Source organism: Symphalangus syndactylus, chromosome 11, assembly GCF_028878055.3.
Source record: "Symphalangus syndactylus isolate Jambi chromosome 11, NHGRI_mSymSyn1-v2.1_pri, whole genome shotgun sequence".
Taxonomy (NCBI): domain Eukaryota; kingdom Metazoa; phylum Chordata; class Mammalia; order Primates; family Hylobatidae; genus Symphalangus; species Symphalangus syndactylus.
In genome coordinates this window covers 22,463,979-22,536,067 of record NC_072433.2, presented here as the reverse complement: position 1 = coordinate 22,536,067, position 72,089 = coordinate 22,463,979, and the positions used below count along the sequence as shown (strand labels likewise).

Genomic DNA, 72,089 nt, shown 5'->3' with positions numbered 1-72,089 from the left:
GGCTCACACCTGCAATCCCAGCACTATGGGAGGCTGGGGTAGGAGAGTTGCTTGAGGCCAGGAGTTCAAAACCAGCCTGGGCAACACAGCAAGTCCGCATTTCTACAACAAAACAAGTTTTAACTTAGCCAGGCACTCCTGTAGTCCTAGCTACTCTGGATGCTGAGGCAGGAGAATCTCTTGAGTCCAGGAGTTCAAGTCTGCAGCGAACTATGATCACACCACTGCACTCCAGCATGGATGACAGAGTGAGACTTTGTCTCGAAAGAAAGAAAGAAAGAAAACAAAAGAAACTATAATGTTAAAAGGCTGGCATTTATGAGGCAGGTGATAATAGAGAAGTCTTTTGAAACAAAAGTAATGAAAAGAACTATGAATTCAGAAGTAGCTCTACATCTCACTAGTATAAGGAAGAGCATTAGAAAAGGAAGGAAAATAAGCAGATGATTTTATATTCTAAGAGGTTCTTCTAGTCTAAAAGGAGCAGGTCTTACTGTGAACAATTTTGACAAAAGAAAATTTAAACAGAGGTAGGAATTTATTTCAACAAAGATGACAGTGGGAAGCATCGAGTCGTTTCAGGATTGGAAATCTCCATATTTTAAAACCATTCACATTAGACTGGGGATGAATGGGAAAGGGAAGTGTCTGAAAAGGTTCAAGGGGGTAGGAAAAAACCCGAAAGCAAAAATTATTGCCCCTGGTAGGGACCTCTAATATTCAAGAGAATTTTCTGCAGAAAAGGACGTTGGTTTGATGTTGCTGTTCTTCTCTTGAATCTCTGCAGTTCCCTGAGCTGGTGACAAGTTCCATAATTGTTCTAGCTTTATTGTTTTTTTCTCCACAAAGCTATTTGTGAAAGAGCCATAAAATTGTCTTACCCAGTGTTCTCAGTTTCAAGAAATATGATACACAGCAGATCGGAAGAAATTATTATTATTTTTTCTATTTCACAGCATCTTGGCACAAGTTCAGCACTGAAACGGTTAAAATATCAGCACATTTCACTAGTCTTGGGTTACTCATAAACATTCAGCAAAGCAATTTCACTCAATCGCACATATTAACTGCTTAAGTTCTTCTCTCTGAGGATGTGGACTGTTATTTTATGCCAAAAGTCCTGTAATTAAGTTTGACATAAGCGCATGGATTAAATGTGTAGCTGGGAGGGAGGGGGGCTGGTCCAGAATGGAAGAGTTTCTCCCCTTGCCTTCTTGCCATATGGAAACTGTAACCAAATAATGTGCAAAAAATTTTAAGAGAATTTCCAATCCTATTACTCAGTGTTGTTTATCAGGTGAATCTCAAGGCCAATACAGTTACAAAGCCAGTTTTTCTTTTCCCCAATTTTGCAATAAGTACAACAACAAAACATTAACCATCCATCAGCCGAGGAACCTCAGATTATCACCTTTGCAGGGCAGAGAACAGAACAGCTATTAGAAACTCTTCCGATGGGCAAGGGGCTGTGGCTCCAGTTTGAAGCTAATTTATCAAACTGATCTCATTCAGGGAAATCATGAGGAGGATGCTGTGTGTAGTGTTGTGTTGTGTTGTGTTGTGTTGTCAATGACATTAAGGAATGCAACATTCTGATGCACTTTGTTCGGATGGCACTTTTATCTCATCAAGATTTTCCCTGTCTGGAGGGTCCTCAGGTGACTCTGAAAAGGCTCAAATCACTTAAGCAACATAATAACAAATTTACTTTCAATTCCCGGCCATATTCATGAAGGTTTCTTGCGGTTTGAGAGAGGAATACTCTTGTTCCTGCCTTCCTAAAAACAGCTGAAAATAGCTTTTCAAATGTTTGAAGGGGAAAACATCCTCCTTGAGTTTCCCCCAAATCAGAGGCAGCACACAGGAAATTAACCTGACAAGGGTGACCATGCAGCAGGCCCCTCCCTGCCTCTCTCCCAGTGAATGCTGCCCCACGCTCTTGCCCAATCCGGCTCTTCCTCCTCTCTTTCCATTGGTTGAGCTGGGTTGACTGCTCTCTTGGTGGCTTCGTCTAGCCATAACTTCCTTAAAGCATCCAGAAATGTTATCCAAATGCCTGCCAGGTTCAAGTTCTTTATACTTGAGCCATCATTCTAAAAAATCTCATTGCAACTATTCCCAGCTTCCTTCTTGATTTGTCTCTGTTTGTCCAAACCCAACTCGGAATCTTCTTCCTCTTAGAGGGCCGCAGACCAGGCAGTTCATAATTCTGGCCTATGAAGCCCCATAAATCTCCATGTCACACCGATTTCTGGCATGGGTTTCTGACCATTTTCACATATCTATTTGTATCTTATAATAGGTGGCTCAAGCTGAGCCCAGTGTTGAGATAAAGCCTTAAAAATCTGCTAAACAGGAGTGAATAATTTACTTAGGCCCAATGTGACTCTCTATATTCCCCCTAATTTGGGGAGAATATCTGCCACATCTTTTAAAAGCCCATCCCAAGCCCTCCAGGAATATTCTTGTTTCTCAGTTTATCCTCCTGGTTTTATAGTTCATATTTCTGCTCATTAAATTACATAAACCTGTTATTAGGCCCACAGTCTTAATGTATTCCAGGCATTCTGAATTGTCCTGCACTCTTCTATATTATCCCCCCATTTGGTACAAAATATAATTACTACCTTCAACTCTACTATCCATGTCATTGTTGGGAACTGCCTGGTTCACTTACCCAGGGCTTCTTTTTCTTTGATATCCCAGGTAGTTCTTTTTATTCCCCAAACTTATTCTTTAGAGGGGCCAGCTTGTAAGACTAGCCCAAGAGAGGTAATGGAACACATACCTCTACCCCACAGCTGGGCTCCTGCTTTGGTCAGGAGGGGTAGGGAGAAAAGACTCCAGCGGTTTGCCATTTTCTGAGTCTAGTCCACTGACTTGAAGTTAATGGGATTGAATCAGGCCATGCTGAGAACGGTGGGCTCGGTCCACTTTCTAACTGTGTCTGGTTACATTTTCCATAGACTGAGTTTGCCATTTTATTCTGCCAATATCTGATTCCTCCGCAACAACTCCAGAATGAAGCCACAGCAAAGACACATTGCCATAGGCAGGGCCCAGGCAAAGTGTGGATGGGGTTCCCTGCAGCTGATTGAAGTGGGGCAAATTGTGGTATGTTAAGAATCCAGAGGCTTGAGCACAATCGTACAAGACTTGGAGTCCTGTTGAAATATTTTCTGCACTTGAGCCTCTTCCACCTTTGTCCCCAAATATACTAACTTAGTCCAATTTTTCCTCCCAGCTGCCGGGGTGTTTTGCATCCGGGATGGGGTAATTCCAGCTTGGACCTTGCATTCGTCCTGCCCTCCCTGTGTTCCCTCTGAGAAATCTGTAAGACTGAGAACCTGGTAGGATTTTTTGAGGTCCATGTTCACAGCTTTCTAAATCTGACCTCGCCATGTCAAAGAGCGTGGCCGTTTCCTGTGCAGTTTATGCATAGCATCTTTGGGTTCCAAACTTCTCGAGCATGTTTCAAAATTATACATCCTCATGCTTGTCAATGAGTGGCAGTATGGAAGAATGCAGTAAGGATGCAAGCTCTGACCTGGATTCGAATTTTGACTCAGACATTCATTAGCTGTCTAACCTCAAGCGCGTGAACTCCCTGCAACTCATTTGCCTCATGTGTGTAATAGGTACATAATAGTACCTACTTCTTGAAGTCACTGTGAGGATTAAACACATAAAGCGTTAATGAGAATGCTTGGTCCATGGCAAAGCCTTCAGGAAGTGTTGGCAATAGCCAAATAGATGGTGTGGATTCCAAATTGTCTTTTCTTTTCTTTTTTTGAAACAGAGTCTCACTTTGTCATCCAGGCTGGAATGCAGTGGTGCGATCTCAGGTCACTGCAGCCTCTGCCTCCCCGGTTCAAGCCATGCTCCTGCCTCAGCCTCCTGAGTAGCTGAGATTACAGGCATGCGCCACCACGCCTGGCTAGTTTTTGTACTTTTAGTGGAGACAGGATATCCCCATGTTGGTCAGGCTGGTCTTAAACTCCTGGCCTCAAGTGATCCACCCACCTTGGCCTCCCAAAGTGCTGGGATTACAAGTGTGAGCCACCATGCCCGGCCCCACATTTTCTAAGGGCATCAGCCACATTGTTTTTGGGAGATGAGCTGGTCCTTGAAAGATCTGAGATTCTCAAGCTTTCAAGAGGATGAGTGACAAGCACATCCATGTCTTTGGGCTTCTCTTTGCTTTGCAGGATTTAAACATAGCCTTATATCCAGACCCACAGTCAACCCATGCATGACTCAGCTTCTCACAGCCTAGCATTATTGAAGGACAGAGAGATTCAGGAAACGGAAAAATTGGTATAAAAATTAATAAAAGGATTTAGTTTCAAATTTCTTATTGTTTTATCTGCTGCACATAGTCACAAATTGCCAAGTTCTCTTGTGGGCTCCCTATAAAAATCAGAACCTTGCGGCAGTTGCAGGATCGGCTCAGCAGCTCTGCAAGGCTTTCAACCTACAGCAAGGCTTTTAACCAACCTCTCCGATGGTCATCTGTCAAACTGGGGTAATTTACTACCCTGCCTACCTCACAAGACTATGGCAAGCAAGAAAGAGAGTGAAAGTGTTTGGAAATATAACGTTATTACTAAACATACAGCTTCAGTTAAATAATCTACCTTAAAATTAACAATAGTATTTTTATTTATTTATTTATTTATTTATGTAAAATATTGATATGGAAAGTTACCAAGTCCCCTTGGATTTTCCATCTCTCTCATCTCCTTGTCCAAGTTCTACTTTTCTCTCATTCCTCACTTCCTCTAAAAAGCTACCCCCTCACACACACACACAAACGTTGCAGGAAACGTTCACTCTTCTGAACTGTTCGTCCACTTAACTATTGTCCTTTCACTTGCTTTAGTATTTGATCATCCACTTCCAAGAGTCAGCCGACTTTTTCTGTAAAGGTCCAGAGAGCAAATATTTTCGTTTTTGCAGGCCATACTGTCTCTGTTGCAACTACTCTCAACTGTGCTTTTATAGCACAGAAGCATCAGAGAGAATACATCAATGAATGGACATGGCTGAGTTCCAATAAAACTTTATTTACAAAAACAAGTCACGGGCTGGATTTGGCCTGTGAGCCCCAGCTTGCAGCCCCTAATCTGCAGCCTGGTTTTGTTATTAAGTCCCTTTCCTAGTGCCTTTATATTTTGTCTACCTGATTAGACTGTCAGAACCTCGGAGACAGGACTCATTGTTAGGTCTTTAGAATACCCTATCCCCCAGGTCTCTGAATCCCTGCACCTGGCTCAGTACGTGCTTATTGGATTAAGCTGTCTCATGGGACAATTGTATATTTATTGTGAATAGATGGACTTAGGCAATCAAGCCAGGCAGAGTTAAACTAGAAAAAATATACGTGTTGTCCCAACTGAATGAAAGATGGCCATCTATGTGTCAAAGACATCAGTACAGGAAAAATGCTGCCTACCAATCACTATCAAATCCTGAGGGAAAAGCTATGGAAAACACCTGAAGACCACATGTTCCTGGAATCTGAGCTCCGTGCATGAATCATGCCATATAAGACCGGCAACATGGGTAGCCTGACTCTTTTCTGAGGATGTAGTTATAATTCTGAATTCACAGATGACCACCATTTTTTAGAGACAACTCTTTCATCATTATCCTTGAGTTTAGAAGAATTTCCCTTTTGTTTCTCATTTAGATTCACCTGAAAATAAAAATTTTTATTTGTGGAAAATATGACATTCCAGGGTTAAGAGTGGTTAAGCCTGTAATCCCAGCACTTTGGGAGGCTGCGGTGGGCAGATTGCTTGAGCCCAGGAGTTCGAGACCAGCCTGGGCAACGTGGTGAAACCCCGTCTCTACAAAAAAATACAAAAATTAGCTGGGTGTGGTGCATTACATTTACTGTGTGCTTTATTTCTGTAATTATTACATTGGAATATATAATGAAATAATTCTACAACTCACCATCATGTAGAATCATTTTGTGCATTACAAGTGCATTACATTTATTGTGTGCGTTATTTCTATAATTATTACATTGGAATATATAATGAAATAATTCTACAACTCACCATCATGTAGAATCAGTGGGAGCTATGAGCTTGTATTCCTGCAGCCAAACAGTCCCATCTGGCGGTTATGGGAGACAGTGACAGATCATCGGGCATTAGATTCTCATGAAGAGTGAGCAACCTAGATCCCTCATATGTGCAGTTCACAATAGGGTTTGTGCTCCTATAACAATCTAATACCACTGCAGTCTGGCGGGAGGCAGAGCTCAGGCAGTAATGAAAGCATTGGGGAGCAGCTGTAAATACAGATGAACCTTTGCTCACTGACCTGCTGCTCACCTCCTGCTGTGTGGCTTGGTTCCTAACAGGCCATGAACTGATACTGGTCTGTGCCCCAGGGGCTCGGGACCCCTGCTCTATAGTCATTAAGCTAATCATTCAGCATTCTTTATGCATCACACCAACTGAGATTTGGTCATTCTCCACTTGCCTGTAGCTTGTATCATTATAACAATGGGCTGTTCCCAACTATAAATCATATTATTATCTCAAATGATACCTTTCAAACCCTGTTTCTTAGAGGCACACCCCTCTCCTTCTCAGTTGAAAGTCACAATTCTGAGTTCTAGAAGATTCAGTAAGTCTAGGATCCCTAGGTTTTGCATAAAGAAGTAAGGGGTCCACCAGGCCACCTGGATTAAATTTTCCCACTGCAGAAAAGGATTCTCACATTTTTATGAACCTAAAAATGACCTGGGCAGCTTGTTTACCATACAGATTCCTGGGCCTTCCTAGCAGAAAGGCAAACTCAATAGGTCTTAGAAGGGGCGGAGAGGTGGTGAGACAGTGTTTAACAAGCACCTCTCATCATGCTGATGCAGGAATACACAAACCACACTTCGAGAAATGCTGCTAGCAAAGGTTGGACACCAGTGAAGTGCCAAATGTCTACTGAGCACCAACCTTAAACAATGCCCTCTGCTAGGCACTTTGGGGGCACAAAGACATATAATCCCTTCCACAAATAGCACATAATCAAGTCTGAAGACAGTATGATAACTGAGCATGCATGCGGAATGTTATCAATTACCACTGAGCAACTGAGACTCTAAGGCTGTAAGAATTCAGAAGAGCAAAGCAGCTCCATGAGCCGAGGTGGTTGGAGATGACTTTATGAAGGAGAGGGGTCATTTAGGTCTAACCTTAGAAAGTGACTGTGGGCAGGGTGGTGGCTCACACCTGTAATCCTAGCACTTTGGGAGGCTGAGACAGGTGGACTGCTTGAGCCCAGGAGTTCAAGACCAACCTGGGCAATATAGGGAGACCCCATCTCTACAAAAAAATGTTTAAAAGATTAGCCTGTCATGGTGCTGGGAGCCTGTTGTCCCAGCTACTTGGGAGGCTGAGGCAGGAGAACCACTTGAGCCTGGGATGTGGAGATTGCAGTGAGCTGAGATGGTACCACTGCAGTCCAGCCTGGGTGACAGAGTCAGTACCTCTAAAGGCCTTGTGTCACCTTAGCTGTCAACCCATTGGCCAAAGAAAGTTATAGCCAGACCAGAGTGTCTGTGAGAGGGCACCACCCAAGAATGTAGATTAAAAGGGGAGAAAAATGTGTGACCATTTTTACCACCACAGCAGCGTACATCTAATATGTTACGTACCTCCAAAGGAAACGGTAATTGTCTTGTAAATCCTGTCTCAAAAAAAAAAAAAGAAAGAAAGAAAAGAAAAGAATAAGCATGATAAGCATGCTGTGACAGAATTCCTGTTTGCTTAAAAGGGTAAAGCAATCCAAATATCTTTTCTTTCTTGCACTCATGGTAAGAGAGATGCTACCTTGAACCAAGCAATTAAGGAATTTGATTATGATGGCAGTAATGAGGGAAATGCAGATGGAAGGAGGGTTAAACCCTCTATGTGGATGGAGGGAGGCTCAGAGATTAGAAAACGTGACTGTGGGGTAGGAAAAAAGAAGGGGACAGAAAACCACACCTGCTAAGCCCTGTGTGGGTGTGGAGTTCTCATCCTTAGCAATTTGCTCAGGATAGCTAGAATGAGAAACACTGCTTCCTGTGAAAGAGGGCCATCAACATGCTAGAAACAACCTTTGCAAATCACCAGACTCACTACTCAGGAAGACTCATCAGGTCCTTGGCTTTTTTTGGTTGGTGGGCTCTTTATTACTGATTCAGTTTTGGAGCTCATTATCGGTCTTTTCAGGGAATCAATTTCTTCCTGCTTCAGCATCAGAAGGGTACATGTGTCCAGGAATTTATCCACATTTTCTAGGTTTTCTAGTTTGGATAAGGAAAGGGAACAATGCTCTTACCCAGAAAGGGAGCACTGCAGTTACATAACAGCTAATTATCACATATCCAAACAATGCCTTATATTTAAGGAAAGAAGTCCCTAATAATCTAGCTTAGGCTGGGCATGGAGGCTCATGCCTGTAATCCCAGCACTTTAGGAGGCCAAGACAGGCGGACCACTTGAGGTCAAGACCCAACTGGCCAACATGGCAGAACCCCATCTCTACTAAAAATACAAAAATTAGCCAGGCATGGTGGCACACACCTGCAGTCCCAGCTACTCGGGAGGCTGAGGCAGGAGAATCGCTTGAACCTGGGAGGTGGAGGTTGCAGTGAGCCGAGATCATGCCACTGCACTCCAGCCTGAGCGACAGAGCAAGACTCTGTATCAAAAAATAATAATGATAATATAATAATCGAGCTTAAAGGACAAAAATAGCAACTTTGGTTATGGCTTATTATGCAGCTTTTGCCATAATAACAAAGCATTCCAAAACTTAGTAACTTAAAACAATCAATTATTTCTCACAATTCTTGGGGAAGCTGGGCCATTCTCTGAGTCTGAGTTGGCTTGACCAAGATGGATAAACGAGAATGGCCTCCCTTTGGTGGCCTGGAGTAGGCTCCGTGTCAGCTGAAGTAGTTCCTCATCTCTCAACAAGCGACCCCAAGCTTCTTCACATGGTGGCCTCAGGGCTCCAAAGGACAGCAAGATAGCAAGCCCTGGTGCACACATACTTTTCCAGTTTGGGTTTCTGTCACCTTAGCTATCATCCCATTAGCCAAAAAAAGTCATATGGCCAGACCAGAGTCTGTGAGAGGGCACCACCCAAGGACATAGATAAAAAGGGGAGAAAAATGCGTGACCATTTTTACCACAATGGCAATGTACATCTAATGTATCATGTTCTTCTAAAGGAAGTGGTAATTATCTTGTAAATTTGTTTGTTTAAGTTCCTTATAGATGCTGGATATTAGATCTTTGTCAGATGCACAGTTTGCAAACATTTTCTCCCATTCTGTAGGTTGTCTGTGTACTCTGTTGACAGTTTATTTTGCTGTGCAGATGCTCTTTAGTTTAATTAGATCTCATTCGTCAATTTTTGCTTTTGTTGCAATTGCTTTTGGCATCTTCCACATGAAATCTTTGCCTGTTCCTTTGTCCAGAGTGCTACTGCCTAGGTTGTCTTCCAGGGTTTTCATGGTTTTGAGTTTTACATTTAAGTCTTTCATCCATCTTGAGTTGATTTTTGCATATGATGTAAGGAAGGGATCCAGTTTCAATCTTTTGCATATGGCTAGTCAGTTATCCCAGCACTGTTTATTGAATAGGGGGTCCTTTCCTATTTGCTTGTTTTTGTCAGCTTTGCCAAAGATCAGATGGTTGTAGGTGTGCAGCCTTATTTCTGGGCTCTCTATTCTGTTCCATTGGTCTATGCATCTGTTTTTGTACCAGTACCATGCTGTTTTGGCTACTGTAGCCCTGTAGTGTAGTTTGAAGTCAGATAGCGTGATACCTCCAGCTTTGTTCTTTTTGCTTATGAGTGGCAATGATGTACTCAATCCTACCTAAAGAATCTAGAAGACTAAGGGTCAATGTTGGTTTATACTGTACATGTCTAAATGTAAACGTTTGAACTCTTGTAAAAAACATTTACAAGTGTATATAACATAAAAAAAGTTTTTAAAAGAAAGAAGAGAAAAGAGAAGGGAGGGGGAAGGAAGGGAAGAGAAGAAGGAAGGGAGTGAGAAAGAAAAGGAAAGAAAAGAAAAGAAAAGAAAAGAAAAGAAAAGAAAAGAAAAGGACTTTCTTGTCATATTTAGTTTTATTACTTTGTACTGGCAGAATACTACCAGTCTTATAAAGATTTTAAACTATTCAGTTGTCATTACTTGTCTTGAAAAAAAGCTTCCTATCTCCTGAACTCCTGGCTGGGTTAGATTTCAACACTGTAGAGAGGTACTCACGGTATGTGTCCAGGAACCCAGGTTTCTAATCCCCAGAGTGCTAAATGCCGGGGCTGCTGTCCCAGCCTGGGAAAGAACAAAGATGCAGACCTGCAGTGTCCCATTCTTACGACATAATTAATGTGCTGGTAATTTTTTTCATCAACAAAGGATTACCAAAATACCGCATGATTTCCTCCAAAAATGTGACCCTCCCTTTCCTGTCTCATTTTTTTTTTTCCTGGATCCAAACATGGTTTCCATTGGCCTCACAAAAACAGTCATTTCTGTTCATTTTCCTCAACTCATCTCAGTTCCTGCATCCCGAGAAGTCCAGAAATGCTAATGCCAGTTATTAGCAGACTCTTAAGGGGCTACTTCTCTCTCTCAGAGGCTCTTCTCTAAAATGCTTCTTCTCCTTGTGAGGCCAATGGCGTCCACGGCAGCCCACAGCAAACCTCGTGGCGTTATAGAAAGCCAACTAACTAAATAATGCCATAGGAATCTTAATGACTGGGGCCATTTGGCCAACAACATTACACAGTTTTTTCCTCTCAAAATTCAAGCATTCAAAATTACAAATATCCCATCCAATTCAGATTTAATTACCGCTGTTCAAACTTTAAGAACTTTCTCAGTTTCAATGAAGCCAAACTGGAAACAATATAACTGCTAAGGGATACTGACTCGACCCCCTTTTTGAAGGAGGAGCAGAAAAAAAAGGCATAATTGTTATATCTTTCGGATAAAATGTCTATCGTGGACTGGCCATTTTTTTTTTTTTTAACCAAACATTCCTAAATCATCCAAGACAATTTCTCCACATTGATCATAGCCAAGAATGAAGTTAACCTGTGGCAAGCCCTGATGTCTGTTTGGGCCACAGAGACCATTGTTTCCACAACACAAGTCCATGTCTGATAGCCGAGCTGATGCAAGGTTTAAGTACGGCAGAGGGTATTTGAGGGAACAACTGTCATGGAAAACCCAGGACTTAAGAGGCAACATCTACCCAAACATACCTGGAGCTACTCTGTACCGTCTGCTGGATAAGGAAAGGGAACTAAAGGAGACAGCCCTTTGGGGCCTTCAAATGACCACATTCATGACTTGTCCTTCCTCCTGTGGGCAGCTAGACTTCAGAGTCAGGCACATCTGAGTGCACTTTAGAAACGGGGCTTATATCCTGGGTGATATAGTGAGAACTTGTCTCTACAGAAAAATTAAAAAATAAGCCAGGAGGCCAGGCACGGTGTCTCACACCTGCAATCCAAGCACTTTGGGAGGCCGTGGTGGGCAGATCACGAGGTCGGGAGATAGAGACCATCCTGGCCAACATGGTGAAACCCCGTCTCTGCTAAAAATATATAAATTAGCTGGGCGTGGCGGCACGTGCCTGTAATCCCAGCTGCTCAGGAGGCTAAGGCAGGAGAATCACTTGAACCCAGGAGGCGAAGGTTGCAGTGAGCTGAGATCGCACCATTGCGCTCCAGCCTGGTGACAGAGCTAGACTCTTCAAAAAAAAAAAAATTAGCCAGACGTGGTGATGTGTGCCTATAGTCCCAGCTACTTGGGAGACTGAGGTGGGAGGATCACTTGAACCAGGAGGTTGAGGCTGCAGTGAGCCAGGATCACCCCACTGCACTCCAGCTTGTGTGACAGAGTGAGACCTTGTCTAAAAATTAAATTAAATTAAAAGAAACGTGTCTTATAAAAAGGAAGACCAGGAGCGAAGGCTTGGTTTAAGAGAGCCCTACCTATCTGGGAGATGTCTTCTTGAAATAATGACGGATCCATGGTAACAGTTCTCTGAAGATCCACTTCAGTCTGCTTTGCAATCTACCCCATTGTCTGTAATGATCATCTTTTTTAAAAACCACAGTTTTCTTTTAGTACCTCAAATCATCTTTTTAAATGGGAACTACCCACCCACCTATACCCACCTATCAGCTAGTTCTTATAATAAGCCTGACTTTTGTGTTACTGGAAAAGAACACTTTATATATAGTCTTTTTTTTTTTTTTTTTTGAGATGGAGTCTTGCTCTGTCGCCCAGGCTGGAGTGCAGTGGTGCGCTCTGGGCTCACTGCAAGCTCTGCCTCCCAGGTTCACGCCATTCTCCTGCCTCAGCCTCCCGAGTAGCTGGGACTACAGGCGCCCACCACCACACCTGGCTAATTTTTTGTATTTTTAGTAGAAATGGGGTTTCACCATGTTAGCCAGGATGATCTCGATCTCCTGACCTTGTGATCCGCCCATCTCGGCCTCCCAAAGTGCTGGGATTACAGGCATGAGCTACCGCACCCAGCCACTTTATATATATTCTTATATATATAACATATATGTACGTGTGTATGATATGCATATGTACTATATATAATGACATATGTGTCATATATACATATATACGTGTACTTTTTTTTTTTTTTGAGGCAGAGTTTCTCTCTTGTCGCCCAGGCTGGAGTACACTGGCGCGATCTCAGCTCACTGTGACCTCCACCTCCTGGGTTCAAGCGATTCTCCTCCCTCAGCTTCCCGAGTAGCTGGGGTTACAGGCGCATGCCACCATGCCCAGCTAATTTTTAAGTTTTTAGTAGAGATGGTGTTTCACCACATTGGCCAGGCTAGTCTGGAACTCCTGACCTCAGGTGATCCACCCACCACAGCCTCCCAAAGTACTTGGATTATAGGTGTGAGCCACTGTGTCCAGCCTTCATATATATTATTATATCATTGTGTCATTATATCACTAGCACTTGTTTAAAATGTGCTGCATTTTGTCACCATTGGCTATTCTGCTTCCATGGAAAGCTGAGGGATTGGGGCAAGGGCTGAATTTCCACTCTGTTTCCTCCTGGGCAACAAGATCCTTGCTGTCTGGGAGATGCTCCTAGCTTCATGTAGGACCAACATCCTTTATATTGACTACTGAAGCCTAAAGCTCTAAGAATTATTTACCTTTAAGCGTGTGCTGTTTTGGTTTGGTGTATCAAGTGAAACTATTCAGAGTATACATGCCAACTGAAAAAAAAATCTTTTTATTTTTTCCTTTTTTGTGTGTGTTTTTTTGATACAGAGTCTCACTCTGTCGCCCAGGCTGAAGTGCAATGGCGCAATCTTAGCTCACTTGCAACCTCGGCCTCCCACATTCGAGCGATTCTTGTGCCTCAACCTCCGAGTAGCTGGCACTACAAGTGCAGCCATACAGCCACCATGCCTAGCTAATTTTTGTATTTTTAGTAGAGATGGGGTTTCGCCTTGTTGGCCAGGCTGGTCTCGAACTCCTGGGCTCAAGTGATCCTCCCACCTTGGCCTCCCAAAGTGCTAGGATTACAGACGTGAGCCGCCACCTATAATCCCAAAAATATATTTCTTTATCTTTATGCTGGAATATAATTTATGCTTGTTTATTTTCACAATCTTAGCTTTTGATTTTTTTAATGGCCTTCACTACACACATCTCCTTTCTTCACCCATCTTTAGCAGTATGAAGCTCTTGAAGGTTAAGCATTTTGCATCTGATATAATGTCCACTTTTTCCCCAGAATATATTTCTATTTTTCAAAGCCTCAAATTACCATAGTAGCTATCAAGAGTCCCTAAAATGTATGTTGCATTCTCTGGACTTAAACCTGCTGCAGAGTCGCCACAAATGCCCTGGGGATTGTGAAAGAGCTTCATCCTGGGCTGCAAGAAAAGCCGCCCACCCCCAAGTCATTCATTTCTTTCCATTTTAGTGTGTCTTGGGGGAGACTGAGTGACAGACCTGCAAGGATAATGGAATCGTCAGTAGAGGCTCTGGTTATTGCAGACAGGGAGTGACTGTCCAGTGGCCGCCTGTGCCCAGTCACTGGTGCAGGAGAAAGAAGAGGAAGTACAGAAAAACGGAACAGGAAACAGATGGGAGGCATGATCTCTCCAAACTCCAAAACTTCTGAAAAACTTCAGACCAGCCTGGTTGCTTGAAGATTAGGACAACACTGAGATCTGTGCATTGACTGAAGAAAGGCCATCGGAAGCAGGCCTCGGCAGGGAGCCATGTCACGTGGATGCCAAATCCTGGGGGCTGCAGTTCTGCAATACCCAAGGGAAGTGAGAAAGCAAGACAATCACTGAGTCCATCTGGACCGCGATGCCGACCAAAGATTGCACATTTTCGCAATGGTCGCCTTCACTCCAGCGTCACGTTGACAGCCAGAATCTCTGCAGACATGTGATTTGGGGTTAAGAATGCTTGTTTTGAGGCTGGGAGCCGAGGCTCATGCCTGTAATCCCAGCACTTTGGGAGGCGGAGGCGAGCGGATCATGAGGTCAAGAGATGGAGACCATCCTTGTCCTTAATTATTAATAATTAAATTATTAAGGCCTGTCCTTAATAATTTCATCCTGGCCAACATGGTGAAACCCCGACTCTACTAAAAATACAAAAATTAGCTGGGTGTAGTGGTGCACGCCTTTAGTCCCAGTTACGCAGGTGGCTGAGGCAGGAGAACTGCTTGAACCCGGGAGGTGGAGGTTGCAGTGAACCAAGATTACGCCACTGCACTCCAGCCTGGTGACAGGACTAGACCCCATGTCAAAAAATAAAATAAAATAAAAAAAGAGTGCTTGTTTCTTCCCTTAAACTTAAGAGATATTTATTTACTGAAAATTAAAGCCCGAAATGGTGACCAGAGGGAAAGGACCCAGTCTTTCTCACCTGCAGCCTTTAAGGCTCACACAAGGGAAGGAAGGGGACAGAACCTGGAGTTAATGTGTTGAGGCCATTTTCAATGACTCCAGTGCAGAAAAATATCAGGGAATCTAAAGGGCTTCATTAAAATTCACCCCAAGGCTAGGTGTGGCTGTAATCCCAGCACTTTGGGAGACGGAGGCAGGAGGCTTCTTTGAGTCTTTGAGCCGGAGTTTGAGATCAGCTTAAGCAACATAGGGAGACACCTCGTCTCTAAAAACATAAAATAAATTTAAATTACAAAATTCATCCCAAGGTGCAATTATTTATCGAAGATGATTCTTACACCCAAAGTTGAGAGCTCTGGGAGAAACTTTCCAGGTGGGAATGAACATCCAGGCTTCCACGTTCCCTTCCTTCACTGGTTTGGCAAGTGGTTTGGGGTGGTGGGGCTGGAGGGGTGGGAGAGGGTCTCTCCCTAACAACCAGAGAGTTGAACCTGCTTCCTGAGGAGATGCTAAAATCTGACAACCCAGCTGACCTCCTCCTAACAAAGCCTGATAGCAAAACCATCCAAAAATTCCAGACACCCCTCCCCCTTCCCAACAACTGCATTTCACTTGTGACCCTGCTCAGCCTGTGGTCAGGAAAGAGCCTTTGAACACATCTCCAGAGCTGCAGCGATTAGAAGGGCTTTGATTACCCGGCTCAGCTGGGCCTCTCTTCTCGCGATTACTCCCCTCCCTTCCCCCCAGCACCCTTCCCTCCCCTCCTCACCCTGGTAGCCCAGGCCAGGAATTTTTTTTTTTTTTTTAAGCAACCCATTTTTTTTCTCTCTCTCTCTTTTCATTTTCCTATAGCATCCTAAACCTCAAGATGTGGTTAACACTAATCCTGATTTATTTAGGGTTTATCTGCATTATTAATTCCAATCACGTGAGAAAAAAAAAAAAAAGAAAAATGCTACAGGCCCCTAGTTTGTATACAAAGTTTGGGTGTTTGTGAAAAGAGCCAGCAATCCCTAAGAAACATATTTTCTTTAGTTATCATTTAAATCCAAACAACTTTATTTTCTACTCTGAAAATGTTCCTTGAAATGGGCCCTGTCCTTAATAATTTCATTTATTATTATTTCTCCCCCAGTCAATATCCTTTGAAGCTACTTCCTACATTAATCTGGACTTAATATGGATTTAAACATTGACAATGGAAAATAATTTGGGTTAAAAAATAATCTTCCTTGATAAAGCTAGAAAACTCCCCACAACTGTCACCATCTCTGACAGCTGGGAATAGAATGAGATTCTTGAATCTGCATATTGAAAATGAGGAAAAGCAGAACTAACAGGCTGTATATTATATTTTTTATTTGTCAGCTGTTATGACTGACTGGAGTTGAGTGATATCCGGGGTCTTGACTTGTTGTTTGAATGAATTCATCATCGTTCAGGACATATGAGCAGTTATTTGGTGCCTGGGATGTACTAAAAATATCTTGTTGGAGTGAGGGAAGTGTCTCAGGGATGGAGGCTTGCGTGTCTCCTCCACAGAGTGGCTTCTCAGTAACTAATAGGGCCCGGAGGTTCCAAACCCCCTTCCCAGCTCTCTTCTCCACCCCTCTCCTTTTTTGTTTTTTTTCTGGGGGAGGGGGTGGTGTCTTTTTTCTTTCTTTCTCTCTCTCTCTCTCTCTTTTTTTTTTTTTGCCTTCTTCTTTTAACTGGTGTAATGCTGGAAATAGAAAGTTCACTTTTCTTTGGGTAGGCCCCCAGCAAGGCCAGTGTTATCACATGAGTTCTTCCTGAATTCGACTCAAGGAACCCATGGAGATTGGAATATTTTCATGGGCATTTAGAGGAATTCAGATTAGATCTCCAACTCTACTTCGTCAGACCTCAACACGTGGGACAGACCTAAATGTGTTTTTATTTCTTGGGCACTTGCAGAATGAAGGCCCCTGGAGGAGTAGAAAGTGTGTGGCATTGATTCATCACTGCCCATTCCTATGCCTGGGCAGATATCACCAATCAATCATGACATTCTTTCCCACCGAGCAGGAGGCAGCCTCTGTATCCTGATATCAGACCCATATCCTTCTCACAGTTCCTCAAGGCCTTCCTCCAACCTGCCTCTGACTGGTTCCCCCTTTCATTCCTGCTACGGAATGCTGTTCTGTACATGTGACATTCGTGTCCCAACCAGGAAGCCTTCTCCAACCCCCACACACCTTCCTTTCCCCTCTGAGATGCCTGACCTCGGTAACCAAGTCTCCCCTTCCCTCCATGTCCCTCACCACTTTTTGTTTGTGTTGTACGTTTTATTTTAATAACATTTACCTCTTTCCTAAGTAATATAAATTGATTATAAAAATTATATACAATACAGATATGCAAAAAAGTCGGGGGTTTGGTTACCCTTAGCAATCACTAATCTGTTTTCTGTCTCTATGAATTTTTGTGTTGTGGGCATTTGATATAAATAGAATCATTCAATGTATGGTTTTTTGTGACTGGTTTCTTTCATTTAGCATGTTTTCAAGGTTCTTCTACATGGTAGCATTCCTTTATTCCTTTTTATTGCCAAATAATATTCCATCATATTTGCCCATTTTGTGTAAGACTTCCTGTTTTGTTTTTGTTTGAGTGACACTGGTTTCAACACTGTATTCATGTCTCTTATCTGTGCGCACACTTGAGTTGTGCCAGTGATTATTTTTGGTTGAATTCTACTGAATTTACAAAGAAATCATGTTCAACTTTAGTTCAACAGACACAGGTTAAGGGTTAAAATGTACAACGTTCTTTGCTAGAAAGTGCTGGAGATACAAAGATGTATACAGCCTCTGTTATCTGGGAGTTTGCAAATTATTTACACCAAATCATGAGAGCAAATCGTGTCCACCAGTAACTCTGATGCCCCTGGCTTTTAACTAGTCTTTTAGTTTACATTATATAGGTGAAGACGGGTAAATGTTTTTCAAGGTTATTTCATGCTTTTATGTTTGTATCCTGTTATCCTCTAAGCCACTCCAAAACAGAAACTATGGGTTCTATTTCTTTTCTGTTATAATAATATAATTACAACAGCTGCCACTTGCTGTGTATTTATTTTATTTGATATGCAAAACAATGTGTGAGGTAGTTATTGTTACTTTCATTTATTGATGAGGACACACTGTGGCTGACAATGAGAAGTAACTTGACAAAGGTCATCTGCTGGGAAGGGGCAGGAGCAGGAGTTGAACCCAGGGCCATCTTACTTCAAAGAAGCTCACACATTTGACTACTGAGCCACACCAGCCCAAAACTACAGGGAGAACATTCTTAGCAGCCAGTACATGACATTGTCCACCTACCACTCTGGCCAGCCCCTATGCACCTTGGTCTGGATAACCTGAACCAGTCTGTGGTGGGGGAAGAGTGAATCCAAAGGGGCCTGGAGCCTCCATCCAGCAGCATCTGCGGTTGTGTCTGTTCTGCTCTTTTGTTGACAGTGGTGGAAAATGTAACTCCCCCAAAAGCTCCGTCTGCTTGGTACAAGAAATCATTGAATGTCATCTTTGGAAATGACCATTCTGGAATCAAACTGTAGAAAATGCAAACTTAGGGATAACAAATTAGAAACCACTCAACCCAAAATGTGCCCTTTGACAGCGCAGGTGTCAGATAGAAGCATCTGAGAACTTGGGCCTCCAAAGCGGTCCGACTGCTCCCCCAGACACACCTGCCTGCTCTCTGCTGTCATCTTCAAGAGTAAGGCAGGATACATCTGTAAGTCTACATAGCAAAATGAAGACAACAAATATTAAATAATAATTATTGTTTCTTTCACATTCGCTGACAGGATAAAATCCAGGTAAAGTGCCTTTAAGGTCTAATTACTTTGTAAGCGTTGAAACCAAACTGCTAGTTGAAAAATTAATTGTGGAGCAGTCGGAGACGGAGTAGTAGGAAGTTGTTTTGAGCGGTGGTGTCACTCTGAAACGCCGCAGAAGATGTAGAGCAATAAACACCAACGCAAAGTGCCGAAAATGACTGAGCAAGAGAGGACTAGACGTGCAGCTGGTAGCGCGTGGACTTTGGTTCATTTCCTGATTACTTTGGCACACAACAGATGTGTGGAGTGAGTGGCCAACTGAATTAATTAACTAATAAGCAGTAATGTCATTAGGGATATTTGGAACAATATGCAAGTGATCTCTACAGCATGAATGAAGGCCCCACATGTTAATAACAATAATTTATATTAATATAACAAAATATATTAATGACATTAATATTAATAAAGTAGAATATCTGCTGATAATATATAATGTCAATATAAAATAATATAATACAAAATATAGTGACAACAATAGAAATATAATTAATATGATAAAATATCATACTATTATAAAGTAAAATATATTGGCATTTATTAATAAAGTATAATAATATCTGTTGATAATAATCTATAATATTAATGTAATTATATAAAATATCAACAATAATTACTGACATTTACTGAGCGCTTTGAGCCAGGCCCTATTTTAAGTGCTCTATTTATATATATAGCACTTAATATATATATAAAATATATATAATCTCATTTAATTCTTACAACAAATTGTGAAGCAAATACAATTATCTTCTTTTTTTTTTTTTGAGATGGAGTCTTGCTCTGTCACCCAGGCTGGAGTGCAGTGGCACCATCGAGGCTCACTGCAGCCTCCACCTCCCAGGTTCAAATGGTTCTACTGCCTCAGCCTCCTGAGTAGCTGGGACTACAGGCTCATGACACCACACCTGACTAATTTTTGTATTTTTATTAGAAACAGGGTTTCTCCATGTTGGCCACGCTGGTCTCGAACTCCTGACCTCAGGCAATCTGCCTGCCTCAGCCTCCGTAAGTGCTGAGATTATAGACGTGAGCCACCATGCTCAACCCAACTTTCTTTATTTTTAAAATGAGGAAATGGAAGCACAGAGAAGTTAAGTAACCCGTCCAACATCACACAGATAATAGTAAAAAAAAAAAAAAAAAAAAAAAAGCCCAGCATTTGCCAGACGAAGGCACATTTGCTGCCATTTCTAATCTCTGAAGAAATTACTGAGTTTCTAGGACCTTAAAGAAGTATCCAGAGATTACCCCGTTCATAGTTTTCAAACTGCTCCATGGAACCATGGAAGTTGCTGTAGAATTTCTACCAATAATAGATTATTTCTGCCAAACAAAGAAGAGTTCAGCTTCCTAGGGAAATATTTGTTTCTTGAACCTGCTTTGCATATTGAATTTCCACATAAGATTTTACTTTTAAACAAAGGAAAGAGTGTTCCATTGTTGTAGGTCAGGGCTGGCAAACATTTTCTATAAAGGGAAATATGGTAAATATGTTAGGCTTCACAAGCCACGCTGTCTCTGTCATAACAAGTCAACTCTGCTGTCGTGGTGCAAAAAGAATCATAGACAATACATCAATGAATGAGTGTGGCTGTGTTCCAATAAAACTTTATTTACAATAGTCAGCCATGGGCAAAATTTAGCCTGCCAGCCATAGCTTGCTAAGCTCTGGGCTAAGTCAGCTCCCTGTGGTCAAGTAGAGTTTGCCTAAACTTTCTAAATAGATACTAGACTTTCTTGCTTACAAAGAGAAGATATATCATCCAACACCTCATATTTAACAATGACCATCATGGAAAAGCCTGGGCTATGGGTTTTTTTATTTTTATTTTTGGGAGAGGATCTCGCTCTGTCACCGAGGCTGGAGTGCAGTGGAATGATCACGGCTCACTGCAGCCTGGAACTCCTGGGGGCTTAAGTGGTTTGCCCACCTCAGCCTCCTGAATAGCTGGCACTACAGGCACATGCCATCATGCCTGGCTAATTTTTTTATTTTTATTTTTGTTTTTCGGTAGAGGCGCGGTCTGGCTATGTTGCTCAGGCTTCAGGCTATGGTTTAAGGCAAAAGGAACCTGCTGTGTTTTGAAGGTTGAATTTGTCTAACAGTCTAACAGTTCTACATCCAAATTCATCCCCGTTGTACCTGTGTTGGGTGCATGGCATGATCCCCTTTAACAATGAAGAAAACGGGCTTAAAGAGGTAAAAGTAGTACCTCGAGTCATGCCAACATCTCCCCATATGCCATCACACCATATTGGCATGGCCAAAGCAATTTGGCTTATCCTACCATGGAATACAGTGGAAGGTCATTGATGTCACCTTTAACCTGTTCTTTTCCAAGAAAAACAATTCCAGTTCACTTCCCAACCTCACTTTGCTCCCTAGGATGTTTTACTACTTCTATTTATAAGAGGCTTAAGAACTAGTACTACCAGCCAGGCACGGTGGCTCACATCTGTAATTCTAGCACTTTTGGAAGGCCAAGGCTGGTGGATGGCTTGAGCCCGGGAGTTTGAGACCAGCCTGGGCAACATGGCAAAATCCCATATCTACAAAAAATACAAAAACATTAGCTGGGCTTGGTGGCGGCGCCTGTAGTCCCAGCTATTCGGGAGGCTGAGATGAGAGGATTGCTTGAGCCTAGGAGGTCAAGTTTGCAGGACTGTGGCACTGCACTCCAGCCTGGCAACAGAGCAAAACACTGTCTCAAAAAAACAAACATAATAATTAATTAAAAAATGAAGAAAGAAAGAAAAGAGTTTAAAAAACTAGTACTGCCATGTTCATATGGTTTTCTCAAGGCATAACTCAAGAGGAGAATAACCTTGCAGTTTCAACAAGCTGTTCTCCCATTCATGCTTTCTAGTTGTTTATTGTCTGTCTTAGCAGAGGCTGCGTTAGGGGTTTGTATTAGCTGATCCTCCATGGTCCATATGCCTTTCAGAAGATCTTTTTTTTTTTTTTCTTTTGAGATGGAGTCTCGCTCTGTCACCAGGCTGGAGTGCGGTGGCTCGATCTCAGCTCACTGCAACCTCCGCCTCCCAGGTTGAAGCGATTTTCCTGCCTCAGCTTCCCAAGTAGCTGCGACTACAAGCATGCGCCACCACGCCCAGTTAATTTTTGTATTTTTAGTAGAGACGGGGTTTCACCATGTTGGCCAGGATGGTCTTGATCTCTTGACCTTGTGATCTGCCCATCTCAGCCTCCCAAAGTGCTGGGATTCCAGACGTGAGTCACCGCACCCGGCCCAGATCATTTTTTATCTCTATACTTTGTTTTCCTCCTCCTGTTTTTGTCTCTCTTAAATTCATACTATCTTGGGAAATTTTGGAATTCTTCCAGTTTTGTAACCTCATTTTCATCAAATATTTAATGGCACTACTAGCCTGGTTATATGCCACCAGTAGATAAAGAAATCTACTTTCTTCCACCTGCCTGAGATAGATGGAAAATTTGAGCCTGGGCTATGGATAGTTAGAATACTAAATCTTTCCAGAACACATTGATTGCCTTCTTTTTATGTTCGCCGAACTGTCTTGGACTTGCAGGACCTCTTATATCTATTTTTCAATTCATTCTAGATTGGTTTCATTTCAAGAACCAATCAGCCCCATTCAACTGACAATACGAGGTTGGTGCCATCCGAGAAGTCAGTGACAGTATCGCTTGTCATAGCTCTCAGTTCCAGAAAATTCTGTGCCTATGCATCACTGCAATCCACTTCCATGACTGAATGGAAATCCAGCTGCATGTGAAACAGAAGAGAAATCCATCATAAGTGGAAAACTCAGTCATCAATAAGCGGCTCTGCAGACCTTTCAGTTAGGGACCAACCACAGAACTGGCTCTCCATCAACAATCAAACAGTCTTTAGCTGTGATCAGCCACTTCCATCACCTCTGAGACTGGCAGGTTTCCAATAAAGCCAATCGCCCCCTCCCCCCAGGGTAAGGTCCTCCGCGGGAGGCTGCCATTGTCTTTTAGCCCAGCAATTTGACAACAGTGTTAGCGGACACTCTATTAGCCAGCAGCTACACCCTGACCTCTGACCCTGACATTGGCCCCTGGCATTGGACCCTGACGTTGGCTACACCCTGACCCCTGACTTTGATCATGTGAGGTGGCCCGCCCTGCTGGGTAGCTCGAGAGAAGGCTGGCCAGGACCGAGTGGGGCTCTCTGGTCACCCCTGCTCCCCCAACAGGAGGCTTGAGCTTGAAGTACAGAAACAAGCCCGAGTTGAACCTAAGATGGCAAAGGTGAAAGTTCAGAAGCATGTCCGTCAGCAGCCTGTCACCACAGGACGATGTACGAACCATGAGGGCTTTCAGCACAGGGATAGCCATTGTCACCAGACAGTTCTGCTCCTTAATGGAAAAGACGTATCAAAATATGGCTTACAAAATACAAAATAATGGACTGAAATGTACATTATATGAGGGTGTTAGACTACAGTGTACTTCACAGTGGGGGAATTAGATTGAAGTGTTATGCCAGGGTAGTTAGGTTGAAATATGGATTATCCCAGGAATGTTAGCTTGAGATGTGCTTTATGACACAGTTGTTAAATTAAGATGTGCTCTTCAGTGCAGGCATTAGCCAAGAGATGTGCATTATAGCCAAGTTGTTAGGGGAAGATGTGGATTCCACTTTGTGGGGAGGGGCAGGTAGGAGAGAGGAAAACACCTTGGGTTGAATATTATTCAAGGTTAGGGAATGTCTTCTGCATTCAGTGGATTTCAGGGGTCTGAATACGTGGAGTAGGACACAGCATGGTGTATAATGTTCCTTCCCATCTCCTTTCTCCCAGCCAAACAATCTGCCAGTTTCCCCACTTTTCCTGTTAGGGACTTAAAGGCTTCCCCCATCAATAAAAACATTAGCTCACTAAACAGCGTGATGGCTTTTCCTTCCCTGGCTTAACCCTTCGGGAGCTGGGGTTTCCTTTGGATTTGTAAAGATATTGATTCCAGATAATGTTTGCCTTTCTAACTCTCTCTTCCTTAGACTTGATGGATAGGTTCAGGGCTACATCTCGGCAGCCAACTCACCGCAGCTACCCAGGGAAAGAGGAATGGAAAACGAGGCAAGTGTTCAGTAGTTAACACCATTTGAATCCTTTCCCTGGGATGGATGGACAGAAATGCGGTGGCCAGGAGAAACTCGAGGGCTAACAGTCACATTCAATGAGGACGGGATTTCACTTTCAATTTCCCTCATCCTTGTCCTGATCCCGCTACCAATATTTCTGTAGTTCAACTTAGAGTGTTTTATGATTTTTAATTAATATCAGACGCTGTCTTGAGGTTGGCTGCCCTGAGTTTCATTTTTAAAAATGCCTTTCCCAGTTCAAGAATGTGCTTTTCTACAGCCTAGGCAACATAAGTGAATACAGGGAACTGTGTCATTTGCCTTGATACTGGCCGATGAGGGGGTGACTTAAATAAACCCTCACCCTAGAAACAAATCTTATTTAAGAAAAATAAGTGAAAAGCAATGGGAGAATCATTCGTTAGCCACTCGGCCAGCGAAGGTTTGCCAAACATCTTCCCAACCGTGTTTTTGTCCTTTCTTTTCTTCTTCAGCTCAGAAGATATCAGTTACAACCCCCAGAAGTCTAGCCTAGCGCTATTGGATGGTGTCCAGCTTTGCCGGAATTAGAGAGGTGAGTTCCAGCTTTCTTGTTTCTCAATGAACGAAAATGTTATACCAGGTGAGTTAACGCAGTCAAAAAAGACTAACCAGCCAGACAAGGACACCAAACAAAACCAAACAGTTCAAAGGAAATTACAGTGTTACTAGACACCTCTGCAGTGTGCCTGGGGTTTCAAGAAAGAGACAAGCAGGCATTTCTGTGTGCATTTTTCGGGCCGTATTTCTCTAGTTAGAAAAGTGGGTTTGCTGCAAGACAACAGCATTTACCTTTCCTGGCTGAGCTTTCTGTGGGCAAAACACAATGAATGTGACAGAAATATGCTGTCCGGGTGAAGGAAGAAGAAAAAAGCAGTTTCACCCACCCTACTATGTCTCTGTCAATGTTATCTTTGTCAATCTTCCCACTTCTCCTCTCTGAGCATTTCTTGGTGAAGCCTTCGTTAGAAGTTGGCCCTATTCTCCAACCTAGTGAGTTCTCTTCTCTTCTCAGGGTCCATTCCTGCCTCATTTTCTAACATCATGCTTTCCTTCAAAATAGGCTATGAGAGCTATTTCTAACCTCTGTCAAGGGATCTGTCCAACCAGACTCCCATGAGATGTGAGAATGAGCTTAAACCAATCCCGGAGAAGAAAGGGGGGGAAAAGGGTTGGCTTATTCCCAGACTCAGTTTAAAAAAAAAAAAAAAAAATCTGTTGGCTCAAGTGAGATATTTGAGGCCCCTCCCTAGAAGGGAAATGACAATATGGTTCTCCTTAAGCACCACCTAAAACTCCACCCGAAAGAAGAGACCAAATTGTATCCTGGCAGAATCATGGAAGCCTGGGGATTAGGAGCAGCTTTGGAGTCAGTTCCATCCCCATCACTTAATTGCCTTGTTAATATGGACCAATCACTGGGCCTTTCTGGACGTCAGTTTCTCCATCCGTGAAATGGACATAGTAGTATCTGACCTATAAGGATATTATGACTCTCAAACAGGGTAGTGCATATAAAATGCTTAGTCTTGTGCCTATAATCATTCAATGAATAGTAGTTGTTAACTTTATCATTTTATTACCATACCAACATCTAGCCAGAGCATTGTGCCAATTCACACCAGCGCCTGTGGCATTGACTTACCACATTCCACACTACCCCTCAGGCATTCGTTAACGCATCTGGTTTTAAAAACACAATGTATCTCTTAGCCTCACTCCTTTATGTGACTACTGTTTATAAGGATTTTCTCTGTACAGGAAGAAGGGTAGCCCTGCCAATGGGGGGAGAAACAGATTACAAGGGCCTCACTGATGGAATATAATCCCCCCTCTGTACCCACTGGTAACTAGCCATGATTGTATTTCAAAGGTAACAGTTCTTCTCTAAGGCGGGTATTGGCGTGCAGTCCGTAAATAGGACCTAATGTGATCCGACAGCCCTGATTTCTCTAGATATATATTAAAACAACATGCCCAGTGCTGATGGCTCAGAGGTCCTGACCTTTAACAAGGACTTATGACGTAAGGCAACCTGCCCAGGAGAGCAGGCAGGGCAAAAAGCCAGAGGGACAAGGTCATCAGCTAATGAAGTGGTCAGCATTGAGTTTCTGTCACTCAGCTGGTTAAGAGGAAACAGAGAGGGAAGTAAAAGAAAATGGGAACATTTAAGAAACAAAGGGAGGGACCATGTTTGAGCTAATGCTCTGGAGGTGAATGATATTGTCGGAAGGTGGGGTGATGATACGCAGCCCATCTGAGTCTTCATCGCAGCCTTGTTCAGTTTTACCTGCTCAACAGGGGCTGGTTGAAAGAGCATCTGCAAGAAGCCAACTCAGTATAAACCCTGAGTTAGAATGAAAATAAACAGGTCCTAAACCACCCTGCTCTTTGTTGCAAATCTGCTCCAGACACACAGTCAGGAAAGAGATCAACATTACAGGCTGGGCAGTGGCTTCCAGACCTATTCTTTCTCTGCATGGGCAGACTACCTCCTGAGCCTCAGAGTCAGAATCTGAAAAACTGGAATGATAATGCCACCTACCTCAAAGGGAGGGTGGTAGGATTAAATGAGAAAGTTTATTTAGCTGAGCGTGATGTGATGCCTTATGTCTGTAATCCCTACGCTTCGGGAGGCAGAAGCAGGAGGATCGCTTGAGCCCAGGAGTTTGAGACCAGCCTGGGTAACACAGCAAGACCCTGTCTCAACAAAAAATTTAGAAATTAGCCCTACACGGTGGAGCACAACTGTAGTCCCTGCTACTCGGGAGGCTGAGATGGGAGTATCCCTTGAGCCCAGGAGTTTGAGGCTACGATAAACTATGATCTAGCCACTGCACTCCAGCCTGGGTGACGGAGCGAAACCCTGTCTCTGAAAAAAAAAAAAAAATTATTTCAAGAGATTAGCACAGTGCTTGGCACAAAGCGATCAGTCAAATGTCAGCAACTACTTTTGTCATTCCAAATACTCTAACAATCTCAGAAAGTGTGTGAGCTTTTTTAAATGGGTAATACATTGCATATTTCGGAGTAAGACAGTTCCATGAGTTTCACTGATACAATCTTTAAGGTATTTCACTGGTGGAGTACTTTGAATTTCTGAACCATTCACCTAGTCAGCAAACAACTATTGAAAACTACAGTATTAGGTCATAGGCGTGGTATTATATTGAATCAGAATCATTCTTGACTTTGTTCTTTCACAGCCCGACTGGGGAGGCAGAAACCTCAAGATGTAGAGTGTAAGTGTCAGCATATTACAAGAATATGCTGTGGGGTAGAGTGACCAGCTGCTCTTGAGAAGTCTAGAGAGAAGTCAGAGAGAGGGGCTTCTTATCTCTTCCATCACTTGATCCTCCAAATGATGCCTTGGGGAGTGTAAGGCCAAGGTTTCTCTCCCCATTCGTGTTTTTTTTGTTTGTTTGTTTGTTTGTTGTTTTTGGGACAGAGTCTTGCTGTGTCACCCAGGCTGGAGTGCAGTGGCACAATCTCTGCTCACTGCATCCTCCGCCTCCCAGGTTCAATTGATTCCCCTGCCTCAGCCTCCCAAGTAGCTGGGACTACAGGCCCTCACCACCACGTCTGGCTAATTTTTGTATTTTTAGTAGAGACAGGGTTACGCCATGTTGGCCAGGCTGGTCTTGAACTCCTGACCTCAAGTGATCCATCCACCTCGGCCTCCCAAAGTGCTGGGATTACAAGTGTGAGCCACCACACCAAGCCTCCCCATTTGTTTTAGGTATGAAAAGGTTGAGACCTAGTCAGGTTAACCCTTGCCTTTGTTAGCCACTGTTAATAGTAGAACTGAAACCTTTAACCCAAACTCCAGACTTCCCTGAGAGGATTGTCTCAGCAGATCAGGATGAATCAGGACCAATGATAGCCATTAGAGGTCCAAAAATATTCCTCTTAATGAGCACTTCGATCACAGCCAGATTATAATCCAACTCTGGAACATCCCTACACAAGATACAGGTGGTTTTAGTTTCATTTCCTGAATTATTAAAAAGGTTATTTTATCTTATACCTTTTTTTTGAGACAGCGTTTCACTCTGTCTCCCAGGATGGAGTGTAGTGACATGATTATAGCTCGCTGCAGCCTCAAACTTAAGCAATCCTTCCCACCTCAGCCTCCCAAGTAGCTGGGAGTACAGGCATGTGCCCACCATGCCCAGCTAATTTTTAAATTATTTATAGAGATAAGGTCTCACTGTGTTGCCCAAGCTGGTCTCAAACTCGTGGCCTCAAGCAATTCTCCCACCATGGCCTCCCAAAGCGGGGGGATTACAGGCGTGAGCCACCATGCCTGGCTCCATCTCACTTCTGAAAGTGAAGCACTAGGGGTTTGTGGAGGAAGCACTGAGCTGAGAGATTGAGAACCAGTACGCTAGTCTCAGCAGTACCATGGTCTCCCTCAAGTCCCACAGCCACTCAGGTCCTGAAACTTTTCTTCATATTCCCCACCTACCTCTGCCTTACAAAGATGATGTGAGGATGGACTTGAAAGCATTGATCCAGTGAAGCACTCTGAGTGTTTAGTAAGGATCATAAAGTTTCAATGGAAATGATTATCAAATTAGACTGTCGTAGCCTGGGAATAAAGAGTTGGAGCATCACGGGGGCAGCCAACTCCCTGTTCCCATCATGACCCAGCCAAAGCTCTTTCCCAGGATTCAGTGCCTTGGGAAATTTTTGGGTTTGGAGACTTTAGGAGAACAGTGTAATGACTCACATACCACTAACCAAGGCTGTTCTTTTTTTCTCTCAAATACAGACCTAGCTTTAAGCTTTATTTTTCTGATTAAAAGATAATGTACAATATCTTGAGAAATGCAAGCAATTTATCAAAGCATAAAAATTAAAATCACCAAAAATTCCACCACCCAGAAGTAAACATGGTTAACCTGGACTTCATCCTATCAGATGTCTCCTATGCATACACATGTACATATGTTTTATTTCATGCCAGTGGTATCATAGTATGCATACTGTCTGCAACAATATACCATGTCAGTGGGTTATAGATTTTCAATAATTTTTGGTGACTTTTCACAGTTTCATTGCAATGACTGCATTGCATTCCAGTGTTGGCTATACCATCATTTATTTAACTAATTCCCTATTAATTAGCAGTGGTGTTGTAAACAATGATATGATGGACAACTTTGTGCTTAGTGAATCCGTCTCGTCTCATTAGGATAAATTTCTGTAAGGTGGAATTGCTGGAGATGCTGTCCCCTTCAACCAAATGTTGAAAGGGATTCACATGGTACAGGGAGAGAATAAAAGGGCAATGACCAGGCAGGGCGCGGTGGCTCACACCAGTAATCCCAGCCCTTTGGGAGGCCGAGGCAGGAGGATTGCGTGAGCCTAGGAGTTTGAGATCGGCCTGGGCAACACAGTGAGACTGTGTCTGTACAAAAGAGTTTGCAAAAATAAGCCAGGCATAGTGGTGCACGCCTGTTGTCCCAGCTACTTGGGAGGCTGAGGTGGGGGGATCGCTTGAGCCTGGGCAGTCCAGGCTGCAGTGAGCCATGATCATGCTACTGCATTCCAGCCCGGGCGACAGAGTGAGACCTTATCTCAAAAAAAAAAAAAAAAAAGTAGGGGACAATGACCAGCCAAGCTGAAGAGTCCCATCAACCCTAGTGACCTGTAACATTAGGCTGGGCAGTCCAGGCTGCAGTGAGCCATGATCATGCCACTGCACTCCAGCCTGGGCGACAGAGTGAGACCTTATCTCAAAAGTGAGACCCTATCTCAAAAAAAAAAGTGGGGGGCAATAACCAGCCAAGCTGAAGAGTCCCATCAACCCTAGTGACCTGTAACAACTGCAGGAAGACATCCACTCATCCATGGGGAGTGGAGGGTAAGGGAAGGGGAACTTTTATATCCCTGGGGTTAAGCATCATGCCTTGATATTCTAGAACCAGCTGTTTGTTTTCTTTCACTCCCTGCCTCCTACTCTTCTTGCCCTGGTCTTTGGAGCCCTGGCATATCTCACAGCTGTCTCTGCAGCGGGCAGATCCAGTCTTCATCCCCTGACCCTCTGACCGTCAGCGGGTGGATTCCATCTCCCCTTGAATGGATTTCCTTCCTAGTTGCTTTTCTCTATACAGGGCCCAAACATTGATTAACTCCTTTGGGTAGAAGTAGGCACCGGGACTAGCCAAGCTGAGAGTGGAGCTGGGTGATTACATTGCAATGTTTTAATTTGTCTTCAGACAAATTCTCATAAGCTTTCACGAGAAAATCTCCCATTAGATGTAGTCATTTAATTTAAGAACAGTTGGGAGAGGAAGATGAACTAAGATGACAGATGGAGGAATGCAGATGTATGTCTTAGAGGGACGCAGAAGCATTCCGAGGATTTGGCATCCAGCGAAACACAATGTCAGCGTCTACTGATTGTGCCCATGGACTTCAGAAGTTGTCAAGAAATCATTAGAATACAGGGATTTTTTCCGATGACAAGCAGTTTTCATTATTTCCTTCTGTCGGCAAAGTCATAGCAAGATCAACTAAAGAACTGGTTATTCCCCCACCCCCCAATACCCCAAATCTAGCAAATACAAAAAAAATTTTGAGTAGACTTATAGGAAGGCAAAACAATACAAAAGCATTATAACAAAGCTGCTGTTTGAGATAAGTTTCCTTTGGTCACACTGCCACAAAGATAATTTTTTTTAATTCCATGCTTTCTCTGGCTTCCTTCATCCAGATTTTCTGAATATCCTAATTTGGTGTTTGTATCATTCAACATCTATTACTGTTTTAGGACCACAGTTATTATTTTAATTATAATTTAAAGCTGCCTAATATACCCGGAGGTCACTGGGCACCTAAAAGAAATAAATAAAAACAACTTGCCATTTTTAAAAGCAGTATGTTTATTTGCAAGTCCCACGAGCCACTCAACCAAGACATCATAAAACCTTCAAATAAACTAAAACGGAAACAAAATAAAATACCCGTTCTTAATCTCCTTAGAAGGCACGCAGGAGAAAGTTGCAGCTAGCTGAATGCTGACATGAGAACTCTGAGGGCGATTTCATTACTGAGTTCAGGAACTGAAGTGTGTATCTCAACATCCACATTCCATATTCCAAGCTGCCGTGGGTTTACAGTCCCTGAGCCTTGATGTAAAGTTTTAGTCAATGAGAGGTCAGTATAGCGATGAATCTGGTGCAGAAAAAGAAACGGGTAGGTGAGAAAGGCTTGCAAATGCCTACCTACTGTCTACTTTATCCAGATAGCACTAGCTGGCTCTCTGCAGTGTAGGTATCTACAAAGCAGTATCGATCTCATCAGCTCTGATATTTTAAAATGTAGAATTGCTGAAATATCAAAGTCTAGTGATTTTATATTTAGAAGGCAAAAGAAATTTCAAGACAGTTCCATAATGTTCCTACATGTGAGTTTCCATAACAGAAAACAGTAAAATCATTTTCCAATCATTTACTGCTAGTATTTTCCGTGTAATCAAAGCTGTTATGGTTTGTTAAGCAACAGAATTATCTAGTGGGCAGGAAGCTTATGCTGCTCCAAGACCTGCTAGCTACACAAGTATGCAAATCACCAAGTATTGTAGAAGCTATTAGATAAACATTGTCAGAATCTCCAGCAGAAAGCATCTCTTCCCTGCACCCCTAGAATTGTCTTATTTGATTGGTGCAAAAGTCATTGCAGTTTTGGCCATTACTTTTTTTTTTTTTTTTTTTTTGAGACAGAGTCTTGCTCTGTCACCCAGCCTGTAGGGCAGTGGTGCAATCTGGGCTCACTGCAACCTCTGCCTCCTGGGTTCAAGTGATCCTCCTACCTCAGCCTCCCAAGTAGCTGGGACTACAGGCATGCACCACCATGCCTGGCTAATTTTTGTGTTTTTAGTAGAGACGAGGTTTCAGCATGTTGGCCAGGCTGGTCTCGAACTCCTGACCTCAAGTGATCTGCCTGCTTTGGCCTCCCAAAGTGTTGGGATTACAGGCATGAGCCACCGAGCTCGTTGGCCATTACTTTCAATGGCAAAAACTACAATGACTTTTCACCAACCTAATAGATAGTTTAGAATGAACCTCTTTGGGAACCAAAGAACTGGACTGTCAAGTTTGGGTCACCCCAAATTCCAAAAACAAGGCAGAAGAGTGATATCCTCAGAGTGGCAAAAATGGAGTTCCCAAGATCTCCTTGTTTACTATGGAAGACATAGGAATAAAAGAAGGACAAGAAAAAGGAAAGGAAAGGAGTTAATTGATACTCAAGGTGGCAAACTCAAGTGGCTCCATGGATTAAGCAAAGAATATAAATAATCACGCCTGTAATCTCAGCACTTTAGGAGGCCGAGGCAGGCGGATCACAAGTTCAGGATTTCAAGAGCATCCTGACCAACATGGTTAAACCCCGTCACTACTAAAATTACAAAAATTAGCTGGGCGTGCTGGCATGTGCCTGTAATCCCAGCTACTCAGGAGGCTGAGGCAGGGGAATTGCTGGAACCCAGGAGGCGGAGGTTGCAGTGAGCCGAGATGGCACCACTGCACCCCAGCCTGGGCGACAAAGTGAGATTCTGTCTCAAAAAAATACATACATACATACATACATACATACATACATACATACATAAATGAAGTGAGCCTAATATAAGGCAATAGGGAGAGGTAGGGACTGCGGCAACCATGCCCAGCCTAAAAGGCAGCTGCTACTCAACTCTAGTTGAACTTTCCTAAGGCCGGTGTAACCAAGGCTTTCAATTAAGAGAAGCTGGAACTATTTTTTTTTAACCTAAAATATCTCAAATTTCGATTGTTGGCAATCAATTTGATTCAAACATCCACACATAGAATAGTGTTTTATTTGGTATGTGAAAAGACTTCCACAGGCCACATTCAGTTCATAGGTCATAAGTTTGCAACCTCTAAGAGAAGTGAGCAACTTGGAACTAAAAATGGCAGCAGGGTCGAAAGTTTGGAATGGATAATTTACATTGAAGAGTTCTTTTATTCTCTGTCCTTGGATAAGGGACAGTCTCATCAGGCCTTTGTACTAATTCCCATCTATGAAAGAAAATAAATCCTTTTTCTCTCCCATTCTATCCAATGTCCTGCAACCTAAAATAACATTTAGTTTGCTCCATCTGTTCTTTCTGATTCTCTTTGTGCATATTGAGCTGGTGAATGAACTCTGTGTGTACTGAGCTAGGCAAGGGTTTATGATCTTTTAGCCTTCTGAGATGGAGACGGATAGACGCATAGAAAGTATTCACAGAGGGTAGAAAGCTCTATTGCAAGATTTCTTGGATAAGCTATAATACAGTTTATTGGTTATTTAAGAGTATGCTTATTGATTAAAGATATTATCCTTACAACAGTCCGGGCATTTCACTTAAATATATTGGTATTCAGAGAGTGTATCAGTCAGTTTTTACTAAGTAATGATGCAGTAACAAATAACCCCTGAGTCTCAGTGATTTGCAACAAAGATACATTTTTGTTCAATCAACACAGGTTGATTGCATCTCCCCTCTATTTTGTCTTTATTCTGAGACCTGAGCTGAAGTTGCTGCTTGGGCCTGGCTTCAAAGCATTCTCATGCTAGAAGGGAGAAGAGAAAAATCACATGATGACTTTTAAAATTTCTGCTCAAAAGTAGCAAACATCACCTCCTCTTACATTTTATTGGCAGCCAAAGCAAGTCACATGGCCAAGTCTGATGTTGATGAGATGGGAGAAGGATAATCCTCCCATAGGGAAGGGTAATACTTGGAAACAATTTAAAAAAAATCTTCCACAGAGGATACTGTCTCAGGGACTTAGAAATAGAGAAATAAGAACTAACAGGGAGCCAGGTGCAGTGGGGCACACCTGTAATCCCAGCACTTTGGGAGCCTGAGGCAGGAAGATCACTTGAGCCCAGGTGTTCAAGACCAGCCTGGGCAATACAGCAAGACCCCATATCTACAAAAAAAAAATTTAGTTAGCTGGGTGTGGTAGCACGTGCCTGTGGTCACAACTGTTAGGGAGGCTGAGGCCGGAGGACCACTTGAGACCAGGACTGAGCCATGATCATGCCGCTGCATGCCAGCCTGGGTGACAGAGCAAGACTGTCTCTAAAAAAAAAAAAAAAAAAAAGAGGTGGGAAGATTAACAGGGAAGGTCACTAACAGCTATTGTTAGAAAAACAAAGCTAGTCCTCAAAGTCTGTTCTGACCCTGCAAGGGGCCATTGAGGTCATCTGAGTGGTGAGTGGTTAAAAGCATGGTACCTGAAGTCAGACTTGCTGGGTTCAAATCGTAGCTCTACCATTTACTATCTGTAAGACCTTGGATACATTACTCAACCCTTTTGTGCCTCAGCTTCCTCTTTTAAGCACACCTACCTCACAGGGCTATTGGGGGGATTCAGCAAATGAGTATTAGATATAGATGTAGACATAGATATAGATAGACACAGAGAGCATTTGAAACAGTATTTGGCACATAATAAGTATTGGCTATCACTACAGCAATTATAAATGGAAAGCCATCAGTCCAAATGCATCTCAGCTACCTAGATTACGCCAGGTAAGAATCCCATATGAAAATGCAGGTACCTGTGGGAGGGCTAAAACATTAAGTTCAGCTAATACTTTCTTGGGGATTACTGTGAGAGCAGCTTCTAACAGGATATGTTCCAAGAGAGGGATCTGGAGATGGAGAAAACAGAAGTTGGTGGGCAGGAACCCCCAAAATACCACAAAGAAAGTACCACAAACTAGGTGGCTTCAATGACAGAAATTTATTTTCTCATAATTCTGCAGGCCAGAAGCCCAAGATCAAGGTGTTGGGTGGACTGGTTTCTTCTGAGGCCTCTCACCTTGGCTTATAGCTGGCCATCTTCCTCCAGAGTGTTCACATGGTCTTTGCTCTATGTGTCTGTGTCCGAATCTCCTCTTCTTAAAAGGACACCAGTCTTATTGGATTAGGGTCCACCCATATGCCCTCAATTTACCCTAATGACCTCTTTTTTTTGAGAGAGTCTCAAGTAATTCTCCTGCCTCAGCCTCCCTAGTAGCTGGGACTACAGGCACTCGCCACCATGCCTGGCTAATTTTTGTGTTTTTGGTAGAGACGGGGTTTCACCATGTTGGCCAGGCTGGTCTTGAACTCCTGACTTCAGGTGATCCACCCACCTCAGCGTCCCCGAGTGCTGGGATTACTGGCCTGAGCCACCACGCCCAGCCCCGAATTACCTCTTTAAAGGTCTTATCTCTAAATACAGTCACATTCTGGGATACCGGGGGTTGTGGACATAATTCCACCATAACACTCAGTTACACATTAGAATCCCCAAGAGATGCCCAGACCATGCCCTAGACCAAAAGCATCAGAACTTCTGTGGGTGAAATACAGGGCTCTGAACTTCTTAAAACACCCCAGTGTTGCCAAGGTTGGTCATCACTGGAGCAGCTGGCCTTCCACTCAGAGCACTCTTTGGTGGTCCATATTTTGCTGTGCCATGCATCTTCATGAATTTCTCCATCACGATCGGCTGAACTGACCAGGAGAAGAACACTTGCTGACGAAGACGAGAGGGAGAGATGGCCAACATCGAGCATTTGTCTTCCCTCTCCTCCTGATTGATCACTTTATACAATAATAAAACTTTTAAAAGGTTGAACCTGAACTGAGGCTGTGACTGTGACACAGTTAATCAAACTCTTGAAGAATCATGTTACATTATGTGCTTCAAGCATTGATCCACTTCACTAAAAGTTGGCCTGAAATACAGCCTAGACACGGGATATTGGATCTGTAAGAAACGGCCGGGATTCTGTCAATTGCTTTGTGTCTCTGTGTGATATGTGGTCCTATAGCAGACCAGATCATAAAGCAGGACAAATTCCAATGCATCAGAGAGGACATCATCCAGTCCCCAGCTGGCCCCAAATTGCTAGGAGTGGAACTACAGGGAAGAGAGAGCTGATTACGGCGTGTTCCTGAAACCTGCTGTCATAATACCTTCATCCACGAGGCTCCCAGTCTCCTTCCCTGTTCTTGAATTGATTCCAGACAATACCAGGATCTCTGACACCATAAAGTTTTCTCCAGGGAGGCACAAGTTTGGGTACTCTCTAAATCAAAGTTTTAAAGGACCAAGTGCATCCCCTCTCCACTGTTTTTTTTTTTTTGAGACAGAGTCTTGCTCTGTCACCCAGGCTAGAGTGCAGTGATACACTCAAAGCTCACTGTAGCTTCATTCTCCTGGGCTCAAGTGATCCTCCCACCTCAGCCTCTGGAGTAGCTGGGACTACAGTTGTGTGCCACCTCGTGGGGCTAATTTTTAAATTTTTGTAGAGATGGGGTTTCAGTGTGTTGCCCAGGCTGGTCTTGAACTCCTGGCCTCAAGCAATGTTCCTAACTTGGTCTCCTAAAGCACTGGGATTACAGGTGCGAGCCACTGCACCAGACCCTCATCTCTCTTGCATCACAGGGAGGCATCAAGCCAATAATGATATCTAGCATCTCTGTGCAGTGCTTTCTAGTTAACTGAGCAGTTAAACATCCCCAAACATTTGAGCCTCACAATAGCTCCATGAGGTAGGTGAGCCAAGATTTTTGATCCCCATTTCCCAGAAAATGAAACTTGCTGGGAAAGGAATGTGAGTTGCCGAGATCATAGAATGTGTGGTAGAACTGGAATACAGTACCTAGTTTTAAGACTCGGATCCAGTGGCTTTTGGTAACTCCTTGCTCCAGGCAACATTGGAGACCACAAAAGAAATCAGATCTTGTACTGGCCCTAGGCAAAATCAGGTAAAGGCAAAGCTCCTTTGATGCTTTCGCCCTCTCCTCTGGATATCCCTCCCACCCCGTGAGGTTCACTGTGTCAGCTCACACTTTGACTAGTATCTCTGGGTCCTAAAGCCTCTCTGTCTCTCTGTGTTCCCCTCTTAAAACTACCCTGTCTTACTTAGCTGGCCCAGTAGGAAGAATCAGACGTGCCCTCAAAGCCCAGCTTGACCTAGCTGCATGACCTCGGACAAGTTACATTTTGCTTTTGCGTTTCCTCTTCTGTGAAATGGATTTTTACTAGAACCTACTTCCTTAGGGTTGAATGAAAGATTGTATGAGTCAGGTACATAAAGCACTCTGGACCATGTATCGTGTTTATTAAGTACTTCACGGCCGGGCGCGGTGGCTCATGCTTGTAATCCCAGCACTTTGGGAGGCCGAGGCGGGTGGATCACGAGGTCAGGAGATCGAGACCACGGTGAAACCCCGTCTCTACTAAAAAAATACAAAAAATTAGCCGGGCGTGGTGGCGGGCGACTGTAGTCCCAGCTACTCGGAGAGGCTGAGGCAGGAGAATGGCATGAACCCGGGAGGCGAAGCTTGCAGTGAGCCGAGATTGCACCACTGCACTCCAGCCTGGGCGAACGAGCGAGACTCCGTCTCAAAAAAAAAAAAAAAAAAAAATTAAGTACTTCACAAAGGCGGTTGTTTTTTTAAATGATTTATATTTAGGCATTCATTATATATAACAGGCATAGTAGCTGACCTTTTGCAGGTCGTGCTATGTAATGCTGTGCATTGACTCGTTCTCATGGTATTTTCATATGTTCTTTCATTGAATTCTAATGTCAACCCTAGAAAACAAGTCCTATTATTACTCCCACTTTACAGATAGAGAAACTGAGACACAAAGAAGTTAACAAGAGCCAGCAAGGGACAGGACCTGGATTGGAGCCCAGGGGGTCTAACTCCAGAACCAGCACAACCAGCTCAGGCACAAAGATGCAGTTGCAGAGGGGTTGGTGACAAATGTCTAATAGTGCCCCTAGCCATTTGCATTTTACAATAAGACTGTCTGGGCCCAGCGTGGTGGCTCACGCCTGTAATCCCAGCACTTTGGGAGGCCGAGGCGGATGGATCACCTGAGGTCAGGAGTTCGAGACCAGCCTGGCCAACATGGCAAAACCCTGTCTCTACTAAAAATAAAAAAGCCAGGCTTGGTGGCAGGCACCTGTAATCCCAGCTACTTGGGAGGCTGAGGCAGGAGAATCGCTTGAACCTAGGCAGTGGAGGTTGCAGTGAGCTGAGATCGCCTCCACTGCACTCCAGCCTCGGAGACAGAACAAGACTCCATCTTAAAAACAAAAACAAACTATTGTTTTGTTTTGTTCTTTGTTATTTTCTTCCCTATATACTCCACACTTTAAAAAGTAATGAACATCATGTTTTAAAATGATAGTGTAAACCCAGTCACTGGCTCCACCTCAGTGTCACTCTCCTTGTCCTCAAGTTGCCTACTGTCTCAGTGCAAAGCTAGACTTTGTAGACCCTCTCGGAGAAGAGTGTATGGTGCCAGGGATCCTGGTATTGTCTGTGAAGACCAAAAGGATGAAAGAATTGGAGCACACAGCAAGATGGGATATAATTAAGTGCCCAAGAACGCAGAGCCATCTCTTGAGACTGTAGGAGTACAGCTCTCTTTCCAAACATGGTATTTTCCCTGATGTTTTTTTTTTCCTCCACCAAAAATTTTCCACTTTAATTATGTGGGTTAGGTTAGAGGAGCTCACCTTCGGAACTTTACATGCGCAAACGGCTAATCCCTTCCATAAGGCACATTTCTGGGAAAGCCCAAAAATAAATGTTTACAGTCTGTGCTGGAATAACAGAACCCAGTGGAATCAGAAATGATTTAAGCATTATAAGTCCATGCCCGAAGAAACAATTTTGGGAGAGCTCTCGCCTCTGCGTTCTGGAATTCTGGCCTTCATTGTCACAAAGAGTGGAATCACTGGCAATGCTCTCGGGTTAGACACTTTCCCTGTTTTCCTGCTTTTGCCTTAAACACACGGAGGATGGTTAATTAAAACCATATTTAAAATATGAAGTCGACTACCTAAAGGAATGAAGTTTATTAAAATTGCTAAGCGTTAAGTACAGAAACTTAAAATAGCCTGAGCACACTCTCCTTAGCCCATACCCAAAATATCGGTTGAAAGGAGCATGAGCACAGACATTAGTGAGTGGGCACGCACACACACACGCACATACACAAGCGTGCACACATGCACACACGGGCGCACACATGCACATGCACACACGCACACATGTGCATGCACACACACGCACACATGTGCACACACTACACGTCAATACATTGATATATCAGTAAACAGAATGCATTTCTCAAGTAACCAGCATTTGACAAGCAGAGGGCAAAGATGATCTCCTAATTAAAGTACTTAGAAGGCTGTTACGCCTCAAAATTGTGAAATGGTCTCATGAGCTCAGAGAAAATAGAGACTGACACTAGATATCACTTCAACTCTGTGTGTGTGTGTGTGTGTGTGTGCATGTGTGTGTGTGTGTGTGTGTGTCATAGTCTCTGCCACCCAGGCTGGAGTGCAGTGGTGCAATTTTGGCTCACTGCAACCTCCACCTCCCAGGCTCAAGTGATTCTTATGCCTCAGCCTCCCGAGTAGCTGGGATTACAGGAACCCACCACCACGCCCGGCTAATTTTTGTATTTTTAGTAGAGATGGGATTTCGCCCTGTTGGCCAGGCTGGTCTTAGAAACTCCCGATCTCAAGTGATCCACCCACCTCAGCCTTCCAAAGTGCTGGAATTACAGGTGTGCCCCTCTGCGCCTGGCCCGCTTCAACTCTTTGAGGCTCAGTTTCTCCACCGGTCATCTGGGGTCAGTGATATCCCCTTTGGAAGAGTGCGGGGAAGGTTTAAGGAGAGACTTAGCACAAAGTAAGTAGGCACTTGGTCAGTGTAATGCCCCTTTCTCCCCAGGATCTCTTTGGGGTTCAATTGATAAAAGATGAACATTACTCCAACAACCTCATGAGGTGACTGTTACTATCCCTGTTATATAGATGAGAAACTCTTCCGAAAAGTATTATTTGATGGTCTCTTCTAATGCTAAGGAATTCCCTGGTTTGTATCACAAATGAGTGGGGAATTGATCTGGAGTTTCAGAAACAACCAGGATTTGGGGAACAAGTGGAGAAGGATATTTCAGACAGGATCAAACTCTACAGAGGCTTGTAAGAGAATAGGGAGTATAAAATGGTAAAAGATCAAAAGAAATGCAACCTTTTCTTCTTCTCCTTCCATATAGAGTGCTTGAGAATGGGTCAGTCAGTGAATTTATTTTCCTTGGCTTATAGTACCCGTTATTTATTAAGTACCCAAGCTGAGAGCCAGTATAGGAAAATGGTTAAGAAAAAGTGCTCTGGAGTTGGTATGCCTGGGTTTGGATTCCTGCCTATCATTTATAAGCTGTGTGACCATGGGGAATTCTTTCGACCTCTCTGAGCGATAGGTTTCACAATTGTAAAATGAAGACAAGAATAGATTCTTCACACGGTTGCTTTGAGAATTAATCAAGTTAATATATGCAGAGCTTTTGCCATGCCTGCACCTGTGAACATTCAGCACATGGTAATTTGTTGTTGTTGCTGTTTTCATGTGCTTTATATAAATAAACCAAGATTTGGGTGGATTAGGAAATAGACCAAATCACCCAAATAGTAACAACTGGTAGAGACAGGATTCTAAAACCCAGCCCCCTGTATCAGTCAGAAAAGGTTCAGTTATGCTGGGTAACAAACAAGCCCAAAAATTAAGTGATGTGACACAATAGAAGTTTATTCCTTATTCACTCAAAATTCATTGCAGTTTTGGAAAACTATGCATCCGTTTGCTTAACATTCCAGATAGTTTCACTCTTATCCATATCAACACTAGTACCCAGGATCACGGTGGCAAGCAAAGAACAGGAAGGTTGTACACCAGTAATTAAATGCTTCTACCCAGCAGGGACATGCGTCACTTCTATTCACATTTCATTGGCCAAACGAGTTACATGTTCACATCTAATTCAAGAAAAAGAATTACAATGCTTCTGAGGGCATAAAAGTTCAGGAAAATAAGTCATCAGCCAGTCTCTTAACTACACTATACGGCACCATTCTGCTTCTGTCTGTGATAGGACCAACCATTGTCCAACTTTCTCTGCAGCCGTTAGTTTCAACAGCCCTTACTGAGGTTCAGGAAAAAGCATCGGGGTTTTAAATGAACTAATTAATCAGCAACTGTTCCATAACATCCAGCCTGCACCCTGTTCCTTTCTTGCCTGTCAGCAGTGCTCCGTGGTCAGTGGCGGTCCTCAAGTGCCCCAGTCAGCTCGGCTGAGCCCAAAGCCTCCCATCTCTGCATTCAGGGGCTCTCTTCTTCCCCCATCCATCACCAGCGACCAGTGATCTTGCCTGTCGATGCCCGGCTCTCGCTTGATGTCTCAGTTCCGGAACAGAGATGCTCCAGCTGCTACCTGGGAAGGCTCTGGCCCCCAAAATATTTAGTTAGCAGCCATTCATTTAAGTGCAATTGACTTTTTATCGGCTTTCCTCTGTACGGCTGCCACCAGCGAAGGCTGTTTCCTTCTTCCCTCTTCTCTGCCTGTCAGTTCCCTCCACATTCCTATCGGCAGCCTTTAGCTCTGATCGATACTAACCGCTGTGTAACAGCTCACGCACGACTGCTCTGGTTTGCATCGATCAGACCCTTCTTCCAACAGGTAGTCAGCTATTTGAGGCAATGACTTGAGATAAACACCTACTTTTACTTCAGGCTAATTCATTTCAGGTGGATTTCAAGGAGGCTCTGCACCCCGTCTCTTAGACAAGCTGAAATTGGAGAGTCAAGATCCACGCATTGCATGCTTGAGATCCTAGGAGACCTTCCTTCCTCTCCCGTTTTCTTTTTCTTTCCCTTGTATTTTGTAAGTGCCACTTATAAACAAGATACCAGGACTCGGGATGTTGAAAATGCCACTTCAGAAAATGTGTCGGCCATCCATCCCTCTATCCTTTTAATGAGATGCATCCGGGACTGCAGGAAACCAAGGCTGCTGCGGAGGCAGCATTGTCGCTGGGCAACCAAGCATCCTTCCAGCTGCCCCAGAACGAATCTCACAATGTCCTGCAACCCTGGTCCTCTCACCACCTCAGGGGGCGGTCCTTGAATCCACCCCCATCCTTGTTCCAGGCTCACAAGTGAAATTTACCAGGAGCTGATATTGCAAAATAGATTGCTATTTCGCAACTGATTGCAGTGTGTGGGAGTGGTACGACTTATTAACATGTGCACTATAACCAAAGAACACACAAGACTGGCTGACGTATACTTTTTTTTCCAACATGTACTCTAAGTGTGGCTGAATGATACATCTGATACTGTCATTCACCTATCACCTGGCTCCCAAACCTCCCATCTGTTTCTGTTCCTTCAGCCCCCCCCACTTGACACATCCAGTACTTCAGTCCCCAAGTCCTGTTGTGCTTCCCCTAGCAGCGCAATGCCCTTGCCTCTTCCCTCCATGTAGGCTGCTATCATCCCCATTCAAGCCCTCATCACCTAGTGCTTGGACCTGTGCACTATCCTCTCACTGATTGCCTGGCTTCCAGTTGCTCCCTGCTTTGTTAGTTTGGCCGTGCACACAGATAAATTTCCTGGTGCCCCGCTGTGATTGCCTTTCTCTTCTCTGAAGTCCTCAGTGGCTTCCCAGAGTCTCCCAGAATGGAGGACAAATTCCTCCGCCCATCATTCTAGTCCTTGGCTCTCTCCCCAGACTGTCTTTCCCCATTCTACAGCACAAACCCCACACTAGTCCATGTGAATGACTCACTGCTTCCTCTATGTGCATTTTTCAGCTCTGCGCCTAAGAAACAAATGCTGTGTCCCACACCCTCTTTGAAATTGGTTCAAATCCTGGCTCCATTACTTATTACTGTGTGACCTTGACTGAGTTATCTAAATTCTCTTTGCCTCAATTTCTCATCTGTGAAGTGGGATAATAATGGTACTGTGTTAAGATTCTCTAGAGGGACAGAACTAATGGAATAGATGTGTGTGTGTGTATATATATATATATATATATACACACACACATCTATATATATGGGAGTTTATTAAGTATTAACTCACACAATCACAGCTTCCCACATTAGGCCATCTACAGGCTGAGAAGCAAGGAGAGCCAGTCCAAGTTCCAAAACTGAAGAATTTGGGGTCCAATGTTCAAAGGCAGGAAGCATCCAGTACAGGAGAAAGATGTAGGCTGGAAGGCTAGGGAGCCTCTCTCTTCACATTTTTCTGCCTGCTTATATTCTAGCTGCACTGGCAGCTGATTAGATGGTGTCCACCCAGGTTAAGGGTGGGTCTGCGTTTCCCAGCCCATTGACTCAAATGTGAATCTCCTTCTGCAACACCCTCACAGACACACCCAGGATCAATATTTTGTATCCTTCAATCCAATCAAATTGACACTCAGTATTAACCATCACAGTACCTACCCCATAAAGTGGCTATGAAGATTAAACAAATTAATGTATGTATGACATCCAGAATGCTACCTGCACATAGTAGGTTCCATGTCAATGTTTGCTCTATTATTTTCTTCATCTCTCCAAGCCACCACTCAAAGCAGACCTCCTCCATGAGTATTCTGCAGGTCGCCCTAGCAAAAAAAAAAAACAAAAAAAAAACTCAATTCCTCTTCTGCCACCCACAGCTCTTGGTTTCTTCCAATAATATAATAATATTACAGCAAACAGTGACTGGGTGCTAGGTACATGATCAGGGCTTTCCTATGCATTATTGCCTTTAAATCCATGAGCTGGATACCTTCCATTTGCCCCAGATCTACTCTCCCACCTTCTCCACCTTGCTTTTTGCCACAGGAGGCTGATTTGAAGCCTTGTGGCTTCTAGTTGGATTTGGCCAATGAGGATCACTGGCAAAAATAGGCAAGAGGAAGAAGTTAGATCAGAGTTTGTATTTTCCCAGCCCCCTCCCAGCCATGTCACTGCGGAACAGACTCATTTCTCAACACAAGGTTATGGGTCCTGTTAAGCAGCCCTCTTGACCCCACCTGCTCTGTCCCCAGCTTCTCATCACCATGCCCTGTCCTTGCTTCCCACCTGGGTGCTATCACAACCTCAGGGCACTGCACTCTCTCTTGTGTTTCCCTGAACCCTGACCACATCTTTGTAGATGTAATAGCCCCTATATAAACTCTCCTCAAGTTATCCTAATACAGGTGTGTGACCCTGGCCGACACAGTTCTCATTACAACCCTGCAAAGCATGTACTGTCACTGTTACTGTTGTTATCAAATGTGTCCAGGATTATATCTAAGTGGTGGGACTGAACCCGCCTGGCTCCAAAGCCCACACTCTGAATCGCTCTAGGGTATGGTCTGAATGTTGAAACCTAACTCTCAATGTGACGATATCAGGAGGTGGGGACTTTGGGAAGTGATTAGGTCATAGGGGTGGAGCTCTAATGAATGAATGGAATTAGTGATCTTATAAAAGAGACCCAAAGAGCTAGTTTGCCCCTTCCACCGCATGAAGACACAGCAAGGAGACACCATCTATGAACCAGAACGCAGGACCTCACCAGACACCAGATCTGCCTTCCCCAGTGCCTTGATCTTGGACTTCCCAGCCTCCAGAACTGGGACAAATACATTTCTGCTGCTTAAAAGCTACCCAGTTTATGGTGCTTTGTTACGGCAGCCGGAACAGGCCAAAACACACTATTATAATAGCTCTCCTATACGAGGTTGTAAAGTGATTATTTCTACATGGATTTTCCCACCTGTGACTCAAACTGTATTAGTTGGTTGATTGATTGGTTTTGCCATCTGTCTTAGTTCATCTGTACTGCTATAACAAAACACCACAGACTGGGCAACTTATAAACAATAGAAATGTATTTCTCACAGTTTTGGAGACTGAGGAGTCCAAAATCAATGTACTGACACATTTGGTATCTCGTGAAGTCCCGTTCCTCATAAATGGCATCTTCTTGCTGGGTCTTCATACTGCAGAAGGGGCAAACAAGCTCCCCCAGGCCTCTTCTGTAAGGGCATGAGTCCCATTCAGGAGGGCTCTACCCTCATAATCTAATCACTTCCCAAAGACCCTACCTCTTAATGCCCCTAAATTGGGGATTAGGTTTCAACATATTAATTTCCAGGCAACACAAACATTGAGACCATAGCACCATATTTTTAAAATATCCAAAACTTAGAGGCTTAAAACAGCAATCATTAATTAGCTCACCATCCTGGAGGCTGGCAGTTTGGGTTGGGCTTAGCTGGGAGGTTCTTCTGTTGAGTTCACCTGAACTTGTGTATGTGGCTACAGTCAGGTGAGGACTGTCTGAGGCCTGGTGGTCCCAGATGGTATCACTTATGTGCCTGGAACCTGGGAGGGATCCACAAGGGTGACCAGGCTATGTGTCTCCAGGATCTAGTAAGCCAGTCTAGACTTCTTCACATGATGGCTGGATTCCAAAAACAGCAAAAGAGAGCAAACCCCTCTGTGCAACTGCTTGTCAAGCTTCTGCTTGCATTAGGTGTCCTGATGTCCCATGAGCAGTATAACCCAGATTCAAGGGCTGGTGAAACTGACTCCACCTCTTGGTGGGAGGAGCTACAAAATACTGCAGACTTTTTTTTTTTTTTTTTTTAAATCTACCACATGGGACACTCCTTTCCGGAAAGATCTATGCCTTGACAACTTCACATCCTGTATCCTCATAGCCCAAGTCAGAAAAGCCATGTGGGGGCTGGCCCTGTGTTTTAGAGGGTGGGGAGAGTCCTCTTTATAGCTTGGTGAACATCTGACACTCTTCCTGCCTGTTACCACCAGACTGAAAATAATTCTGAAAGGGAAGTCTCTTAAAACGTAGCATGAGAGAGTGGAATTTTTTTTTAATTAGGCTTCAGCAGAATTTTTAAAAGAATCTTTTCTTTTCTTCAGCTGCCTCTCCCTCGTTATACATTTTAACTCCACCCAGCGGCCAACCACATCCAGCCTGGGCTCTCCTTCTCGCTCCTCCACACTACTGTTTGCTTGGCAGCAGTGCTCAGCTCCCAGGGCCATGGAAAGCCGAGGGAGAAGTCTTGCTTCCTGCTCTCCTCACTTCGTGTTTTCTTTCCTCTGCTCCTTCTGGGGCTCACCCTTAACTGCTGACTCCTGCTCTGTGCCCATCTGGTGCCCCACTAGGAACAGGATGCTAGGAAGGGCTGGACAGTTTGTCTATAGGGAATCCCCTGATGGCCCCCCAAGTTGGGCACTGCACCCCATGGTAGCCTAGAGACACAGCCAGAAGACTTGACCTCCAGGAAGCCCCAAGACAGAAAACAAATCCTAAAATTAGTTATATGTGGCCAGGCACGGTGGCTCACACCTGTAATCCCAGCATTTTGAGAGGCCAAGGCAGGCAGATCACTTGAGGTCAGGGGTTCGAGACCAGCCTGGCTAACGTGATGAAACCCTGTCTCTACTAAAAAAAAAAAAAAAAAAAATACAAAAATTAGCCGGGCATGCACCTGTAGTTCCAGCTATTCAGGAGGCTGAAGCGTGAGAATCGCTTGAACCCGGGAGATGGAGGTTGCAGGGAGCCGAGATTGCGTCACTGCACTCCAGCCTGGGCTACAGAGTGAGACTCCATCTTAAAAAAAAAAGTAGTCACTTGATGTGACTATCCATTAATTAATTTCACAAGTATGGATAGAGTACCTACCATGTGCCAGGCCCTGGAAATATAAAATATGGTTCCTGCCCCTGAGAAACTTATAGTCTTAGTGGGGAGAGAGACACACGAAGACAATATGAATTAATTTCATGAATAATAATATTCATGAAGAGAATATAATTAATATGAATAGGTTGGAGCAAAAGTAATTGCAGTTTTCACCTTCAAAAGTAATGGTGAAAACCACAATTATGGCTGGGCACGGTGGCTCATGCCTGTAATCCCAACACTTTGGGAGGCCAAGGCAGGTGGATCACAAGGTCAGGAGATACAGACCATCCTGGCTAACACAGTGAAACCACATCTCTACTAAAAATACAAAAAATTAGCCAGGTGTGGTGGTGGGCACCTGTAGTCCCAGCTACTTGGGAGGTGGAGGCAGGAGAATGGCATGAACCCGGGAGGCAGAGCTTGCAGTGAGCTGAGATCGAGCCACTGCACTCCAGCCTGGGCAACAGAGCGAGACTCCATCTCAAAAAAAGAAAGAAAGAAAGAAAGAAAACCACAATTAGTTCTGCACCAGCCTAATAAGTCCTATGTAAGAACATATCATGAAAGATGTTAGAAGGCCACTGTGCCTAGCCTGAGTGATTGGGAAAACTGTTCTCAAGGAGGTGCTGTCTGAAATGGTCTAGGCCAAAGATGTCCAGTAGAAACACAGTACAAGCCATGTGTGTAATTTTAAATATTCCAGTAGCCATATTATAAAAAGTAAAAACAGGCGAAAATAATCTTAATAATATGTTTTATTCAACCCAATATATCCAAAATATTACCATTTCACTATGCAATCGATGTAAAAATTATTAATGAGATATTATACATTCTTTTTATTGTATTAAGTCTTTGAAAGCCAGTGCATATTTTGTACTTACAGTACATCTCAATTTGGATGCCAAATTTTCAACTGTTAAAGTAAAATGTAGTCCTATCAAAGCAATAAAGCTGTGTTTAATGGAAACATATATTATATTGCTTTGATTTAAAATTTGTAATTTAAATTAATTGAGATGAAATAAAGTAGAAAATTCAGTTCCTCACTGGCAGTAGCCGCATTTCAGGTAATCCATAGCCACGAATGGCTAGCAGCTGCCATATTGGAGAGTGGTGGCTTAAATGGATAAATAGATGTAAAACAAAGAGAGTAGAGAGGATAGGGACCCGGCTCGGTGGCTCACACCTGTAATCCCAGCACTCTGGGAGGCCGAGGCGGGCGGATCACGAGGTCAGGAGATCAAGACCATCCTGGCTAACATGGTGAAATCCCCTCTCTATTAAACTTCCCTGGGCGTGGTAGCACACACCTGTAGTTCCAGCTACTTGGGAGGTTGAGGCAGGAGAATCGCTTGAACCTGGGAGGCGGAGGGTGCAGTGAGCTGAGATTGCACCACTGCACTCCAGCCTGGGCGACAGAGTGAGATTCTGTCTCAAAAAAAAAAAAAAAAAAAACGAGTAGAGAGGATAGGGCAAAAAACAAACAAACAAAAAAACAATATGAAGAAAGGCACATGAAGAAAGGTATGGGGTTTGGCCAGGCACAGTGGCTCATGCCTGTAATCCCAGAACTTTGGGAGGCCAAGGTGAAAGGATCACTTGAGCCCAGGAGTTTGAGAGTAGCCTGCGCAATGGAGTGAGACCCTGTCTCTACAAAAAAATAAAAATATGAAAAATTAGTGGAACATGGTGGCATATGCCTGTAGTCCCAGCTACTCAGGAGGCTGAAGCAGGAGGATCATTTGAGCCTGGGAGTTTGAGGCTGCAATGAGCTATGATTGCACCACTTATGTGCACTCTAGCCTGGGTGACAGAGCAAGACCCTGTCTCTAACAACAATAACAACAACAACAAAAATAGTATGGAATGTGGAACTCTACGCAGCTTAATACTACTGTGATTCAAGGGGCAGGACTAGAAATGGGAAATGAGCCAAGGGTCATGAAGGGATAGATCAGAGACAGTCAGAAAGAGCCTTGAGTGTGAAAAAAACAAACAAAAAAACCAAACACGAGCTGTGTATTTAACTTACGATGGGGGAAATTGAGCACAGAGGAACTTTCAGGAGTAGACTCCTGGCTGGAGCCACTAAAACCCACTGTGAATGAATTCAGCCTCCTGGAGGCCTAGGACAGAGGCTCTGCAATTCCACATCTGGCATAAGAAAGCTCAGCCTCAAGCAAAACAAAGGTTTTTTTGTTTGTTGTAAATATCCTGGGAAACATAGCAAGCCCCTGTCCTAAAAAAAATGTAAAAATAAAAAATATAAACCGTGCAAGGTGTTGCACGCCTGTAGTCCCAGCTACTCAGGAGGCTGAAGCCAGCCACTTGAACTCAGGAGTTCAAGGCTGCAGAAATGTGATCACACTACTGCATTCCAGCCTGGGTGATACAGCAAGTCCCCATTTCTAAAAGATGTAAATAAAATCAATGAAGTTTATATTTCCTATGATGTAACTATTAGAAATCAACTCAAACAGATCTCAGTAAGGATGCCTATTGGCTCACATGGAACATGGCAAAGGTAAAGCAGGCCACACGGCTGGTTGGTCCAAGTGCTCAGGAGTGTAATGAGGGGCCCAGAGCCCTTCTTCCTCTCTACCCCATCATCCACAATGTTGCCCTTATCCTAAGGCCTGCCCTCCTTGGAGTCACAGTGTGGCTGCCAGCTTAGAGTGGAGTCCCACAGTAGAAAGTGCTTCTGGGCCGGGTGCGGTAACTCACACCCATAATCCCAGAACTTTGGGAGGCTGAGGTGGGAGGATCACTTGAGCCCAGAAGTTTGAGACCAGCCTAGACAACATAGTGGGGCCCCATCTCTACAAAAATTGTTTTAAAATTTAGCTGGGCATAGTGGCATGCACTTGTGGTCCCAGCTACTCAGGAGGCTGAAGCAGGAGGATCACTTGAGCACAGGAGGTTGAGGCTGCAGTGAGCCATGATCGCACCACTGCACTGCAGCCTGGGCCACGAAGTGAGACCTTGTCTCAAAAAAATAAAAATAAAAGAATTTTTAAAAGAGAGTGTTTCCGCCCTGTCGTTTCAAGTAAGATTCCTGAAATTTATGTGATAGGCCCATCCCAGGACACAGTGCCCACCCTGAAAGGAGTGACTGTAATCAGGAAATAAAAGGTGCTGCCTGGCTCAAGTTATTCAGGGCTCTCAGTTGGAATAACCTCAAAGTCCATGGGCTGCATGGGGATGTAATTACCTGAAGGAAAATCTGGATACTGCTAAGGTGGAGGATAGTTACATGGGTGCTGGGTAGCAACCAAAAAACGTCAAGTACTGTGCACCCCTTTGGCTACTCAACATATACTCATACCTATCTTCCACAGAAGCACTCTTACAAATACCCATACCCATATAAAAATGCATGCAACTCAAATGCAAGAGCCCAGAGGCTTGTATAATTACTACATCCTGTGAAATTCCTCTTCTTGAAATTCACAGGTAACTCCTAGTGGTCCAGTGACCTGTGATGAAATAAGTTATCTGCCCCCAATACACCCAATACAGCAAAGAAAGAATGGGAGGTATACAATAAAAACTCTGGGAAGATGGGAAGTTGCACATATCATATCCTAAGAACAAAAAATGGGCCAGGCATGGTGGCTCACACCTGTAATCCCAGCACTTTGGGAGGCGGGGCGCATAGATCACCTGAGGTGAAGAGTTCAAGACCAGTCTGTCCAACATGATGAAACCCCATCTCTACTAAAAGTACAAAAATTAGCCAGGCATGGTGGCACACATCTATAATCCCAGCTACTCAGGAGGCTGAGGCAGGAGAATCGCTTGAACCAAGGAGTCGGAGGTTGCAGTGAGCTGAAATTGTGCCACTGCACTCTAGCCTGGGTAACAGAGTGAGACTGTCTCAACAACAACGACAAAAAACTAAGAACAAAAAATAATTATGACATCTGGCAATAGAAAGAATTCTTGGTATCTAATACAGACCACAGAGGGTTATCTTTGTCCACGTGTCCTCCATGGGCATCTCTGAGGAAGGCATTGGGAACATGCGTTCTCTGAGGACTGTACTGCTTTAGCAATTCACCACCTCTGGTGCGAGTTTGGGGGTGTCTTAGTTAGTTCAGGCTGCCATAACAAACAACTCTAGACTGGATGGCTTATAAACAACAGAAATGTATTTTGCATGGTTCTGGAGGCTGGGAAGTCCAAGATCAAAGCACCAGCAGATTTGCTTTCTGGTGAGGGCTCACTTCCTGGTTCATAGACAGTCATCTTTTCTGTGTCCTCATGTGGTAGAAGGGGCGAGGGAGCTCTCTCAGGCCTTTTTTATAAGGGCACTAATCCTATTTGTGAGGGTTCCACCTTCATGACCTAATGACCTCCCAAAGGCCTCACCTTCAAATACCATCATATTAGGGGTTAGGATTTTAACATGTGAATTTAGGTGGGGACACATTCGGTCTATAGCAGGAGGCTAGAGATTGACCTAAATTGTGCCTAACAATTTAAGCAATTGCAGACTATTGTCACCCTTTCTTGCCATTTCTTTAGCAATACACGTCCCCCCAAAAACTAATAGGCTTTTCATATTTTTGCCTCTAGACAATTCCACTGGGTCATAACCATAGTCAGAGGTTTTGTTTGATCATGTGTTTTCAACCTGGAAATTTCTACTTTCTGGCCCCAAATCTCTATGCTTCACCTGTCTACTAGTTTTCAAATTTTTTGGCCATGACCCATGATGAGAAATGAATTTACTTCATGAACTAGTATACAATTATGCATGTGCATATTGGTATGTATTTATGTATAACTAAATCATAAGTTTTACACAACAGTATTTATGGCCACTACCTGTGCTACATGCTAATAGTTTCTATTCTGTTGAAAGAGGAAGGAAGGAAAGGGAAGGAGGGAAGAAGGAAGGAAAGAGGGAAGAAAAGAAGGAAAAAGAAAAGAAAAAACAAGCCAGTAACAATTCGCCAAATTGAGTTTATAGTCCACTAATGTGTCATACCTAGAGTTTGAAGCACTACCTTTAGTTCAGGCCTAGTGTGTGGCCTCTTCCTTCATTTTAGCCTCTGCTTTGTATGAAATAAAGACAATAGCCTTGGGTAGGCAGATTCTTACTTCTTCATGCCCTCAGACTGTTCCCAGACACTTCACAAAGCGCACGCATCCCCCTTGCTTAGACAGACGATGTTCACCTGGACAAGCCGGGAGACAGCCTAGGATGAGGTGGGTCAGGCTTTTTCTGTGTTCTCATCTCATCTTCCGAGAACCCTCCCTGTTCCTGTGTGAATAAACTGGGTTTGAGATAGAAAAATGTGGTTTTTCCAGCCCCGCAGGACCCAGGGTTAGGACTTTTGGTCATTTAAATTACAGGCCACAGGTGGAAAGAACCTCTCTTAGCCAATCAGAGTCCTTTGACTTCTTGCTGGAAAACAGCACCTTCAGCCTGCCTCCCAAAGTGCTTCACTGAAGGCTGCTGGAAGAAGCCAACCCACTCCAACATCCTGAATTTTTTCTACTAAACTAAGCTTTGATAGGTACACGGTTTGCATCCCCAGGTATAAAAAGTGACAGTTTCATCCTCAGCATAATGGAGGCCTCCAGCTTCCCAGCCTGGAGTCTGGCGCCCTCCCCAGCCACTCCTGACCTTCTCCACTTGCGATTCCACAATGTAGGGAGTGTTTGTTACACACTTCTGGTTCAAACTCTCATTCCTCCTCTTGAGAACTAGCCTCTTTTCTCCAAGCCCTTCTTGTCCTAAGGAAAATGCCTGTGAGTGAGTAACTGTCAGCAAATCCCCGTTAATGAGGTAGTCGGAATTTTCAAGGGACACTCCCCCACCACCCACCCACTCAACCCGGCTCTAGAGTATCTGGATTTCATCTGGGAGAGTCTTGAAGGTAGGAACAGTTTTCAAGACCCAAAGGGCATAAGCGCTAAAGGCAGGATGAAGCAGTGGAAGCAGAGAGCAACATTTTGTTTCTTTTTGAGACTCAGTTTCGCTCTTGTTGCCCAGGCTGGAGTACACTGGTGTGATCTCTGCTCACCGCAACCTCCGCCTCCTGGGTTCAAGCGATTCCCCTGCCTCAGCCTCCCGAGTAGCTGGGATTACAGGTATGCTTCACCGCGCCCGGCTAATTTTGTATTTTAATAGAGACAGGATTTCTCCATGATGTTGGTCAGGCTGGTCTCGAACTCCTCACCTGAGATGATCCACCCTCCTTGGCCTCCCAAAGTGCTGGGATTACAGGCGTGAGCCACTGCGCCTGGCCAGAGCAACCTTTTAGAACCAGGCAACCCTGGACTTGATTAGTGGCTCCATCACAAACAATGTGAACTTGAACAAGTTATCTCACTAAGCTTCAGTTTCCTTGTCTGTGAAACTGTCTATAGCAGTGCCTCCTATAATTGTGAGGGCCAAATGAAAGACTTAAGTAAAGCATCTAGCCCTACGCCTGCCCTTTAGGAGGTGCTCCAAAAAAGTTGCTATCTGGTTCTAGAAGCAAGGAGATGCTAGAAGGTGGGAGATGCTGAAGGAAGCCAAGTATGGATACTGGACTCTTGAGAGAGGGTCTCATTCTGTCACCCTGGCTGGAGTGCAGTGGCATGATCCCGGTTCACTGCAGCCTCGACTTCCTGGGTTCAAGCAATCCTCCCCACCTCAGCTTCCCAAATAGCTGGGACTATAAGCACGTGCCACCACACCCAGCTGATTTTTTTTTTTTTTTTGTAGAGACAGGGTCCCATTATGTTGTCCAGGCTGGCCTCAAACTCCTAGACTCAAGAGAGCCTCCTGCCTAAGTCTCCCAAAGTGCTGGGATTACAGGCATGAGCCACTGCGCCTGGCCTGGACCACATAATCTTGGGGCAGTGGTAGACCTTGGATCCCTGCAGTCAGACTTAATGGTCTCCCACAAGGCACCAACTCAGCAGCGTCTGCTGAGACTTGGAGATGAGAGGCAGCCAAGATCAGGGTCTGGTTTCTCCAGCAGTTGGTCCTGAACTTCAAGACATTGGCTACCCCAAGAATTGCTGGTGGCCAACAAAGAAGGCCTAGGGAGAGAAGCTGAAGACAGCTGCTTCTGTGACAGTAGACTCTTGAGGAATCGCTATAGATGGGCCTGGGGTCCCAGGGTAGAAACTGCACTCAGCTAGGCATGGTGGCATGCGCCTATAGTCCCTACTGCTTGGGAGGCTAAGGTGGGAGGATTTCTTGAGCCCAGGAGTTTGAGACCAGCCTGAGCAACACAGCAAGACCCTGTCTCTTTAAAAACAAACTAAAATTAGGAAATAGCAGTAATCCTTTGCCTGTTAGTTGCCCTTGTGATCAAAGACAGGCCGGCCATTCACGAGGTGGCAAAACTTATTTCCTTGCAGAAAATTGCTAGTTTTCCCGTTTTATTTTTTTATTTTACTTTACGTTTTTTGAGACAGGGTCTCACTGTGTCGCCTAGGCTGGAGTGCAGTGACGCAATCATGGCTCACTACAGCCTCGACCTCCTGGGCTCAAAGGATCCTCCCAGCTCAACCTCCTGAGTAGCTGGGACTGCAGGCATGTGCCATCATGCCTGGCTAGTTTTTAAATCTTTTTCATAGAGATAGGGGTCTCACTATGTTGCCCAGGCTGGTCTTAGAAGCCTGGCCTCAAGTGATCCTCTAACCTTGGCCTTCCAAAGTGCTGGGATTACAGGCATGAACCACCATGGCTGACGGTTTACCCAATTTCTGATAACAACCTAAGGGATGATTAGTAAAGAATATTAAAAAGGTAACTTTAGTTAAGAAAATTCCAACTTATCTTCAACCGTAGTATGAGACCATCACCAAATAGCCTCAGAAAATGAGTAACATACAGGCAAAATCCACTCCCTTGAAAGTTTCCAGCAAGACATGGTGGCTCATGCCTGAATCCCAACACTTTGGGAGGCTGAGGTGGGAGGGTCACTTGAGCCCAGGACTTCGAGACCAGCCTGGGCAACAGAGTGAGACTCCCATCTCTTAAAAAAAAAAAATGGCTGGGCACGGTAGCCCACGCCTGTAATCCCAGCGCTTTGGGAGGCTGAGGCGGGTGGATCACGAGGTCAGGAGATCGAGACCATCCTGGCTAACACGGTGAAACCCCGTCTCTACCAAAAATACAAAAAAATTAGCTGGGCATGGTGGTGGGTGCCTGTAGTCCCAGCTACTCAGGGAGGCTGAGGCAGGAGAATGGCTTGAACCCGGGAGGCGGAGCTTGCAGTGGGCCGAGATCGCGCCACTGCACTCCAGCCTGGGTGACACAGCGAGACTCTGTCTCAAAAAAAAAAAAAAAAAAAAAAAAGTTTCCAAAAAACAGTCTTGGTCATGGGAAAAACTATTTGTTTTAAACTTCTGCCCATGAAATGTAGAAATGGACACATCATACCCCATTAGGAACCAAGACCCGCCATCCGTGTTTAATTCCACTTTCTCGTATCTCTTCTAGAACATTCCTTCTTGTGCATTTGTTGTTGGCATTCACCTTGCCTCTTCCCAGTAGCTCATGTAGTGGGTGTATGAGATTATAGCCCATGGGATTCTTGCGTAATTGTAATTACTCACATTAAAGCAAGCCCTCGAAGGATGCCTCATTCTCAGGCTGTCATGTGGACATGGGTGTGGATAGATGTGGGCCGTATTTATCGTGGCCTGTGATTTTTAATTTCTCGGAGGCAGCTTTATGAAAGCTGGCAGGAGTTTTTGTACTTCCTCAGGCCTTTTGCTAATCCTCAACGACAACTTGTTCTTAATTTCCCAGGCCAGTTTATTGACCTCTGGGACGTGGTGAAAGATCTTATATTGTTCCTTCCTAGGAATATGTAATGCCTCCTTCCTCCCTTCACTTCCTCTGGCAGCTTCTCCACCTCCTTGCCTGGTTCCATCTTCCCCTCTCTTTCTCCAGGCCTCTTGCCCTCCTCTCCTGCTCTCCTTCTTTCTGATCTTCTCTTTCTCTAACTCCTCTTCTCTCTTCCTCCTCTCATTCCCTCTTTCTTTCTCACATTCTCTCTCTCCTTTCTCCCAAAGACTTACCCGGCTGGTTTGCTGGATCTTAGGGAAAATCCCTAAGACGTTAGGGATTTTCAAAGTTTGTCCAAAGAACCAAGGCACATGTCCAATGAACCAAGGCATATGTTCAAGAACCTTGTCCTATGAACCAAGGCACAGGGCTGCTGTGGGTGCTGGGTCCAAAGTGTGCAGGATAACTCCAGGGCACGCCTGGCTTTGCTGGGGCTGTGCAGCCGCTCACCTGGTCAGCCAGGCCCCAGGGGCAGCAGCGGGACCCTCCTCCCTGGATGCAGATGAGCGTGGGTGGGGTCTGGGCTGGTTCTCTCCACCCTTTACTAACCTCCTCCTTTCTCAGTCTATTGGGGGAAAGCATTTTTTTTTTTTTTTTTTGAGATGGAGTCTCACTCTGTCGCCCAGGCTGGAGTGCAATGGTGCGATCTCAGCTCACTGCAACCTCCACCTCCCAGGTTCAAGCGATTCTCCTGCCTCAGTAGCCTCCCGAGTAGCTGGGATTACAGACATGTGTCACCACGCCCGGCTAATTTTTGTATTTTTAGTAGAGACAGGGTTTCACCATGTTGCCCAAGCTGGTCTCAAACTCCTGACCTCAGGTGATCCACCCACCTCAGCCTCCCAAAGTGCTGGGATTATGGCGTGAGCCACTGGGTTCGGCCTTTTTAAAAATTTTTTAGATCCTTCCTGCCTGGCTTTGTTGTCATCCTTTTAATTTATGAGACTGGGACTCCCAAAGCTCCTTGCCTCACAGGCCCTGCCCTTCTTCCCTTCCTTCCGTTTTTCTCTGTCTTCCTATTATGTCAACTCCTCTGTAGGCTCCTGCTTGGGGTTCTGCCTCTCTCTCGTTATCCCACCCCTCTCTTCTTCTCTGTCTTCCCTCTTTCTCTCCCTCTTATCCTTCTTGAGATCGGGTGCCATGGGCGAACAGAAGCAGAGAGAAATGGAAAACTCTGGAGAGAAGTTTGTCCAACACGCCCGGGGCATCTCTCCGGGTGTTTTCCAGAGCACCTCTAGAAAAGGAGGAAAAGGACTGTGAACCACCTAGACCCACCAGTGTAAGATTCTACAACTGCAAACCTGTCCTCCAGTCCCCTCTAAAGCGATTCTTGGTAGAGGACGGTCAGTGGGCTTTGGAGTCAGGAAGGACTAAGTTTGAATCCAGGTTCCTTGAGAACTTACACGACTTTGTTAAACCTCGTTTTCCCATCCATAAAATGGGGACAAGAAATGCTTCTTGGAGTTTCAAAAACTAAATGAAATAGCATATACGGTAACGGTTTAGAATGTGTTAGGTACACGGCGAATCCCTCCCTCTCTCCCTTCCTTCCTTCCTTCCTTCCTCCCTCCCTCCCTCTCTCCCCACCTCCTTGCTTCCCTCCCTCCCCACCTCCCTCCCTCCCTTCCTTCCTTCTTCCCTCCCTCCCTCTTTTCTTTCCTTTCCTTTCCTGTCTTCCTTTCTCTCTCTTTCCTTCCTTCCTTCCTTCCTTCCTTCCTTCCTTCCTTCCTTCCTCTTTCTCTTTCTTCCTCTCTTTCTTTCTGTCTTTCTTTCTTCCCTCCCTCCCTCCCTCACAGAGAATATGGAATCTGTAAAGACTTAGGATAAACAGCAAGTTTGGCAGTTGAAACATAGGAGAGTGTAGTTTGTTTTATTCCTTTCTAATGGGTTGGTGCAATTTCCTATAGATGGCAAGAGCCCCCAGTTCAACTTTTATTCTGTGTATGCTGTGTAACTGCATTTGATTCTTTAATGTTTAAATAGTGGCTGCTTCCCCTAAGCTGGCATGATTGTTAGACCTCCCATTAATGTGTTTATTTATTTTTAATTTCATTAGCAATGTGTGAAAACATTCTCAAGGGAAAAAACAAAAACAGAAACAGAATCGAATAGGACAGTAGAAAAATGCTGACCGGGTGCAATGGCTCACGCCTATAATCCCAACTCTTTGGAAGGCCGAGACAGACAGATCACTTGAGGCCAGGAGATCGAGACCAGCCTGACCAGCATGGTGAAACCCCGTCTCTACTGAAAATACAAAAATTAGCCGGGCGCGGTGGTGCGCATCTGTACTCCCAGCTACTCAGGAGTCTGGGGCAGGAGAATCGCTTGAACTTAGGAGCCGGAGGTTGCAGTGAACCGAGATTGTGCCACTGTACTCCAGCCTGGGCAACAGAGTGAGACTCCATCTCAAAAAAAAAAAAAAACATAAAATCATAAAATACATCCTTACTGTTATTATTCTGCAACTTGGTCATTTGTTTCTTTATTAGTTTAACATGCTAGGCCAGGCATGGTGGTTCACACCTATAATCCCAGCAATTTGGGAGGCCGAGGCAGGCAGATCACGTGAGCCCAGAACTTCAAGACCATCCTAGCCAACAATGGGAGACCCCATCTCTACAAAAAATTTAAAAATTAGCTGGCTGTGGTGATATGCGCCTGTAGTCCCAGCTACTCGGGAGGAGGGGGTGGGAGGATCATTTGGACCCAGGAAGTTGAGGCTGAGCTATGATCGAGCCACTGTACTCCAGCATGGGTGACAGAGCAAGACCCTGTCTCCAAAAAAGGCTGGGACAAAATACAAAGAATCAGCAAACCTGTGTAAAGAGTGTATGGAAATTTTAGGAGTGTTTTTTGTAATTTTTCTTAAAACTTGAATTATATATGTTTTTAAAATTACATAATAAATACAATGTCATGTCAGGGAAATTCAAGTTAAAATATCACTGACGTATCTTTTATTACAATTGAATTGTCACAAAATTATATTATCCAAGGACCAAGGAAAGGGCATACTCAGATACTACTGTTTCATGTGCAAATAGACACAACCTGTTTGAATGTATCCTACTGAGATACTTGCACAAGTACATGAGAAAACTATAAAGATTTTTAGGATTTAAAAGTAAACAAAACAAATGAAACTATTTTATTTTGAGACAGTCTCACTCTGTCACCCAGGCTAGAGTGCAGTGGCGCGACCTCGGCTCACTGCAAGCACTGCCTCCCAGGTTCACGCCATTCTCCTGCCTCAGCCTCCCGAGTAGCTTTTTTGTATTTTTAGTAGAGATGGGGTTTCACCGTGTGAGCCAGGATGGTCTCAATCTCCTGACCTCATAATCCGCCTGCCTCGGCCTCCGAAAGTTCTGGGATTACAGGTGTGAGCCACCGCTTCCCACCCAAATGAAACTCTTTAATGCCGTATCATTTGTTTTGTTTACTTTTAAAAATATGAAAAGCTTTGGTTTTTGGGTTTTTTGTTGTTTTTTGTTTTGTTTTGTTTTGTTTTGTTTTTGAGACCAAGTCTCACTCTGTTGCCCAGTCTGGAGTACAGTGGTTTGATCTTGGCTCACTGCAACTTCTGCCTCCCGAGTTCAAGTGATTCTCATGCCTCAGCCCCCCAAGTAGCTGGGACTACAGGTGCGCACCGCCATGCTTAGCTAATTTTTGTGGTTTTTGTAGAGATGGGCTTTCACCCTGTTGACCAGACTGATCTTGAACTACGGGCCTCAAGCAATTCACCTGCCTTGGCCTCCCAAATTACAGGCATGAGGCACCATGCCTGGCCTAATATGAAAAGTTATAAGCAAAATAATATGGAATGCTTCACGAATTTGTGTATCCATCTTGCACAGGAGCCATGTAACCTTCTCTGTCATTCTGATTTTAGTGTATGTGCTGCCAGAGCAAGCACTGCAGCTTTATTTGTAATACCAAGAAATGGGTGCAGATGGTCAAAATGTTCCATCACATTTATGTTGGTTAAATGTATTTGGCTTTGTTCATATTCTGGATTAATATGAAGCTCTTCAACAGAATGACATGGAAGGGTGTCTGAGATGGATTGTTGGGTGAAAAAAAAAAGCAATTTACAGAACAAAATGTTTCCTATGATTGCATTTTTGTAATAAAGACAGGAAACCTATGCACACGCATGCGTTCACATCCTCATTCACTCACTCACATTTGAATGTGCACAGGAAAAAGTTTGGAAAAATATACGTGAAACAGTTGCCAGATCATTCTCTAGAAATTCCGCTAGTCCTGCGGAAAGACCACCCGGCTCCATCTCTCAAGTCCTCAGGCTGGCTGTGGAGGGTCCTCTCCGAAGAGCCTTGTGCTGGAACAACAGGGGTGCCTCTGGCCAGCCAGAAATCCCCAACAGGTGCCTATCGGCTTGTTAGCCGCACCTCTTTGCTGCACCACCAAATTGCTGGCAAATGCCCCCACCAAGGGCTGCTGTTTCCAGCCCCATAATGGCCAAGGCCCCTCCCCATCGCCACCAGGCCTGCAGGGCAGGCAGGGTCATTACCGAGTTCCAATGAAGGCAGTGTTTATTATTGTTGTCGGTTTGATGCTGATCCCAAAAGGACCTAATCAACAGGTAATAAGACCTCATGGGAGTGATTAGAAACCTCAACTTTAACCCTGTTAGAACCGCAGTGGAGAAAGCAAGAGTCACTTCAGGACTCTGCCCCACACTCCACAGGGCCTGATGAGGAAGGGGCCAGAGAGGTGGGTGTGCTCCAGGACTGGCAGAGAAGGGGATCTAGAGGGAGGAGGAGATATCCAAAATTTAGTTTACACAATAATATACATCCACTGGGCGTAATCCCAGCACTCTGTGAGGTCAAGGTGGGAGGATCACTTGAGCCTAGGAGTTCGAAGCTGCAGTGAGCCGTGATCCCACCACTGCACTCTAGCCTGGGCAACAGAGCAATACCCTCAAAGCAAACAACCAAACAAAAAATAATATACATCCTCCTCCTCTTCGTCGTCATCCTCCCGCTCTTCATCATCATTATTCTCTCTCTCTCTTTTTTTTTTAAGGTAAGGTCTTGCTCTGTCACTCAGGCTGAAGTGCAGTGGCATGATCACCACTCACTGCAGCCTCAACCTCCCAGGCCCCAGCAATCCTTCCACCTCAGCCTCTTGAGCAGCTGGGACCACGGGGGCACACCACCATACCCAGCTAATTTTTAAATTTTCTGTAGAGACGAGGTCTCACTATGTTGCTCAGGCTGCTCTCAAACTCCTAGGCTCAGCAATCCTGCTACCTTGGCCTCCCAAAGTGGGATTACAGGTGTGAGCCGCCACACCCGGCCCATTATCATCATTCTTGATTGAAAACCTGTGCTAGGTGCTTGGGTTTCCAAACCAAATACGCGTGGTGCTGCCCTCAAGATGCTCACAGTGTGGGCGTAAAGACTCAAAATGCCATAGGAGCTATGCTACAGAGCAGGTTTGTTCCAGGCACAGGAGTGATGCGGAGGAGGGAATTCTCAACCTTGTTGGGTGAGTCAGGGAGAGCAGATGCCCCAGTAAAGTGATATCTTGTCATACGCAGATGTGACAACATTTGTTGGTTGAGCAGAAAGGGCTTATATTTAAACACCCACCTCTAACATAGATCTCCTTTTGTCTTTGAAGCTGCCTTATATCCTTTTTTTTAATAAGGTTTGATATGAAATATATAAAACTAAAGAGGAATCAATTGTTTTATTTTATATTTTATTTTATTTTATTATTTTTTGAGACAGAGTCTTGCTCTGTCACCCAGGCTGGAGTGCAGTGGCATGATCTTGGCACACTGCAACCTCTGCCTCTTAGATTTAAGCAATTCTCCTGCCTCAGAGTCCCGAGTAGCTGAGATTACAGGTGCGCACCACCACACTCAGCTAGTGTTTTTGTATTTTCAGTAGCGACAGCATTTCGCCATGTTGGTCTCGAACTCCTGACCTCAAGTGATCTGCCTGTCTCGGCCTCCCAAAGTACTAGGATTATAGGCATTAGCCACTGCACCTGGCCTAAAGAGGAATGATTTTTAAAATACATACTTAAATACTTGCTTTTTTGGTATTACAAGTGACTCACCTGCTAACCAGTTAGATGGACTGTTACTCCCATCCATTAGCAAAACATAATAATGCCTGATACGATAGCAGTGTCCTGACCCACTTGTCATTATTCACGTGGTGACCAAGTGCATTGTTGCATAACTGTCACACGAGGACACCCTTGGAACTGGACCGACTAACTCTAGACAGGCGCACCGTCATTATTGTCAATTGATAGTTGATAAACGTTTTGATTACATAAACTTTCCAAGGCAGGGCTTCCGTGATGAATTATGGGAACTTGGAGACAAAGTCACATCTACACAGGCCAAATTGGCCCCCAGCTTTTTCCAACTTGCACAGAATTACAACAGCCTCTCTAGTTATTGCTGTGCAAGATTTTGCATCTTGCATAAAACTAGCTGCAAATGTCATATGAGCTGGGATGACTGATTTGACCAGGCCCAAGGGCAAAATAAAGGGATGATATCAGATAGAACATGCAGCCATCTGACTGCTTGGCCTTTTGTAGCCTTTTAAGAGCACTCACCCTTAGAGAGGGAGAGTTTGTACATCTTCCATCTTGTGTAATCCTGGGTTCTCATCCTGCTAGAACAAAAGTCTTGGAACCCAAAAACTGACACCATGCAAAAAGCATGGGCATTGAAGTTCTTCTCAGAGCTGAGAAATCTTCACCATCACTAAATAATCAAAGAATGTTAAATTCACAGATTCTTATTTTACAATTCATCCAGCCACTAGGACCCAGCAGTGGGCATGGGAAAAAAAAGAAGACAAGATCCTTGCTTCTAAGGATCTCGCACTCTAATTGAGGGAAATGGGCAGAAATCATTGGAATATCATGAGAAAAGTCAGGCAGCAGCCAAAGCTCAGGGAACTAAGAGAAGCCCCTAACATGTCATGGGGATGAGGGGTCTGGGAGGGCTTCCAAGAAACATTGGAACTGTGTTTTGCATGGCGGAGAGGATTCCCTGGCTCTGAGGCTGGTGTTCCAGGCGGCGGGTATTGCATAAGCCTAAGCACAGAGATAGGAGATGGGGTGGGGGGAGGGGGTCCATGTACATATAGGGAGTGGGAGAGATGAGGGGGTGAAAGAAAAGCTGGATCTAAAGGAATCTCGATCATGATGATCATGAGGGCCATGAAAAGAATTTTTGACTTGGAAAGCCATGGCAGTGAAGTCTTTTTTTAATTAACAACAAAAATATTCAATTTTATTTTATTTTTTGAGATAGAGGCTCACTCTGTCACACAGGCTAGAGTGCAGTGGCACGATTTCAGCGCACCGCAACCTCCGCCTCCCAGAATCAAGTGATTCTCCTGCCTCAGCCTCCCAAGTAGCTGGGATTACAGGCGCCCGCCACCACGTCCAGCTGATTTTTGTGTTCTTAGTAGAGCTGGGGTTTTGCCATGTTGGCCAGGCTGGTCTTGAAACTCCTGACCTCAAGTGATCTGCCCGTCTTTGCCTCCCAAAGTGCTGGGATTACAGGTGTGAGCCACCACGCCTGGCCTGGGGGAAAAATATATGTGTGTGTGTGTGTGTGTGTGTGTATGTATATATGTGTGTATATATATGTATATATATGTGTGTGTGTGTCTGTGTATATATATATATATATAAAATTAGAGACAGAGTCTCGCTGTGTTGCCCAGGCTGGTCTTGAGCTCTTGGCCTCAAGCCGTCCTCCCACCTTGGCCTCCCAAAGTGCTGGGATTACAAACGTAAGCCACCACTCCTGGCCCAGCAACAAAAAACTGACTATTAAAGAAAACGGTGGCCAAGGATATATTTGTGCAAGAGCTCATCACCAAGCACAGTGAGTGACGGCTGCAGTGGCCTGCTGTTTTATAGCCCTCTTCCCTCCGCAGGATGCTTGCATCACTTCTTCTTCTCAGAATGGTCCAGTGACAAACATACTTGACAGGTCCCTGCCTTTAGGGATCTTGCAGTCAAGTGAGGGACAGACTTGGGTTTGATCACTCAGCCATATGATGATGGAAGCGAACGTAAGACGTTATAGGAGCACATGGGGGACAGAATGGTGGGGTTGAAGGAGTGGCCAAGGAAGGCTTCTGAAGTAGCCACTTTTCAGCCACATGTTAAAAGTTAGCCAGGTGAAGAGGATACAGGATCAGGCCTACACCGAGGTCAACCGAGGCCCTGAGAGGTTCTTCTCTAGAGACCCTGTGTGTTCCCATTACGCTCATAAAGCTAAGCCTGTGAACTATGAACCAGCCTCATGTGGTACGTACTCCCCCAGAGTCTCTCATAAAGAAAATGTCCCACTCCTTCACTGAGAGATTTGCCCAAGTGGTCACATTGAAATCCACAGGAGGCTGGGCATGGCGGCTCATGCCTGTAATCCCAGCACTCTGGGAGGCTGACGCGGGTAGATCACTTGAGGCCAGGAGTTGAGGCCACCTTGGGCAACATAGCGAAAGCCCGTCTCGACCAAAAATACAAAAATTAGCTGGACGTGGTGGCATGCACCTGTAATCCCAGCTACTCGGGAGGCTGAGGCACCAGAATCACTTGAGCCCGGGAGGTGGAGGTTGCATTGAACTAAGATCGTGCTACTGCACTCCAGCCTGGGTGACAGAGCGAGACTCTGTCTCAAAAATAAATAAATAAATACATACATACATAAAAGAAATCCATAGGGAGCACATAATTCCAAAACATGGAGATTAAGCATTCAGTTACCCAATGATTGTGGCTGTGGCCTCAATGCCTGTCCATCTGGAGACCTCCTATAACAGTCTGGGTGGAGATAGGCGCGTTTCATAACCTAACATGTCAATTTACTTTGTCCCAAAGATACTTGGCCAGTTCTTCCTCGGAGGCCACCATCACACAGCTTCCATGGGAAGCCATGAGACAGCGAGATAGGCCAGTGGAATCAGAATGTCTTCAGTTAGTTTGGAACTTTGGTCAAATCGCTAAACCAAATTGCCTTGGTTTACTACATTATTTCCCACCACATCTGCCAGAACAAGCCTAGTTTTATCTGAAGATCTAGGAAGATGATGATCTATGTAAAATGTCTCTGTAAAGAGGCCTACGGATAAAAGTCTCCACCCAGACTGTTATAGGAGGTCTCCAGATGGACAGGCATTGAGGCCACAGCCACAATCATTGGGTGATTCAATGCTTAATCTCCATGTCTTAGTAAACACAGAAAATATTCATCAGACTCTTAGAATGTTCATGCACTGTGAGTGGGCCAAAAGGAGGCATGAGCTATGATTCCTACCCCTGAGGAGTTCACGGACTCACAGAGGAGTTTGGATACAAAAATAAATTCACTGTACTGCATTGTGAAAGTGCTGTAATAGAGGAAGGTTCAGAGAGCTATGGAAATAAGGATAAGGAAGTAATTAATTCTCGCCAAGCATCTTTCTGTGGGCCACCACTGGGAGGAGAGACCCTCCAGGAGGAGTGAACTGCTGGAGGACAGGCCTAGAGGTGTGAGGGCACAGGGCTTGTTGAAGGAAGAGGCAGAGTCTGGTTTGGGGTACCCAAGGTTGGGGTACATGAGTAAGGCCCGGAGACAAGGCTGGGAACCTGAGATACTCATAGTCCAGGATTTTAAGCCTTATCCAGTAGAACTGAGAGCCAGTAGAGACCTTTTCAAAGATAATAGGCTGGGCGCAGGGGACCATGCCTGTAATCCCAGCACTTTGGGAGGCCGAAGCGGGTGGATCACTTGAGGTCAGGAATTTGAGACCAGCTTGGCCCACATGGTGAAACCCTATGTCTACCAAAAATACAAAAATTATCCGGGGGTGGTAGCAGGTGCCTGTAATCCCAGCTACTCAGGAGGCTGAGGCAGGAGAATCAATTGAACCTGGGAGGTGGAGTTTGCAGTGTGCTGAGATTGCACCACCACACTCCAGCCAGGGCAATAGAGTGAGACTCCGTCTCAAACAAACAAACAAACAAAGACGTAAATATAGGAACACCAGTACCCAGTGGCTCCCATTCACTGAGTGCCTGACCTAGGCCAGGAACCATGTTAAGTACTTATGTTTGTTTTCTCTTTTGACCTTTATAACAACCTGTAAGAGAGGTACTGTTATTACTTCCCTTTTACAGAAGATGAAACTGAAGCTTAGAGAGGTAAGGAACTTATCAAAGATCATCCAATAGCGATAGAGATGGGGTTCTCACCTCAAACCCAGATGGTGGTTTTTGTGTGTTTTTTTTTTTCAAATTTCCATATTAGCAAATGCAGACAAATTGACAGCCAGCAATACCAAGGAGAGAAAGGCTAGCTATGCTTCTGATTGTGAAAGTGTTTGGAAGGTCAAAAATCTATACACACATCGCTACATGTCAGCAGTGGGCCTGCGATTAAGAAATTCACCTATTCAATTCAACAAATATTTTTCAAAGCACCATATACAAGGTCCTATGCTAGAGAAAAGCAAAGGTGACCTGAAGAAACTCACTTCCAGGAGCTTCAAGTCTAGTGGAAGAAACAGAAAAGCATGCATACATATGTATTTCACAAAGTGGACAGATGCCGGAAAAGAGGGGCAATGTGTACCCTGGATTTCAATACTGGAAGTGGCAGCATTTGACATCTTGAGGTGAGCTCATGTGAACATTTCCAAGTTCTTAATCTGCAAGAGCAAAAGTGAGGATGGAAGAGGCCAGGCGCAGTGGCTCACTCCTGTAATCCCAGCACTTTGGGAGGCTGAGGTGAGCGAATCATCTGAGGTCAAGAGTTTGAGACCAGCCTGGACGACATGGTAAAACCCCGTCTCTACTAAAAACACAAAAATTAGCCAGGCGCAGTGGCAGGTGCCTGTAATCCCAGCTACTCAGGAGGCTGAGGCACAAGAATCACTTGAACCCAGGAGGCGGAGGTTGCAGTGAGCCGAGATGGCACCACTGCATGCCAGCCTGGGTGACAGAACGAGATCCTGTCTCAAAAAAAAAAAAAAAAAAGGTGAGAATGGAAGAAATATTACTGAAGAGGTAGCACCCAGCTATAGTGAGGTGCAGGTTCGGAGGGGTAGTATACTGGGTGCGGAGGACTGGAAGGTTGAGGTTTGAAGCCTAGGGTCTGTGAAACGGCGATGTCATTAACAAAAACAAAGAAGTCAAGAAGCAGGAAATCTGAACATGAAATAGAATCTGGAAGAAATGCCAAACTTTGGCCAGGCACAGTGGCTCATGCCTGTAATCCCAGCACTATGCGAGGGTGAGGTGAGCGGATCACTTGAGGTAAGGAGTTCGAGCCCAGCCTGGCCAACATGGTGAAACCCCATTTCTACTAAAAATACAACAACAACAAAAAATTAGCTGGGCGTGGTGGCGCTTGCCTGTTGTCCCAGCTACTCAGGAGGCTGAGGCAGGAGAATTGCTTGAACCCGGGAGACGGAGGTTGCAGTGAGCCAAGATCGCGCCATTGCACTCCAGCCTGGGCAACAGAGCAAGACTCCATCTCAAAAATTAGAACAATACCTTTCAACATGGTAATTATATTACTTGTGCCAAAAGACAATGTTCTCAAATTTATGAGTGATGCTGAGGAGTCTGAAGCCCACCTTAGAAATTCTGATTCAGTAGATCTTGAATGGGGCTCATCAATTTGTGTTAAATTTTGAAATTTTGAGAAGATGGGTTATGGACCACAATTGAGATATAATGGTGCTCCAATGCTCTAATGGTACAAACGGGATGGAGAGGAATCAAAAGTGAAGCAGAGGAGATTGTATCAGATTGGCCAAGAAGAAGGCAAGTGGGACTCAGAGCTGATGGGATTCGGAACAGCTGGATTTAGATGGTTTGAGAATGAACAGGGGGCGTGAGGGAGGGCTGAAGCACCAGAGCAAGGACATGGCGGATCCTAAGGACACGGATAAAGCAGAAAGCAGCAGTCAGGTGCTGGAGATCCCTTGTTTTCCATATTTAATTCTCAGAATCCTTTCTTAGAGAATCCTGGATATTGGCCGGGCACGGTGACTCACCCCTGTAATCTCAACACATTGGGAGGCCGAGATGGGCAGATCACCTGAGGTCAGGAGTTCAAGATCAGCCTGGCCAACACAGTGGAACCCCGTCTCTACAAAAATACAAAAATTAGCCAGGCATGGTGGTGGGTGCCTGTAATCCCAGCTACTCGGGAGGTTGAGGCAGGAGAATCACTTGAACCTGGGAGGCGGAGATTACCCAGGAGGCAGAGGTTGTAGTGAGCCAAGGTTGCACCACTGCGCTCCAGCCTGGGTGACAGAGCAAGACTAAGACTCCGTCTCAAAAAAAAAAGGGGAGGGGGGGATTCCTGGAAATTGAATTCTAACCTGGAAATCAGAAAACTGGGAGATGTTTCCATTTAAGTATGGTGAAGGGGCTCTCTTGCACTCTGCCACTTCCTGATATTTCTGAGAACCAAATTCTGCCAAAGATTTGCAAAGTTAATCAAACCCAGCAAACCTGGGCTAGATCAAAGAAAAAGGCATGCACATTGGTCAGATCATCTCAGCTCTTGAGTCCTAGTGGCTGATGTTTATTTGTTCGTCTGATCAAGGTGTTTTTGAATACTTACCGTGGGCTTCGGGCTGTTCTAGAGTATGTCAGGGTCATCCATCAGCTGTCCATCTTCTCCGCACTGTCTATTCCTTCTCTGCTCACTAGCTCAACTCTCAGAAATTAGGAAAAGGAATGAAAAAGAAATGGAATGAAACCCAATATGTTTGGCTACTTCCTAATGGTTTTCATGAGAGGCTCAATGGTGGAGCCCCGGAATTGTCAACAGTAAAACCTATGGCTTCTTCACAAGTATCTTTCATCTGAATTCCCCCTGCCCCCAACCCCACTCTGTCCTCATGTGTAATGGGCTGATACCCATAGTGAGATGGTGATCATTTAAATAGCATCTCAAGTCCTCAAGACAATGCAAGGTTCCCAGGGAAGAGATTCCACTGAGAAGGCCCCAGGTAGCCAGAAGGAGAAGTTCCAAGGTATTCCAAGATAATCCAAGGCATGGCTGATGCATATGGTGGACTTGATGACCCAGATGACTCTGAACATTTGGCCTGTTCCTGCTTTCTCCTTCCCCTTCCCACCCTATGTCTGTTCCTGCTGAGAGCAGGACACACAGAGCTCATTTCTCTTTTTTTTTTTTTTTTTTTTGAGAGGGAGTCTCACTCTGTCGCCCAAGCTGGAGTGCCGTGGCATGATCTCGGCTCACTGCAACCTCTGCCTCCAGGGTTCAAGCTATTCTCCTGCTTCAGCCTCCTGAGTAGCTAAGATTAAAGGCGCCTGCAACCACACCCAGCTAATGTTTGTATTTTTAGTAAAGACAGGGTTTAACCATGTTGGCCAGGCTGGTCTCAAACTCCTGACCACAGGTAATCCACCTGCCTCGGCCTCCCAAAGTGCAGGGATTACAGGTGTGAGCCACCGTGCCCGGCCAGAGCTCATCTCTTAATATTTCCAAATAAAGCTGTGGTAAGAACCTAACTGTCTGGTATGACAAAAATAAAAAACTCCGACAACAAAAATTACTATTCAAAGTAAAGTATTATTTTAGGGTGACATTATTTTTTAAATTCACATTTTTCATTTGTTATAACATATAGCCGTTCTGTGAATACATAGATAAGAGGATACAATAGCTATTTGACAGTGTAGTTCTCAGAATATTTGCATATCCAAGAGATTATTTCAGCAAGTATACTTAGACTGACCCTATTAACCATTCACAATATTTTGTCTTGAATCCAATTCACACTCTATAGACATGTCCAATTCACATTTCAGCTCTTACGCTGTTTTCCCTTTTAGACTGTATTAGGAAATAAATCCCTAACATCAAATTTCATGACAACCTCTGCTCTGGCTGACATGATTGAAAGGGAATTTCGCTCATCCCAGGTGATTCTGTTTCTTAATTTGTTCTTTAGCATACCTGAGAAGCAGCTTGTTTTATCAAGTCCAATGTAGGCGGTGGAGGTTGCTGGTGCAGAATTCACAACTGGCACTAGCTATGGCAATGCCAGAGGATGACTGCAAGAAGTCCTTTGAAGCAGCAGTGTTGACAGTCAGAGAGGAATTCCCAGGCATAAATGGCTTCGCCACTTGTGTCCAGGCCAGCTCTGCCAAGCTAGCAAACAGAGCATCCAAGATAAAGGTAGATCAGATGAAAAAAAATGTGATGGTCAAAACATAGATATACAGTCAGGTGCAGTGGCTCACACCTGTAATCCCAACACTTTGGGAGGACGGGGTAGGAGGATCGCCTGAGGTCAAGAGTTCAAGACCAACCTGGCCAACATGACGAAACCCCATCTCTACTAAAGATACAAAAATTATCTAGGTGTGGTGGCGTGCGTCTGTCATCCCAGCTACTCAGGAAGCTGAGGGAGGAGAATCACTTGAACCCAGGAGGTAGAGGTTGCAGTGAGCCAAGATCGTGCCACCGCACTCCAGCCTAGGTGAGAGAGCAAAACTCCATCTCAAAGACAAAACAGGCGGGGCACGATGGCTCACACCTATAATCCCAGCACTTTGGGAGGCTGCGACGGGTGGATCACGAGGTCAGGAGTTCGAGACCAGCCTGGCCAATATGGTGAAACCCTGTCTCTACTAAAAATACAAAAAAATTAGCTGGGCCTGGTGGCCCATGCTTGTAGTCCCAGCTGCTCGGGAGGCTGAGGCAGGAGAATCGCTTGAACCCAGGAGACAGAGGTTTCAGTGATCTGAGATCGTGCCACTGCACTCCAGCCTGGGTGACAGAGCGAGACTCCAACTCAAAAAAAAAAAAAATAGATACACAAGGGATACAGATACTTGTACACTCATGTTGACAGCAATGTTATTCCAATAACCAAAGGGAATAATAACCCAGTCGTCCATCAACAGGGGAGTGGATAAACATAATGTGGTATATCCATACAGTGGAATATTATTTGGTATAAAATTAATTAAGGTTAGATACATCTTATGACATGGATGAACCTTGAAAACATTATGTTCAGTGAAAGAAGCCAGATACAAAGGGACAAATATTGTACAGTGCCATTTATGTGAAATGTTCAGAATAGCAAATTCGTAGAGACGGAAAGTAGATGAGAGGTTTCCAGGGGCTGGAGGGGCCACAGGGAGGGGGGAAGAGGGAATAGGACTTATTGCTTAATGGGTAAAGAGTTTATGTTTAGAGTGACGAAAAATTTTGGAAAGAGATAGTGGCCATGGTCTCACAACACTGCCAGTGTGATCAACTGCACCGAATTGTACACTGAACAATGGGTAAAATGGCAAATTGTATGTTGTCTATATTTTACCACAATGAAAAATAACTTGAGACATATATATATATAAATCCAGGTAAAACCTAAAACCAGATAATCCAGTTGAAGAGTCATGAAAGCTATTCATGGGAAATTACATAAACAAGTTAGAAAAGACAGTAAGGGCTGTCTCAGAGCTAACCCTATTCAAACTGTCCAGAAAGAAATCTTTCTAGGCCAGGCTCAGCAGCTCATGCCTATACGGCCAGCACTTTGGGAGGCCAAGGTGGGAGGATTACTTGAGAACAGGAGTCCAAGACCATCCTGGGCAACAGAGCAAGTCCTGTCTCTACAAAAAAAAAAAAAAAAAAAAAAAAAAAAAAAAAAAATTAAAATTAGCTGGGTGTAGTGAGGAGGCAAGTGCCTCTGGTCTCAGCTACTTAGGAGGCTGAGGCAGGAGAACTGCTTGAGCCTGGGAGGTTGAGGCTGCAGAGAGTTGTGATGGTGCCACTGCACTCCAGCCTGGGTGACAGAACAAGACCCCACCTCAAAAGAAGGAAGGGAGGGAGGGAGGGGGAAAGAGAGAGAGAAAGAGAAGAGACAAGACGAGATGGAAAGAAAAAATATTTCTCCTCTTGCCTTGGCTTTCCCCGTGGCTGTTTCTTTACAGCACATACTTATGGCTGTGTTTTAAGATCTCATCTCCTATGTTTTCGGCAAAAGTGCCAGTCTTCTTGACTGAGTTTCCCTCTGTCCCAGCACACCTGACATGAAATGAGGTTCTAAAGGCAAGCTTACTCCCAGGCATGCTTCTGCCTTGAAGAAAGTTTTAACATGATGCCCCATTCTCTGCCTTCTCCTGTCCCACTCCCTTCCCACCATCAGAAGTTCAGCTTCAATGCCGGGCATGGTGGTTCGTGCCTGTAATCCCCCTGTAATCCCAGCATTTGGGGAGGCTGAGGCAGGTGGATCCATTGAGGTCAGGAGTTCGAGACCAGCCTGGCCAAATGGTGAAACTCCATCTCTACTAAAAAAAAAAAAAAAAGAAATTAGCGAGGCTTGGTGGTGCACACCTATAATCCCAGCTACTTGGGAGGCTGAAGTACAAGAATCGCCTGAACCCAGGAGGCAGAGGTTACAATGAGCTGAGATTGCACCACTGCACTCCAGCCTGGGTGACAGAGTGAGACTCTGTCTCAAAAAAAAAAAAAAAAAAAAAGAAGTTTGGCTTCAGCTATTACAGACCTCTCTGCGTTTTCATTGGTTTAAGAAATGTGCAGGGCTGCTGTAAGAGGGCGTGCGAGATGGCGGGAGATCCCGTGAGCTCCCAGACCATGAAAGACCCAGCCACCGCCCAGCCTCCAGCACTGACTTGGTGTCATAAGGAGCAAAAGCTACTTTCTGGAATGGTTATGGGAGCCCAGTT

The 72,089-nt window shown here is 44.5% G+C and overlaps 2 long non-coding RNA genes and 1 other non-coding gene across 3 annotated transcripts in view; all 3 read right to left on the bottom strand.

Annotated features, from left to right (window-relative positions):
* The window catches only part of LOC134731694 (uncharacterized), an 11,843-nt gene extending 5,228 nt beyond the window's left edge, over positions 1-6,615 (bottom strand). Inside the window, exons 1-2 of the long non-coding RNA XR_010114166.1 lie at positions 6,568-6,615; positions 6,069-6,126 (exon numbers count right to left, since the gene is read on the bottom strand). This is a non-coding gene — a long non-coding RNA (uncharacterized lncRNA). The remainder of the gene's footprint in view (positions 1-6,068; positions 6,127-6,567) is intronic.
* A 24,305-nt stretch (positions 6,616-30,920) lies between these two features.
* LOC134731701 (uncharacterized) lies at positions 30,921-45,127 on the bottom strand. The gene is made up of 3 exons (XR_010114175.1): positions 45,067-45,127; positions 43,351-43,454; positions 30,921-31,125 (listed from the first exon to the last, which is right to left on the bottom strand). It is a non-coding gene; the product is annotated as an uncharacterized lncRNA (long non-coding RNA).
* Positions 45,128-59,155: 14,028 nt separating this feature from the next.
* LOC129457884 (U6 spliceosomal RNA) lies at positions 59,156-59,259 on the bottom strand. Its single transcript, XR_008649428.1, has one exon. It is a non-coding gene; the product is annotated as a U6 spliceosomal RNA (small nuclear RNA).
* Positions 59,260-72,089: the final 12,830 nt, after the last annotated feature.